Source organism: Amphiura filiformis, chromosome 6, assembly GCF_039555335.1.
Source record: "Amphiura filiformis chromosome 6, Afil_fr2py, whole genome shotgun sequence".
In the NCBI taxonomy this organism is placed as follows: Eukaryota; Metazoa; Echinodermata; class Ophiuroidea; order Amphilepidida; family Amphiuridae; genus Amphiura; species Amphiura filiformis.
Genome location: NC_092633.1, coordinates 59344338 through 59416426, shown reverse-complemented (window position 1 = coordinate 59416426; position 72089 = coordinate 59344338). Strand labels below are relative to the sequence as shown.

At 37.1% G+C, this 72089-nt stretch overlaps 2 protein-coding genes across 2 annotated transcripts in view; both read right to left on the bottom strand.

The window, feature by feature from the left end:
* The window catches only part of LOC140155733 (centriolar satellite-associated tubulin polyglutamylase complex regulator 1-like), a 10836-nt gene extending 8296 nt beyond the window's left edge, over positions 1–2540 (bottom strand). The window contains exon 1 of the mRNA XM_072178671.1: positions 2367–2540. The gene's annotated coding sequence lies outside the window, so the exon portion shown is untranslated. The remainder of the gene's footprint in view (positions 1–2366) is intronic.
* Positions 2541–20197: 17657 nt separating this feature from the next.
* LOC140155732 (uncharacterized) lies at positions 20198–71204 on the bottom strand (the record flags this gene model as incomplete). The annotated part of the gene is given in 25 exon segments (XM_072178670.1): positions 20198–21862; positions 23428–23589; positions 24059–24195; positions 24539–24685; positions 25230–25395; positions 28133–28269; positions 28486–28665; positions 28980–29261; positions 29887–30090; positions 31177–31488; positions 31863–32033; positions 32890–33052; positions 33816–33961; positions 34173–34340; positions 36975–37019; positions 37148–37303; positions 42939–42959; positions 45454–45651; positions 48492–48668; positions 49208–49231; positions 58697–58888; positions 60849–61040; positions 64538–64579; positions 65713–65874; positions 71133–71204. Coding segments are annotated over 21 exon segments (3273 nt in total). The 3' UTR covers positions 20198–21862; positions 23428–23430.
* Positions 71205–72089: the final 885 nt, after the last annotated feature.

Here is a 72089-nt window from a genome sequence, read left to right as displayed (position 1 = left end):
CAGTTGTTGTGCACTTTTAAATAGCTACATTCAAAAATTATGTAAATACCAATTTGCAAGATATCTATAGATGTATTTAAATGTTGTCTCATTGACAGAACAAACTGTTACGATGTGTGCAGCAAAAAGACCTAAGGCGAAATAAGTCTTGGAACGCTTGTGTGTAAAAAATGGAAAACTGTCACCCCTCTCCCCTGTGCAATGTTGAGAAATGCCAATGTCTTCAGCGGTTTCCCATTGTGTTCAAACATTGATTGATGGGGAGAGGGGAAGGGTAGATAATTGTTGCAGATGATAGAATTGGCTCTATGGACATGAACTGTCCTCTATTGGTGCTTGCCAATCCCAACATGAAACTTCGTAAAAGTAGGCATGTACCGTTAAACGCATGCATGATCCGTTAAACGTTTAGCAATTGTGGTAGATGTGTAATACATGTATGCAAGTCATTTTCAACCTTCAATTTTCCATTCTTCAATGCTAATCAACAGATGAAAGTAAGAAAATCTGAAGACGACCTTAATAATTTACATGAAACTTGCTCAAAACATTAATTATTTAACACTAATACGTCAAAATAATGCATAGTTTCTGACATGTTTGGGCCGTTGACTTTGCGAATTTTACCTCATTGGTACTAACATATTCTGTTAGATATTCCGGTTTTGTGAGGAGCACCGAACCTATCGTATATTCATGAAATCTTCCCGCCAGATGGGACTGGATCAATGCGTGTTTTATACGTTAAACACACACATCACTGATGTGTTAAACGTGTAGCAAAATAAACGGAATAACCCATCCCTATGTAAAAGTTAAAAAAATATATAATATATATTTTTATTAAAAAAAAATTATGAGTCGGCACAAGAAGTTTGGTCGGTCGGTCGAGGACAGCCAAACTTCATTCTTTTTTGGCCTAAGCTAGCTATAAACGTACATGTACAGGAGTCTTACTCGAGAAACACTAGCAATGAAAACATTCTGAAACAAGTTTTGTGTTAGAGAATATTTTGAACAACAGGAGGCTGGTATATTTTTGGTACGGTACATTATACATGTAGGCCTACTGCAAACTCTTTTTGCATTGCACCACTCTGATCTGTGTATAGTATACAAATATTGACTGCTATGAGGGGCACAGTTAAAATTATAGGCCCGAGGTGATGTCAAAACCATGACTATGCCCGAAGCGAAGCTGAGGGCATAGTCATGGTTTTGACATCATCGAGGGCCTATAATTTTAAACTGTGCCCTAATATTAAGCAGTCAATATTTGTTTTATATACCGAATAATATAGATTCTTCTCATTTGATTGGTTAAAAGATTTCCTGACTGACAAGGCCTACAAGCTTTGTAACTGCATTGGCCTTAGGCTTAAATGCACACAGTGCAAGAGCAAGGGTGCAGAATTTGGACCGATATCTACCGATTTCATATCTAAAACAACCCTACCGTTTCTGTGCTAACATCACACACTGCCAAGTCTCCAGGTCGTAGTAATTTGTCTAAAAAGTGACATTTGGCAGGTATAAATCCTTGACATGTAACAGAATGCAAACAATCACTGCACTCACGGCGGCCGGTGAAAGATCATCGTCAAGGAGAGGTCAAATTCATTGCGAACTGTGACCGCGATAGTCTCAACACTCGTAATCAACGCCGGCCGTATAGTGGGTGCGCAATGTATACTGAGCGATCTGTGTATTCGGGTTGCGAATATCCAATTATTTTCCGGGCATAGAATCAACTGTGCCCGGGGCAGTTGTTGCTTATGACGTCATCTTGATAGAAAAAGGGGGCACAGCTATTTTAATGACTCCACTTTTAACCAATCAGATGAGAGGAATCTATATGAGGTATATACAAATATTGAGGGGGCATGGTTAAAATTATAGGCCCAAGGTGATCTCAAAACCATGACTATGCCCCGAGGCATAGCCGAAGGGCATATATAGTCATGGTTTTGAGATCACTCATGGGCCTATAATTTTAACCATACCCCTAATAAAAAAAGCAGTCAATATTTGTTTTATATACCAAATCTTAAGATTCTTGTCATCTGTTTGGTTAAAAGCATCGATTTTGGAAAGAGAAAGTAATAGTTTCAATGCGAACGACACAGACGATGTCCGCGTAATTAATTTATAGCGCGCCAAAACATTAACGCGTGTGTAATATCATTTTACGCTGGGAACAAAGCACACGCAGAACTATGCCCGCTTTTGCTAGAACATGGAGGTATATAAATATATATACCTCCATGGTTAGAATATTAAACCTTGAAGTAATATTTCAGCCCTAAATTTAATAGCGGTCGCCGTGTCATATTGATATTCATCATATTTTTAACTTTTAAGCTTACCGAGATATTCTTCAGCAGGCATCGAAAATCGATCTGAATCCATCGCAGACATACACATGAAACTCTCTGCATACCATTCACTCTCGAGAGATTGTAATTATTACATACATGTACATGACCATCGTCTTTGATTTTGTCTGTGTATGAAAGCTTCTTTTTTTTTTGTGCCTGTGTTGTGCCTGTGTCGGTCGATAGAAACACAGCTCGTCGCAAATGGCAACACATCAGCAGCTCGTAGTCCATTACTTCGGTAGATATTACTTCAGGGCGCAAACCAATCAATCAATGGTAATTTTATTATCAGACACAACAAAATTACAATGAGTAATATAATAAATGGAAAATATAAATATTTACAATATACAATGGAAAGAGCAATTGATTTTTTTTTTAAAAAACGTAAATAAGCAACAAACTGCATTGCTTGCTACCGGGGCTTGCTACCCCTTTAGTTTTATAGACCCCAGTATAGTCAGTACCAACAATCGCCCCCCCCCCCCCCACCTAGAAAAAGCTAGAAAACATATGAGTCTACAATTAGGCCGTATAAAATTAATGTTTTGGTCCTCGTCCAGAGTATGAATTGATGAGGGAGGGATGTTTGTTTTTGTTTTTTGGTGTTTTTTTTTTTCAATGTAAAATTAGCAGGGCAATTCCCACTTGGTCCAATCCCATTTGGTCCAATCCCACTTAGTCCAATCCCATTTGGTCCAAATCCCACTTTGTCCAGACCCAGTTAGTCCAATCTCACTTAGCACTTAGCCATGTCCCAGTTAGGTCATTCCCACTAGGGCCATGTCCCACCTTAGGCCATGTCCCACTAGGTCATGTCCCACTAGGGCCATGTCCCACTTAGGCCATGTCCCACTAGGTCCATGTCCCACTAGGTCCATGTCCCACTAGGGCCATGTCCCACTTAGGCCATGTCCCACTAGGGCCATGTCCCACTTGGGCCATGTCCCACTAGGGCCATGTCACACTAGGGCCATGTCCCACTTGGGCCATGTCCCACTAGGGCCATGTCACACTTGGTCCATATCCCACTAGGGCCATGTCCCACTATGGTTATAATATTTGTGTTTGGTCATTTTCAGTACTTGTAGGCCTATTAGTCTTCATAGTAGGGCATATAGTTGTAACGGGGGGGGGTGCAAAAAGTGGGTCCTAAATATTTTATTTTTATCTGTCTGTAGAGGCTCATTAAAAAATCACCAAAATATTTTCTATGGGGTTGACATACATTTTCATGGCCAAAAGGGGCCCTGAAAATAATTTTAGGTCCCCTAACAAGTGTTTGTGAACGGAAAGATAGTCAATGTCTGTCTTAAGTTCTTCTGTTCTTTGGTATAGGATCACAGTCGTCTAAGTGTATCCAGTAGTTGAGAATGTTTAAGTTGGAGCATTTGATCAAAAATAGTGTTCCATGTGTTCTACAGGTCTTACACTAACCCCCTGACTAGAATTTTTTTTTTTCCATTTTTATTCACCTGTACTTGGGCCTGGTGGAAAGGAAAAAAACATACAGTCATGGTCCACCAGACCCCATCTTAATTACTGTAACCTGACTAGAATTTTGCTTGTCCACAATGTTATTTCATATAAAATTAAAAAGGGAAAGTACCAGTCTTTTGGCAACGTGCTGTAGTGGGTGATGCCCTCTTAGATTTTTTTTTGGTTTTTGATGACTATATCGTGGATGTTATAAAGTTTATTGTAAAGAGCATTTCTTTCTTTTGTTGCAAGATTTGGTTGTGGTCATGTGAATCTTAGATGACAAATTTCATTTTCGGTTTTCAGAGTCTAATGGTACCCATTTTGATTTGAGTCTGAAAGGAGCAATTTTGTTTTTGTTTTAGGCAACGAAAAAAAGAAAACCCTGTTCTACGGGCCTGACCGACCCAGATGATAAAATGCCACTTTCGTATGATTATGCACATAATTATTATACAAGCCAAAGATCATAATTTATGGGTCATTTCTGTTCATAGTCTCCGGCATTATGTTGACAAACAGTCCCTTCTTCTCCTTCAGTCTCCATCTCCTTCCTTTGCCCTACTGCTTCCTTCTCTTTTTCTTCCTGTCTATTCTTCTCCCCTTTCATCCACCTTATTCTCCTCCTTCTACATCATCTCATTTTTTCCTTTCTGTTCTTCTAAACCTTTTCATCTTTTTATGTACATTTAGGCCTATGTACTGATCCAAATGGGATATGGCCTAAGTGGGACACGGCCTAAGTGGGACATGGACCAAGTGGGACATGGCCCTAGTGGGACATGGACCTAGTGGGACATGGCCCTAGTGGGACATGGACCTAGTGGGACATGGCCCTAGTGGGACATGGACCTAGTGGGACATGGACCTAGTGGGACATGGCCCTAGTGGGACATGGACCTAGTGGGACATGGACTAAGTGGGACATGTTGTGATATGAATCTTGGGGATTCATTCACCGCGCGTACTCATACCCAATCAGGACCTAATCACTCACTCAGCCAATAAACCAACGTGCCGTGAGGCTATCGTAATAGAACATTGTAGAAATAGAATAAATGATTTATCCGTCTATATCCGTCTATTTCGTGGAAGAAAACCAAACAAGACATCAATATCGCACTTCTGAACCTACGGGCTACACCCGTAGACAGCAAACTGCCATCACCCGCAAAAATGCTTCTAGGAAGGCCAATAAGGACCACCCTTCCAAGTCACCACCATACAAGCACTGTGCGCAACTCGGAAGAAATCTTCAACAACCTACAGGACAAAAGCAAGCAGATGAAGATTGACCATGATAAGTCAGCAGGACCTGACCTTCCACCACTCTATGTAGGTCAGAAAGTGCGCGTAAAGAATGTGGAAAACAAGACATGGGAACCAGCTGAGATTACCAAAGTATGCAACGAGCCACGATCTTATGTGGTAGCTACACCCAATGGATCGTCAATGAGACGAAACAGGTCCCACATTAGGGAAATGCCCAGCAACATTGCACATACCAAACAGGCAGAAACAGATGGCACCCAAGCGAGTGACCTTTAACACACCTGTCTCACCTACACCAGCTGATACACCAAAGAAGAAAATATCTTCCGAATGCCAGCAAAAGAAGATATAGATCGTGACACGAGCACCACGGTCTGGAAACCAGCCAATCCACAGCAGACCACTACCCGATCTGGCCGGATCAGCAGAAAGCCGAAGCGCTACAGAAATGCATCTGAGTAAAGACACCTGCACAGCGCCAGTCAAGCACTTGTGATATTTTGACATGACATGCAAAACTTGTCTGTTTGTGCTGCGTAGTCTGGTCACTGTTAAGTGTATTGTTTTCCCACTAACAATTTAACCTAGTTGTGTTGTTATATTTGTTATGTGTAGCCCCATTAACTCACTAACCACTAACAATAACAAGCACATTACACAGATAAATTTTCAAAGCAATTTTCAAGATTTATTTAGTCATTTCAAACATCACACTATACACTTTCATACATATTTTGGATGCATGATTACATAGTACATTTTACACAAACAAATACTAATTAAGACTTTGTCAGATATTATCCCTTATGGACAATTATGACAATATCAGCCGACAAAATTTTAGTCAGTCATAGTCACCAAATTTTATCTTAATACCATTTTGTTTTGGTAACTGCATTCCTCTGATAAAAAATGTTTCCACAATTTTTCGCATTTATAAAAAGGGGGATGTTGTGATATGAATCTTGGGGATTCATTCACCGCGCGTACTCATACCCAATCAGGACCTAATCACTCACTCAGCCAATAAACCAACGTGCCGTGAGGCTATCGTAATAGAACATTGTAGAAATAGAATAAATGATTTATCCGTCTATATCCGTCTATTTCTTCAGGACATGGCCCTAGTGGGACATGGACCAAGTGGGACATGGCCCTAGTGGGACATGGACCAAGTGGGACATGACCCTAGTGGGATTGGACCAAGTGGGATTGGACCAAATGGGATTGGACCAAGTGGGAACTGGACCAAGTGGGAATGGACGAAGTGGGATTGGACCAAATGGGATTGGACCAAGTGGGATTGGACCAAATGGGATTGGACCAAGTGGGAATAATCCTAAATTGTTAGGCCCTAGTAGTTTTCCAACAGTGCTCGAGGAAAGGAGGAGCCCCCCCCCCCTTTTTCCCTTGTTTTTAAAGGTGGGTAGGCCTAACCTGATTGACAGTCTTATCCCATCAAAATAGAGATATTGGTATCAAGTGAAAGCTCATATTTTTCTCATTAACATATTGAAATTAGACGTTTCAAATCGGTATTATTTCCGGAGAAATCATCAAAAAACTGTTGACTGATGTGGTAGGCTATATATAGGCCTAATAGGCCTACCACATTTGAGACTAAAAATTCGGCACTTTTTTGAAGATCATCTTCGGAAATAGGCCTAGGGCCTACACTGATTTGGAACTCCTAATTTCAGTATGTTAATGAACAAATATAGGATCTCTCATCAATTTATTCAGGGCTGTCAACTCTCACGCATTGGCCGTGAGTCTCACGCATTGGGTCACATTCTCACGGTCTCACGCCAAGGTAGCATAATCTCACGCCTAAAAGTAAATCTCACACAAAAAGCTGAAAATTGAGTAAAATCTCACTTGTCGGCGTCTTTCTGATGCTCTTTCTTTCTTACCTCAAACGGCCTTCCAGTCTCTCCTATAGCAACAGCGTCAAAACCACAGAAAAAGACAAACGAGAACCCAATTAAAGGCATGGTTGTAATACCCTATGTGGAGGGTACATCTGAGAAACTCCAAAGAGTCTTTCGTAAACATGGGTATACAACGGCCATGAAACCAACCAACACGCTCAAAAGAATTCTTGTCCACCCCAAGGACAAAAAGGACATTGACCAAACCAGCGAAGTCGTGTACGACATCCCATGCAAAGGTTGCAACAAATCCTATATAGGAGAGACTGGAAGGCCGTTTAGGGTAAGAAAGAAAGAGCATCAGAAAGACGCCGACAAGATTGCAACTAAGAACTTTACAAGAGCCAGCAGAAAACTATCCACCACAGAGCAGCACAAATCGGCAATAACAGACCACATAGCGCAAGATAACCATATATGTCATCGACTGGGAGGGGGCCAACGACTCTAATGCGTTCACGAGGAGAGTCAGGGAGGCCATCCAAATCAGAAGGAGGGGCAAAAACTCACTCAATCGTGACGAAGGTGCACACTTTCTAGATCATGTATATGACCCACTGCTAAAATCAACATCACTTCCGGGTAACGAGGATGCGTCTTTAGCAACCAAGTCTCGCGGGAAAAGCAGTGATTTTTTCCAGGGGGGGGGGGGGAGAGCAAGCCTGTATGGGGGGGGGCCCAAATCCACCAAACGAAAATGGGGGTAGGTGCGAGTGGTGCGCGACGCACCCCTATCGAAAAGAAAGGGTACTTTCAAAGAAAAGTACACTTTCAAATATATCAAAGAAAAAGAAAAAACAAAGGTAAATACGTTTACATTTGGCAATACAGTGGCCCAAGAGAGAAAATGGTAAACCGGGGTATTGCTGAGAAAAATTTGCTTTTTTATTACTAATTTGGTCTTAAAGGTCAGTGACCCGATCGACAGCATCATCCCCCTGATTTTTCTCATTGTTGATGAGTTGTTGGTATTATTTAAAGGGCCATTTCGTGATCCACAGCCTCATCCCCCCACTTTTCCTAAAAAAAGGTGGGATTTTTACACCACTGGGTACCTCTGGCTACATAATGTTTATGTACCAAATATTTCTTGCAGATTAATTCGTTTAGCAAAAATATCGTTAAATTTGAATTTCGTTCTGGTGCACCAGAACGAAATTACAACACATTATCTATGGAGCAGTGTAATACACATAATCATGCATAACTCGCAAACGCAAAATCGGAATCAACTGAAATTTTGGAAATAAGCTTTTTTCGTGGATAGCTACTGAAAAATGTCACAAAAAGAGGATGCTAGGATCACGAAATCCTCCTTTAATAGATTATATTTTTTAATACACACCTATGACGTCGCGCTATTGTTTTACCGCTCCATTATTTTCCACGAATGGAGCGATGATCACAATAACACGCCATTCGTAAATGCCTTTCTCTTTTCTCTGAAAAGCAAATACTTTTCAGGGAAAAAGTACTGGCATTTACGAATGTAGTGTTAATATCAATTGCACTTTTGAAAAGCAAGTATTTGCGAAAAGTGCGGTATTGTTATCATCACTTCATTCATGCAAAACAATGATACGAAAAACAAGAAGAAAATGATTTTCATTAATACAATAAATTGAGGAAGCGGATAGCAACATTTGCACAGTATTGTTATGGGACATGAGAGCACATCAGCATGCTGAATACGAGGATTGTCCCTATATCTAAAAATAATAATAATTTTGATTTTGTGAAATTCGCGATATAATACAAATTATTAAAATTTCATATTTTTATATTTTTCCAAATTTAACAGTCCTCGAAGTAAACTTTATAAATCTAATGATATGTAATTAAACTATAGGCCTATGTAGCTGGGATGAAAAGCCGACTCAATTGAAAATTTGACCTTTCATATTGAACTTAAACATTTTTTTTCCAAAAGACCTACATTTTTTAGTGTTTTGAGGAAAAATCTATATCTTTAATAATGAAGGTCACAATTTTCATATGATTGACGGCTGTTCAACCCAACTTCCTACTATTTACTGCATATCGTTAGATTTATACAATTTACTTTGAGGACTGTTAAATTTCAAAAATATCAATTTTAATAATTTGCCATAAAATGTGTATTGTATCGCGAATTTAATAAAAATCTAAATTATTTGATATCAGAAGGATGTGTCTGATTTGCTCTCAGGTGCCACAAAAAAATACGTAAAAACGTCGCTATCCGAGCCCTTACAATGCAATCTGTGAAAAGCAAGTCAAGATCAAAACGGGCAGGTTAAATTGTTTGCTAAGTTGTACTTATTATGCAAGATGTGTTTTTACCCTCACTTTGGAAAATGCTTATTTAGGCTTTACTTCGTAGGCCCGTTACTTATTTATTTGGACCTTTCTTTCTACGCTTACTGTTTTTTATAACATTTTTTTTTTCTTTATATTTTTATACGTTTTCAGTGGCTTAGGCCCTACATATAATTTGTCATATTTTGGGCAACATTGCTATATATCCATATACATAATACACATTCTGTATCAATGTATTTAGGCCTATGAATCTGTTTATTTTTAAATCGTTCTCTTCGGGCATGTTTAATAATGATGAAAGCCACAGTAGGTCTATTTTCTGTATAATTTTTATTTGTCATTAGTATATCTGATGTTTCATCTGATGGTATTTTGGCATGCTTGAATATTTACATACATCGATCAGTAGGCCTATCCGATACCGTAAATTGGGGTAACTTTGGGCACTTTTTAGAGTTTTTAAACCACTGCTTCCAAACAAAACCAAATATATTTCTAATTATCTCTTTTTATGACATTAGGGTTCCCTTCTACACCTTGAAGTTGAAAAAGATTTTTGAATAATTTTGAAAGGGTGCCCTAGGGGTTGAAAATAGCCTGACCAAAGTTACCCCGCATTTGGGGCAACTTTGGTATTACATTCCATGAAGAAAAAAAATGAAAAAATTGATATTCGCTGTATATGGGCAAGGTTTTGTTTTTTGTGACATTTGACGCCTTGCAAAATTAAGCAAGCACGCATCCTTGCACACAAATATCGATTTTTATTTTGTCTGAAAAAATGTAAAAAATGCTCATTTTGGTCAAAATGCCAATATTTTCGTAACTTTCAACGAAATTGGACATGAACGACTTTTATTTCTTCCAAATATATTTCTTAACAAATTGAGACCAAATATGACTAAAAACAATATTGCTGTACGGAAATATGACCATTTAAAAAATATATTTGAACGACCAAAGTTACCCCGCTTACCGAAGTTACCCCCATTTAACGGTAATTAAATATTACAATGTTAGGGACGCTCCATTTGATTTCGGAAGGGGACTGGAAGTTGAGGTGGCTTTTATTTCGCGTCGAAGGCGGCGAAGTTTGTTTTGTTTTTTCCGCGACTCAGCCATTCTTATCCACTCACGTTCTAATCCTTGGCCATTATCCTATACCTCATTACCATCCTGAAATTTGACGATCCAATTTGATGTATTTTCGGAGAAATCAAGAAACAAACAGGCTATACTGGTAACCACCTTCGACATTCTGGGTAGGAAAAATGATTCTGTGAATAAGAGCCGTATTACTCCCTGCCAATTCGCACGAACGGAAATAGGTCCGAAAAAATGAGGGCTCTATAATAATAAACGCTTAAAACTAAAATAAAGAAATACATAAGGGATGAAATAAATACAAAACAAGACCTTATCTTGTTAAGTATGATACGAGGAATATGAAAAAAAATATGAGAAAAAATGTCCCCCCCCTATAAAATTAATTAATTAATTAATTAATTAGAAATATTATAAAAAAAACACTTTTTTCATTAAAACAAACCCTAAAATAAAAGATAAGTGTAAAATGTACGTGATGATAATATACAAAATTAAAAGGAAATGTATCAGGGTCAAATTAAAATAAAAAGAATGAGATATTTTGTCACAAGAATTATGGGCGTAGTGGTATGGCGAAGCACTCGACGGGAGTGTTGTTTCTGGATGCCGGACCACAATGCAATGCATGCGTACCAACGTATTGGCTTGCTAATTGTGCTAATTATTCACTTTTACGCTGAAAATGTTCTCGTTTTCTCCCATAGATGCATAAAGGGGACAATATTTGAAATTGTATGTAAGTTTGAAGACAATCCATATCCTAAACTGATAGGGTTACCCCCCTTTAATAGAAATGAATTTTGGCCATAATTCTTGCTAATTTCCTGGTTAAAGTGCGCGCGAAGCGCGCTAAAAACTTCCAATTTCAGACAATCTTAGCCCAAAATGAAGGTAAATTTTACGTAAAGGCCCGGCCAGTAAAGGCCAGCAAAATTTAGCAATGTTACCATATCATTTCGGTCCAAAACATCATGTGTTTTGGGGAACATACCTTAGGCTATTTTAGGGCCCTGGACCCGGTACCCATCTGGTCTAATCGTAAATCCGGCCCCAAGTTTGAAATAGCTCAATGGTAAATGACTTAATCGGCCAATTTTGTGTCGATACTGAAAATTTTCGGTTGGGGCATGCTACAAGAAACATGTCGGACACAGCCTTCTTGACCACCTTTTTCGACTTTTCTTTTTGGGTTGACCATTTTATTGTTTTAGTCAATATACTGTTCCTATAGGTGCTTTTGTGCAATTAGCATTTCAAAAATTTATATTTCTTTGTCTTCAAGAAGTCATTACAAGTATATTGTCGAGTATATTGATATAATAATCGTATGGCCCTACATATCGTAGGCCTATGGATTCCCTCTTTCTCTTTCCCTTCTCTTCCCCATCTTTTTCCTCTCTCTCCATCCTTTTCCCCGCACTAAGGGGGGCAAATAGAAAATTTTGCCAGGCTTATTGACAATAATCGTATGGTATTGCATATCGTATGGATTCCCCATCTCTTTTCCCCTCCTCTCCCTATCTCTCCATCATGCAGTTATTGTTAACTACATGTATGCACACAACACAGGGGCACTCACAATAGGCAATTGAACCCTACTGGTAGCGCTGTATCGTAGCTATTGGGTATGAACTAGTTAGTATCATATATCAAAAAGTATAAAAGCTATGATTTTCTCTCTGTTTCAATTACTTATTCTTTTCCAAATATCTGAATCTTCAACCCGGTACAAGCTTTAATAACGGGGGAACATACATTTTTATTAAAAAGAAATCCTATCTATCCAAACTCGCCGTGTTATTCCAATGCACATTTTACTTCACCGGGCAGCCATTTTTTGGTCGTATTTGGAAGATTGGTGTCATAAAACCGTCATAGGTACAAATTTAGTACTTTCTGTCAATCAATTATGGCTTATTCTCTACATGTCAATCTTTAAATAATTGGCATAGTCCTTATAATAACGGTACTCCGCCTTGATGAGTAAATGACAGCAAACAGCTGCAAACCAGTGAAAAATATCCCAAAACTCGGTCAGTGGGGCTGCGTTCGTACATGTCAATAGAGTCATTATCGATTGGATTACTCGTCCGTAGCGGACAATTCGGTCGCTCATTGGATCAATATTATCAGGTGGTAATAAATTTGCATTGGACAATAGATTATTATATAATGGTTTAGTACTGCATATATCGGTTTAATCTTCAATAAGCGGGTTTATGGCTGGAAAGGTCACGGTGAATTCGCCGTGGACGTAAGTGCACTATGCCCTCTCTTTTCCCCTTCTCTCCCTCTCTTTTTTCCTCTCTTTCTCCCTTTTCCCTTTTTTTTCCTTCGCTAGGGGCGCAGGGTCTGAGGGGCGGGGCCCAAATAGACAATTTTGCCAGGGGCAATTGCCCCCCCCCCCCGGCAGCTACGCCACTGGACCAGTTCATCTGTGATCAAGCCATCAGCCAAGATGGCGAAAGCTCAGATTCGTGAGTAATTTGGATTTGGATTTGGCTAACAAAAATACCAGTTTATGATTTCAACAATCCTACCAAATGAATCTCTTTACTGGACTTCTCCCAGTTTCCAAGCTTTTATGAACTTTGTGAGATTGAAACTAAATACAGACTATAGGATTGCCGAAGGTAAAGGTAAATTGGGCAAACATTTCAAGAAATTTACATTTGACATTAATGAGGACTGAAGTCACTTTACCAGTGTACCTGCCAATCTGTTTTTTTGTTTTTTTTTGCAATTCCTCTTTTTTAAACTATTCTTTTCTCACTCTGCACCTGATGAAAATAACATGGGAAACTTGTCCTTTTGTCTCTATCATTGTTTTTTGTTAAAATTTATAACATAAAATCCCGGGGGGCACTTCAATTTGAAATGGATATAGGTGTAGGGCTGGCGCTTTCGCACTAAGGGGCATTCGGTGAGAGCAACATGTAAAAAATATGGGGTCATTGGGTGAGAGCATGATTTTTGGCATTCGGTGAGAGCAAAATGTGAAAAATATGGGGTCATTGGGTGAGAACATGACCTTTTTTTAATGGAATCTTTGGGTGAGAACCAAAACAGCGCCACAAAAACCTCGAAAATTGAATTTCTAGTTCTAAATGGCTTCAGATTTCTTTATTTTTTTCAAAATAAGTAACAAAATCAGTGATAAATGAAAGTTGCTGGTTAATTTGAATTTGTAAGGTTCTTTGGGTGAAAGATCAAATGGAAAAATATGGGGTCTTTGGGTGACAGAGCGCGGAGCGAGCATGTGTTCGTAAAAAAATATGGGGCCTTTGGGTGACAGCGATGCTGAAAAAGGGGGTCTTAACAGCCCTACATACGCGTCACCTCCAAAGTTGGAGTGCCCCCCCCCGGGCATAAAATCAGCCATCATTTGTATTGTATTATATATAGACAGTAACACTATGGCTGTCGAAAAAAATCTGACAACTCCAAGAAATTGAGGAGGGAGGGGACGAGAACCAAAACATTAATTTTATATGGCCTAAGGGAGTGATCATTATTTACGACGGGGGGTGAGGTGGGCATTTTGAGGGGGAACCCGAAATTTGTTTGGGGTCTTGAGGGGGGAACGCGAAACTTTCAGTTTTAAATGGAGAAATTCGGGACAACAAGGGGGGAATTTGAGCAGACGCGAGGGGGGAACGCGATTTTTTTTCCCGATATTTTTTCAAAAACGCCCATTACCCCCCTGCCGTAAATAACGATCAGTCCCTAAATGAGTCTGTAATCTTGGTAATATCGCTTTAAAATCTCTGACTGGGACTGATGCATCATGTACTAGAAAGAAAAAATAAGCCGCTATGTGACGAAATGGAAATATATAGAAAATAATGTAAGATAACTACAGTAGAAAGAGTCTCAACGAGATAATATAAAGCGGAATGAGATGCTAAACGCTATAAGTAAATAGCGAAAAAATAGCATTAAAAAAATCAAAACATACGCTAAGACTTTCCTAGCAGTGCGCTTTGCGCGCCGTAAAAATCTCATTCGGCCTAATGCTGAGCTATTAAAAAAAGGTAAAAACAGATCGCTCTGATCGGGACTGACACTAGAAGAAGTTTTGAATGAGAATACGGACATTTTGATGAGAAACGGCCAAAATCATGGCATTTTCTCATTCTTTTGGATGAGAAACTTGCTGGTGCGTGTCAATCATTATTGTCTTATTAAAACTGGTGAGAATTGCTAATCCCCGCTGAGCTCAAAATAAACATTATTATTTTCTCATCACAGTTGATAGCTATTTTAATAATAATATTGACATCTTTTACATGTTTAAAGTGGTACTACACCCCCTTGCATTTTTCTAATAATATTACACTGGTAACAAAAAAAGTTTGCCATATTGAAGCTAAACTGGTGGCATAGTTATATGGTACAAAAGTGGATATAAATTCGCGCGAAGCGCAAAATATTAAACACTTTCTAAGGTTAAAATTGCCAAATAAACAGGGTTTAATTTGGTCAGAAACCCATACACAGGCGTCAACATGAGAGGATGATTGTATGGACCATGCACCCTTATTGGGAGATTTACCCCCCCGGATGGACGGACGGACGGACGGACACGCCGTTATTAGTATTAAGATAAGATAAGATAAGATATACCACGCACTCCGGGTCAACCGATAAATCGGCAGTACGATAAATCGGCAGTACAATCAGGTCACAGGTGGGTGACCTGATTGACAGCCTCATCCCCAACTTTACCTTATCAAAATGCAGATTTTGGTATCAGGTGAAAGATCATATTTTTCTCATAATATATTGAAATAAGCCGTTCCAAATCGGTATATTTCCGAAGAAATCGTCAAAAAACTGTCGAATTAGTCTCAAATGTGGTATACCACATTTTTGACTAATTCAGCAGTTTTTTGATGATATCTTTGGAAATACACCGACTTGGAACTCCTAATTTCAGTATGTTAATGAGAAAAATAGGATCTTTCATTTGATATCTATTTATTACATGATCATGATTATTATATGTCAGTAATTTCATGAAGAATTAGTCAATTCTGCATCTTTTTGCATGAATGCTTGAAAGGGACAACAGTTTACGTTATACATAAGTTTTAAAGAATTTGATTTTCCAAATGTATCAGGTCACCTTCCTTTAACTTCCATTATTAACTAGCTTCTTTTTTATAACCCCTCCCTAAAAACCTGTAGTCTCACTACACTTGTGTGTGATGGACCATACTAATATCCTAACATACTTGTGTGATGGATTATACAAGGAGGAGACGTCCCCAGAGTACCAATATATAGGCTGGGCTAGTCCCGGGGGGGGGGCACTCCAACTTTGGAGGTGACGCGCATGTAGGGCTATTAAGACCCCCTTTTTCGGCATCGCTGTCACCCAAAGACCCCATATTTTTTTACGAACACATGCTCGCTCCGCGCTCTGTCACCCAAAGACCCCCTATTTTTCCATTTGATCTGTCACCCAAAGACCCTTACAAGTTCAATTTGAACAGCAACTTTCATTTTTCACTGATTTTGTTGCTTATTTTGAGAAAACAATGAAATTTGAAGCCATTTAGAACTAGAAATTTTCGAGGTTTTTGTGGCGCTGTTTCGGCTCACACCCAAAGATTCCATTGAAAAAAAAAGGTCATGCTCTCACCCAATGACCCCATATTTTTTACATTTTGCTCTCACCGGATGCCAAAAATCACGCTCTCACCCAATGACCCCATATTTTTGAAGCAGCGCCCGCAGGCGATGCTTCCCTATTTAATTTCACCGAAATGGCTTGCATACGATAGGTGACATGCCTCAACTTTTGTTGATACACCATTCAAAATACATACGATAATGGAGCTCAAATGAGATCGAAAATTGTAGGTTAAGCGCATGCACATTCTGCATTTGTTATGAGTTTGTTTTGTATGGCAGTACATGACTGAGAAAGAGACTACATAGTTGGTCTTTTTAACAGTCATTTTGTCATGGGTTTGTTTTACATATGTCAGTAACTGACTGAGAAAGAGATTAGGTATTTTCATCTCAGGTCATCAGCATGGTCAGTTGATATAAACAGTCTTATCTCTCACAACTCCCGTAGTGTGAGTACTATGATAGGCCTATAGCTGTAATTCACACAGTATTCAGTGGAATATTAAAACGAATTGGATTCGACATGGCAATAATGTGATCATGTTGAGCGCCAAATAAACTTGTTCTGCATAGGAAACAAATGCCTTGCATATCGATTGGCAAAACATTCCGGGAAAACATTCTTTAATGTTCGGATGATTGATGTATGGGGTATATGGTGCTCATGACGGGGCTCATGCCCGGGCTCATGATTGTAGTTTGATAGAGACGATGGAGTCAAAAACTAGGTTGAAAATGTTATTTTATCGTGCCGCCAGTTTATGTCATGTCATGATTATACTTTGAAAGAGGACGGGAGTAAAAGACTTTGATTAAAAAGTGTTATAAACACAAGGAAAAGCAAAGTTATCGGAAATATTCCACTATTCTCATGATCATACACGATACAAAATATACGTGTGTGTGTGTGGGGGGGGGTCTCTCTGGTTGGAGATATACGGGGATGTGCCACGGTTTTAGGGTACCGTACCTTTTCAGCGATTTTGGTATATGATTATGGGTGGGTTTTAAGTGCATTGAACCAATATTTAAAGGATAAATCCTTGGCGCTGCTTAACCCTTTAAAAGTGTTTTTTTTTATTACATTTTGCTCTCACCGAATGCCCCTTGGTGCGAGAGTGCCAGCCCTACACCTATATCCATTTCATATTGAAGTGCCCCCCCCTGTCATACCCTATTTCGTGTTCTATGAACTATGTTTGTTCATTTAAGATTATATTTGAGTGGTATCGACAATCTCTAGCCTAGGCCAGGCGGCGGATGACATGATCGAGCCGGCAACTCGTGAAACCGCCCGGCCGTATGGCATTTTCTATATACTCGGTTAGTTTTGTGGGGTTCATTATCGAACCCCAACGGTTTTAGCTTGTATTTATATTATTTATCAACATAGGCCTATTTGTTTGTGATATTTCAAGCGTTTTAAAATTTCAAAATAATCCCATTCAATTACACGGTTGACGATGAAAATTTACTGAATTTAGGGACTGCACGTCATACACCAGGCCTAGGCTAGATGACAAGCAGGAGGGCCGGCGGTACTTTTAGGGTGTCTGATACCGGTAGTGCAGGGGAATATGTGTCTGTTATTATCAGTGGCGTAGCCAGGATTTTTGAACCGAGGGGGCACAACTTGAACATGTACCGACGGAAATATTTTTGCATGGTTTGAAAAAGTGAAGAGCAAAAAAAAAAAAAAAGAAACAAAAAAAAGATTATAGGCGATATACCAACATAAAAACACAAAAATTTTATGTCAAATTCAATTTCATTCACAATTTTTCTATAATTCTCCCTTTTTCGGTCACCCTCGGTGAAAAATAGTCTATTGTTAACCCAATTTTTTTCACCAACACCTTCCGTCTACCGACGGCCTAACATGAACCGACGGCCATGACGAGCGGGGTTATCCCACTGGATTATCCATTTAGTATTTTAGGCTACACTCATTCATTTGGAATTGTTCCAAAGTGTACCTTGCCCCGGGGGGGGGGGGGTCACTCCCATTGTGGCCTGTACACCATCCGCGATAATCAACTTTTGACAAGCACCACATGATGCAGTCATGTCTACAGTAGAATTCATCTCGACCTTTGCAGGACTTAAACCCCATTAAAAGCTATTAAACCAAGATAACACTCATTGAAGCAGCTCAACTGATTAAATCAGATCTTCTCTGGTTGTGCACAAGTGTCTGTTTTACATGTGCGACATCGCAATAAAGCTGGTATTATAGCTTCAGTTGGGTAACCGATTATAAAGGAAACGAAAGGAAACAATGGTATGTGTACCTTTGTTCACGAAATGAGACAATGGCCTGCTTTTTGTAAACCAGCATTCTTCAAAATGAGCAACATAATGATTGTTGACTTAACACGGTTTGAAAATAATTTCTTCATATTTTTGGTGTTATCTGTCGTTTACATAAAACACAAAAGTGCGACCCTCTCCAAACATCTAAATTAGCTAAAATTTAGGACATGTTACAAAACTATATTTTCTAGAACCTATTTAGAATAGTTTAAATGTAGCTTGTACCGTTTTTTTGTGGCATCCTTCAGAATAGCTTTGCTCCAAAGCCAACCTATTTTCCATCCAATTGAAAGAAAAAATGAAAAAACCATGCCATATGCCCTCTGACACTATAGTAAAGACCGGCTGTAGCGCGCGGCGGTCAGTGGACTTTCGCGGTTGGTGTGTGGGGTAGACCAATATCTCAGGTAGACAGTGATCTTTACTGCATAGTGGTCCTACTTTACTTGTTGGTGACTTGCCTATAGTGAAGCTTGCCTTCGGCAAGCTCTGTACAAATACATGTACTGCTGGGTGATGCATGGGAGTGGTATGAATTTTTTTACAGAATGGATTGGCCTATATACATTTTCTTTACTAATACTAGTCACTTGCTTGGGTTTATTTTACTTGGGGATCTCTGGATCTTCTAAGGTACTGCGAGGGCTCTGATCAAGAGCTACCTTCAGAACGGAGCGGTCCGTTACCAATATAGCTCAATATTTTCGGTCAAATCTCCATTCAATTAACACGGGGAGTTGGCTAGCTATGAGCTAGCTATGCTTTGCCCTCACTCATATTCTACGAAAGTGCGACCCTTCTGAACATCTAACCTAGCTGTAATTTTAGGTCATGTTAGAGAAATATATTTGCTAGAAGTTTGGAGAATAGTTAAAATATTGGCCGGTTATTTTTTTACACAGTGATGTTAACTAGGCAATGCCCATAACATACACTGTTTGTAGGGGTCACGCGTCAATAATGAGATCACTGTGTATTGTGTATAGGAAAACGGACAGTAACTGCAGTATGATAAACAAGGATCTAATCCTTGCCTAAACCGATACCCTAAACAGGTAACACGCCCCTGTTTTCACACCCTAAACGGGGAATATCCTTGCATCATATTTCATACCCTAAATTTCATTTCCACGTATTAGCAATTGCAATTTTGCTACCCTTTTGTTCAATTTCTGATGTTTTTGACACCCTAAACACGATACGCGCGTATCGTGCATACCCACGAAAAACTACCCTTTTTACGCGTTTTTATTATCGCGGATGGTGTACCACAATGGGAGTGACACCCCCGGGTACCTTGCCCATCTATGTTTGGCTGATTTTCAGAGGGGCCTGAGGGATCTGTATGGACTTTGGCAGAAGTTAAAATGCCGTTTGTGATGTTGATATATGGAGAGCGTTGCGCACACTATGGTGTTGGTTTTAAATGGTACCACGCTCATCTACCCTGAATGTATTTTGCTAGCTATTTGGGCGCCCCCTGGAGGAACACGCAGTGAATGGAACCCGACAGACACGCCATTCCATTTCAAGTGACCCCCCTACACGCGTCTGTGGTCAGATATTGGTACCTCGTTCGTCTAACTAAAGTTAGTCTCGGTCCCAGCCGGTTTGTGCTCCTTCGTCACTATAAACAAACCAGTTTGTTTAGTGACGGAGGAACACAAACCGACTGGGACCGAGACAAACCAAAAGTATCTCTCCTGACACTCTAAGTGTACCGACTCATTGTATTCGTCTCCTGAAATAGTTGACGACGACAGTTGCTTACACTTTGCAAAAAAAGTAAACTTTAATGAACCAGTATCTATATATAAACATGAAAATTAACCTTTTATAGTAGAGCTTAAACCATATATAATTTAGTAAACTTAATATATTATATATACTATAAATAACTATTCGTGCTTTGATATATTTATTGGGTTATTCAATAAGATTTACTTCGAGTCTTCAGGTCTTATACCTTCAGTTTGTTGTGTTAGTCGCATAAAATTTGGAATATGAAATCGAACTATCATGACTATGATTATATGTTTACACTTAGCAAATAAAAAGTAAACGTTAATAAACCAGTATAATAACATGGAAATGAACGTTTTATATTAGACAAGAACTTAAAACCGTATATAATTTAGTAAACTTAATATACTTCAGGTAACTATTCGTGTTTTGATATATTTATTGGGGTTATTCAATAAGTTTTGCTTCGAGTCTTATAACTGCAGTTGGTTGTGTTAGTCTCATTAAATTTGAAATATGAAAAAGAACTATCATGACTATGATTATATATTAATTATACTGTAAATATTAAATCAGAAAATGCCGTCATGGATATGTGTGTAATGCACGAAAGGCCTTTTAGAATGGAACGTTTAGCTCTTAAAAATACAATAATAAAATAGCAAGTAACTGGTCCTCTCTTACCAGAATATGCAAGCAAATAATACATTTGCAGCAGACACTGTACTTCGTATTTGGGAGGCAAATTTTGTTTTCTTTTTTAATTCAGTATACTCCAAAAGTAGATCAACTTATCTGCAACTAATATACAGTATTTATTATTCAGTCTCAACACTTTTATTTGCAATAGCATAAATGTTTAAAAGTAAAATAACCCATAACGTGTTGATTATTCACTTTTAAATTAAATTGGATGTTTAAATACAGCATATACAGGATGTATCAAAATGATAGTATTATAGCTGCCTAAATTTGTTGTACAAATGGCCCAAGATGTTTTACGACAAGTTAATGTTATAAAGATAATAAACTATAACTTTTGGTCAATTAAAAAGGATATGATGTTGTATTCGCCTGCAGCAGGTTTTCAATAAACATAAAACTATTGGGAATCAATCATTTTTGATACAGCCTGTATATACTTCGAAAGATGACAGGTTATGCAATGTATAGCGTTTTAGGTTGATATTTCGGTAATTCAGCCAGATGTATAATGCTTTATTGCAGAAGCAAAAACTTGCAAAGTCATTTAATTTACTTATATTCCATCGATTATACATCAGAATGACAATCGATCTTCTTCTATGACATTTTTATACTTGACAAATTAAAATAAGATTTAATAGTTTTCAAATTCTTGTAACAATTAATGACTATCATAATATAAAGATCATTTAGTAACTTAAGACTAGCATCTAAGATATTACATTATTCTTGTACTCCCGTTACAACCTTAATTTAAATTTCACACTTTTTCAATGGTAATACAGAAATTTATGTGAAACCGTACTGTTACTAATCATTACCATATTTTACTCCTAATAATAAGAAAAAATCATGGTTGTTTATAATGTAAACCGTAAACTAAATTAAGAGAAATTATGCTATAATTGAGATAAACGCCAAATAAAATAAAACGTAAATAAAATATATACACTATAACGTCACGTTCAGCTCTTTGATACCGTATTCTTGATTCTATAGAGGGAAAAACAAAACAGAGCAAGAATTTGTGAATATTTTGAGTCATCAAGTTCTTTTTTTTTTTCCTTTTTTAAGCTTAACAATGAGCTTGCCGTATACTACAGACTTGACATTAAGAATGAAATATTTCGTCACGAAATGCCAAGACTAAGATGGTGTCAAGTAAGTTTGATAGAAAAAGCTCTTTCCATGAATTTACATTATGGTGCTCATAATGTAGGGAATTGCCCTAATACTGCGGACTTTGAATAAGGAGACTGCATTTGAGTTTTGTAGGGGGTAACATTTCTGAATTTGGACAACATCGTTCTGATAATATCAAATTAATTGAAGTTTGAGGTCCTACCAATAAGTGTTTGTCAGAAATGAAATGCACTTGTAATGTACCAGTTTTGAATGTGGGAGAAGCTTTTGAAAATATGCCTCTTAAAAGTAGCACCTACTCAACACGTTCATATTGGACAACCAGGTATTTACCGCGCAGTTGTTTGTGTACCGTAAGTTTATAATGTTTGACCCCAGGAGGCCATTTAAACTTTCTGGGTACGTACCACCAAGAGCTATATTTTAAGCCCCTCCCATAAAAAAATGGTGCATTGCAAGTGCATTTCAGCTCGGATGAATGCCAATTGCTGACGAAGTTTAGGAAATATTACCTCAAACCCCAATAAATTTGATAATATTAGAACAATGTTGCATGAAGTCGGAAATTGTGTCCCACACAAAGATCAAATTCAGCATCCTAGGCAAATGCACTACATCTACATTATAAACACCATAATGTAGACTCATGGAAAGCAAAAATATTTTCCACTATCTCCAAACGCACCCAAATTAATATTTAGCCCGCGCAGCTTATGTACACCCCTTCCAGACCAGTCTTGACACTTACTCACTTAAAAGGGCATTTCGTGATCCACAGCATCATCCCCCCCTTTTTCTCAAACAAAGTTGAGATTTTTATATCACTGGAAACCTCTGGCTACATAATGTTAATATACAAAAAAAAAATTCTTGCAGATTAATTCGTTTAGCAAAGATATCGTGAAATTTGAATTTCGTTCTGGTGCACCAGAACGAAATTACAACGTATTGTCTATGGAGCAGTGTAATACACATAATCATGCATAACTCGCAAACGCAAAATCGGAATCAACCGACATTTTGGGAATAAGCTTTTTTCGTGGATATCTACTGAAAAATGTCATCCAAAGAGGATGCTCGGATCACGAAATACTCCTTTAATGTCACTATGACGAGATAACGGAAGAGGAAATGGGAAAGTGGGAAAAGAAAGGGAATGGAAGAGGAAGAAAAAAGTTACAGTAAATTGACCTTGCCCGACTTGGCTTTGCTTCCAAATGATAGTCGCTATTATTGCTGGTACCATTCTTGTCAATCTTACGATTATGGCAATTGCCCACATTCTATATTGCCCACTCTCTTCAAATTATATTGCATCCCTTGTCCACATTTTGTAAATTCTGTCAATTTTGTGTTTGCTCTTTGTCGTTATTTAATTTATTTTATCACTGACATAAGACTTTTTTATCAAATACCTTTTAATCACTTTCGCTGACTAATTCAAACACATCTTCGACATTGACATTCCGGTTTTTCACTCCTGGAATGACCCGATTTGCCTTAAAATCGGAAGGTATCTGGTCATAAATCATAAATGCATTAGCCGCTTCTTTCTTGTCCATATCGTAACGTCCCACCTTCAAGAAATCAGAGATAGATGTAGATGCTCAAAATTAATCCAAGGCACAGTGGAGAAAAAGAGCGTTAGCACATCTCTGTACATTTTGGACGTGAAACGACCAATTTATGAGTAATTTAGGCTCAATATCAAACAAATGTTCAACAAGAAAGATTAATTACGTACGATATTTAACAACTTTCTATAGAGTCCCAAAGTAATAATAATAATAGTAATAATAATAATAATAATATTAATAATAGATAGGTAGATAATAATAATATTAATGATCATACTACTACTACTACTACTACTACTACTACTACTACTACTACTACTACTGCTAATAATAATAATAATAATAATAATAATAATAATAATAACAATAATACAATAATAATAATAATAATAATAATAATAACAAAATAAAATTGCATCAACTTCAGTGGGAAAGAGAAAAAATTGCATCAACAGGCTTGATAATGTACCTTAACCGCTTTTCCATCAGCGCCTGATTCCAATTTTATCCAGAAGTAGTTTTGTTCAGCTGATAGTTCGTTGCAATTCTGAGCTACTACAGGCGCAGCACCAGCAAATGGCCGAATCTCACAACGTGTGCCAATGACTAAATTATTGATAAATAAATAGAAGAATATATATTGAAGAATAAATATGGTAAACTTGCAAATGTTTGCTCGCTTCACGTGTACTGGCCCATCAAATACCAAAATTCACCTCAACTTCATAGTCTGAAATTGAAAATTACAAATGTCCCAGGAAACAGGTAAAAGCGGCACAAAATATGCTCATCCCACCTTAATTGTAATGCTTGCTCTGTCACTGTCACTGACATTCTTTTCTAATGCACGTTACAATGTACTTTGGATGGGACTAAATCGTAACTACTGTTAATAATTAATGTATAGTGCTGAAGTGAAGAGTAATAATGCAAAATAGGGACTACTTACCAATTTCCAATTTGGTCGGACGGCCGCCTTCCTTTAAGGCATCACTATCAGTCAAAGCCATATATGCATTTTCAACGACTTTCCACCTCACAATGAACATTTCATCTTCTTTCACAGCTCCTCCAACGACCACATTAAATGCAACGTCTGTGGCAAGGAAACAAAACAAACTTGTACAGTGTTTTAAATTAACGTACATAGACATCCTTATGTTATGTCGAAAACCACCACCACTAATATATATCCGCAACCTGACCCTGGTTTGTTAGGCTAAACCACATATTTCGTGTTCAAATTCTAATTTATAGGGTGTTGACTACTGAGGGTTTTAAAATACTCGGGAGGTAAAATCCCACATCCTCAAAGGAAACAAAAATCATATCCTCAAGACAGGAAACCCCAGATTTCACTTTAGTAAACTCGGGAGTGTCAGCTGTCCCATCATGTTTCGGCAAGTGTATAGTCTGTTTAAGGTTTTTTTAAACGTTTTCTAAGGTTCTTTAAGGTGACACATTCAGAAACTCTGAAAGACCACCCTACAGCCTCCCCCCTACCCGATTTGACACAACTTAGTCATAATTATGCTGCAGTGGACTTGGCGGAGCTAATTGCGTTTTCAGTGAAGTTGAACAGAGCATAATCGCCTTATTAACTCTATTACTTTAAAATTTGGAAGTTAAAGGCGACATACCATCGACTGGCGCTTCTTTTATTTCAGAATACATCCATGTTGGGCTCTTCATTGAGTATCCTAATCCCACATACTGTTGTTCAGGAATAGCGTTACGATTTACCCACGTCAAAAATGGCTCATCAAATATCTGAGGTCCTAGATGGGTCATGCGAACATTGTACACCTGCATATAAAAAGTATAGATTGCAATGATATACTATGTAGCTGTACATATCCCATGGCATACGTGGCAATACGTCATAATGTGAACGTGTACCTATAAAGGGAAATTTTATAGAAACGGTAATGGTAAAAATTAAATCACTAGGTTATTGCTCTATTCAGTGTCGAATCACAAAAAGTTGCGTCTGCTGCTGTATAGATGAGGTGGCCTATGATGTCACATGTTTACATTCAGACCGCCCTCTGTTGTTTCAAGGCAGGCAAAATAACACAGAAGTGTCTATGACAGACCACATAAATCTCTTTAAAACTCAACTTTTAAAAACCTTTGAAGTTTTGTGTGATATTATGTATATAGCTTGATGCATTTATAAACAAGATTGATAACATTTTTTGTATTATTTGCTTTGAAACCAAAGTTAATGAATAAAAATCAACTTCTTCCATGTAAACTATAGTGTTTTTTGCCTGACAGTTTTGATCACAGACCAACAGAGGGCGTATCAAATGTAAACACATGTCACCTCATCTATACCACACTAGCCGAGTTGGAGACACAGTAGGGGAGCTCATTTATGTTGATGAGAAACAATAATGGTATTAAAAGGGCATTTCGTGATCCACAACATCATCGCCCCACTTTTCTCATAAAAGTTGAGATTTTTATACCACTGGAAACCTCTGGCTACATAATGTTTATGTACCAAAAATTTCTTGCAGATTAATTCATTTAGATCGTGAAATTTGAATTACATTTGGTACACCAGAACGTAATTACCATGATTACAACACATTGTATAATTATGGAGCAGTGCAATGCACATAATCATGCAAACGCAAAATCGGAATCAACTGCAATTTTGGGAATAAACTTTTTAGTGGATTTTTCCTGAAAAAAAGAGGATAATATGATCACGAAATACTCCATTAAGATACTATCGCGGGGGACATCACACCATAGAAGACTAATTCGGGACTACATTAGCTGTCGAGGAGAGCTTGCTGGGTGTGATTGTGAAAGCAATCCCGAGTCCATTCGAACCATTTTTGATGCAATGTTTGACTTTCAGTAGAAGATGCCGATAGGAGACTTCATCAAAAGCTTTTTTCGCATCTAACATGAGGTTTGTGGTCCAACCACTTCTATATTCAGACGGGACAAAAGACCAGTAATTGAGATATTCGTCCCAGTACGAGAGAAACGATTCAAACAAAAGTAAATCAAATATTCGAAACTGATCATCTGGACTTAATATTTAAACATTTGAAGGGCATTGATGGCTACAGTATCACATTTCATTCGCGACGCATCGTCAGGCCGAATTGTTAACCCGGCCATGACAAATCTGGAGTGATGTCACAGGAGAGTCGCCGATGAACATTTTGATGGCTGCGTTTACGTCGTAGGCCCCTGACAGGTTGTAGTGTACCGGTAGCCCCCTTTCTCGGTTGAGAGACGGTCCTTCCCGCCGAATAAAAATGGTCTTCTTGATCCTTTTCCGTCACGTCCTGGAAATGTTTTCTGTTTTTAATTTAATGCTTCTTGATATATGGGTATCGCGTTAGATTACTTCATAGTCCACATGTCCACTGTGCTTACGTTGGCTACTACATCTATACATAAAACTCTGATTTTTATTAATTTGTGCACAACTGATTTACATTTGATCTTTTCAGTCATCGTACTACCCATAGACATACCACCTAGACCTATCACTGCCCATCCCTAACCATGGCAGTAGGTGAAGCCACGTATCCAAGGTGATTATGGTCGGGTGGTCGGACGCGGAGAAATAAGCGTTCATGTCTGGAACGAAAAACGCGATCGTTTGCGTGATTGCTGCGCCGTTGTCGCCCGCGTCAAATGCAACATGTTCTGTAGACACGAACATGTCTGCTTGTTTGCGTCCGGGTTGCGTCCTTGTCAAAATCGTTGCTAAGCAGTGTTGACTTCACTACGCAAACCAAAGTCATAGGTCTAGGTACTTGTTTGTCTGGGGTACTACCTCTGTTTGGTGTTGCTAGGTTTTCAAGTGGATTACTGACTTGGGTGTCTATGGAACACCGCGACCGGCCGATTTTCTTGCCCAATTAAAATTAGCGATGTTATGAATCATTAAATGGGGCTGCCTTGTAATTGGTCGCCCATCTCGTGATGATTGCAATCCTCTGGACGTGTGCCATTATACCACTAACTACAACTCTTTATCGTACACAACTATCTGTGGAATTTGCGGCGCTTTGTATTTGCGTGAAAGTTAAAGTCTCACTTGGTGCATGGACATTAGGGTGTGGATGGACTTGAAACTCTCGGATAACTTTACTGGGGTGTATACTACTACTGTGCTAAAATATCAGTAATTTCGAAGTATGTTTCGCCCAGGCAGTAGATTTTCAAAAAATCCCTACTATTTCTTACTGTAAAACTCTATAGAGAAATTAGTAATTATACCAATGATATGTTGCATTCGATAACATACGTATACTTTACTTTTACTGTCACTAATTATATAAACTTTTATTATGACCATTTATTGAATAATTTATTTGTGATAAACATCTGTATAATTTCGTGATCAACTGAATGCGTTCATCATGATTAATAATAACTATATTTGTTTATCAAAAATACATCACAATCATGTACAAATTCGGATTTTTGAAACAACTTGAGGGCGCCCTTCTCAGCAAATGTTACAATATGGCTTTAATAGCAGAATGAATGATTATTCATTTACCTGGACAATTCCTCCTCCAAACTGAACATGGTACCAATTTTCTTTGGTTCCTCGTCTCATATGTATTGGCGACCTTGCCTCTACGTCACAAACCCGACATGGTTTTATTGTTGCTTCTCTCATGGCTGCATCAAAACCTAGAATACAAGATGAACGGTGAATACATATGAACAGAAATCCACGCGCTAATTTAACGTCATCACGATAACCAGGTCGGTAATTAACATTTGTCCCTGTTAGTCGGGGAAAAAGTGCTGATTTTAATAAATCTTTGTGTCCCGGTGTCCCGATTTCGCCTGAAAGTAAAGTATTTTTCAGAGGGAGAACCTCTTTACCCCTTAACACATACTTACTTATTAAAGCCATTTGTTGTTTCAGGCCATCTTTAGCTTCCCCGGCAATGGCAAATGTAACTTCGCTTGCATCAACAAGCTTAAAACCAATAATGCAGGATGACTGGCCTCTAGGAACGATCTTGTTTGAGAAGGACAGCATGTACACACCAGCTGGATCAAAAGTCTCCAAACGGTCTCCTGTTATCAAACACACAACCATATTTATATCATTATATATGCCGTTTTAAAACCTTTTATTAAATTAGTGAATGGAGCAAATAATCCATCTATATTTCCATATACCATCGTAAGTAACGGCAAGTAATATATCAAAACGAAACGTTTATTGCGTTCCCCCTTCCCTCTTGAATGTAAATGGCGGAAATGACACCATATCACTGAGCCTTGGGATCTTCTTTATAGAACCCATAGCATTCCTGTTATGTGTCAGTCCCAATATTTGAGTGTAAAAACATCGCTAGGTCATGCTCCCTTCCAACGCTCCTGCTTACCTGCTTCCGTGAAGTAGGGATATTTCATGATTTCATATTCCGTGGTTCCACCCTGGGTGCTAAATGATGCGAATTGTGCAACTTCAACCTCTGGATCCTCGTGATATAGACACTCTTCTACATCTCCCTTGTGTCCAAGTCGGAATACCCCATTTCGGATAGATATCCACAAACAGATTGGTTTTTTGCCGAGTTTTCTATCTGAATATTCTTCCTCTTTCATTTCCCCATTAACAAACAGTCGTGTGACTAAATCGTCTTCGACATCTCTGGTTGCGATCACTGCACATGAAAAGTTGACAAAACGATACAAATTGAGTAAAATGATTTATTGCCTTTTATAGTGGTATCTTTTAGACTCGCCGATTTCAGTATGTGTAAATCATTATGTCATGCAAAAACTTGCGTGTCTATACATTTTATCATGTATTTTAAATGTCCTTGAAAATTTAAATTCACGTATGATATAAATAAAATTCGTTTAACGGTACATAATAACTCGCCAAAAGTGTATTGTCGCCTTTCCCCAATTCATGGTTCACATCGTAATTCCATTAAAGATCAATAATCTCAACCCCACTTTTTTTCCAAGAAATTAATACAAAATTTGGCATCAGTGAAAAGCCCAAATGTTTTTCATTTACCATGTAAAATATAAGGCCTGAAAGATGTTTTGGGTTTTAATTCTGTAAACCAAACGTGTCTAAAGTGGATAAACACACCACTTTTTACAGAGTATTACATGAGGCTTTTGCCTCTCATATCAAAAGGAACTCACACGAAACTACCGGTGATGAATAGGTCATTTATCCAAGGCGGAAACGGGATGCGTTAAAATTGGACCATTTTATTATGTTATGTATATGATAATTTATCACACTAGCAAGAATTTGCTCTCAAATCTTACCAAGTTCATATTTCGTTCCACCCTGGACTGAGTCCAGTGCAATGCGGGGTGATGTTCCGTCGTCAAGTATAGCAACGCAGAAACTGAAGGCCTTCTCGTAGGGTTGTAGCTCAAGTGCATAGTTGTCTTTGTAAGTATCTTCTTCTTTAGCCGTAAACTTCTCCAGTGGTTGTGCTTCGAAACGCAAAGTCTCTTGTGGAGATTCTTCATAGGAAACAAAATTATAATAATCATATATGTATTTGAAAACATTCGAAGAAACTAGTCTATTTTAGTACATCCGAATTCCCTAACTAACTAACTAACTAACTAAATATAATAATTCCAAGCGATAGTAAAACAAATGATTGGTAGAGTGATCAACCATTTGGGAGCATTATAATAATAAACCAGGAACAAAATTACATTGCATATTGCATATTATTTTTTATTTACATGTACAAACCTTTGTTATTTACAGTTTTGTGGGGGGCGACCTTAACTACAAACCGCATAATTCTAGTTTTTCAGGGTGAAGTCCGCCCCTTTGCCCCCCCCCATACTGGCTACACTACTGCTAGAAAGTTGTTACCATGCTCACATATAAATGCATATTCATGTAGTTGGGAGATCCTCTATTGCTGCCAAGTTGTAAATTTTGCATTACCTTTGCTGGTACATGGGGAAGTGGGCTATGGTAACTCGTGCTACATCGGTAACTCGTGCTACTGGTAACTCGTGCTACAGTATTTAATGGGTCATTATTATGTGATGGATAGTGTTTTGTATTTTAATTTCTTATTTTTACTCAAGGCACTACTAGTAGAAGATAAATAATGAGTGGCATCAATTAAATTGCCAACATTTTGTAAATATATAAAAAAATGCATCTTTCGGTAACTCGTGCTACACCATATTTAGTGCTATGAAAACAGAATGAAAGGAAAAAATTAGTGGGGGATATTTAAAATGTGATGGATATTTCTTGAAGACCATATTTCATAGATATAAAATGTATCAAATTTAAAAGAACAGTGCCCATGTTTAATAAAATAGGCCCACTTGGAAAATATCTAAGTTGAACAAGATTTTTCCACTTAAAATACACTCTCCAAAGAAACCTTTTTTTAAAAACAAAATGTTAGAAAGATGCCGAAAAAATTTTATAACTTGAACCTTACATCTGTTTGGAATAATATGAAAGTTAAAAGAAATATGTAGAGGCAATTTTATTTTTTTGAGTCATGTCCACTTTTGCTTGGAATTACCCATACATATATAAATAAATAAATATTTTAAAACGATACATACCTTCATCTGTTTTGGTGATAATGTTGGTAGGGATTAACCAATGAGCTTTGTCATCTTGATTAGCAAAGAGTGCGCACTTGACAGGTAGAAAATCCTTCTTTGATTCATCCTTAACGACCAATATTTGACTCTTCCCATCTACAAGTTTACTCAATGTAATGCTTTTGTCTTTAACACTGAAGCTAATCGAAAATTTGACCGGCTGTTTCTTTCCTTCAAGAACCCCTGGAGTTTTCTTAGCCTTTTTCTTGTCGCATTTACCGTCAACACAGCGCTGGATGGATGACTTCTTGTTCCTTTTAAACCCAATTACTACCAAAAATAATGATAATTTTGGTTACAAATCATACCAAAATATTCCTCTCATTCTAAGAATAAATGAAAGTATAGCTTGACCTATATACCTGCGACCATAGAAGTAAGAGACTTTGAAACTGGACAATCCAAAACCTTTTAACATTCTAATGTATAGAATAGTACAAAAGCCAAATCGGTCTATCAGCTCTATTTAAGATTTGCGTACAACATTTTTTTTTAATATTAAAATTTATCTACACACTCTGATCTTTTCATTTTATTCGGCTGTCATTTCTGAAAATTGTGATTTTTTTCACCTTTTTTACCAAATGTGTCAATATCAAAACATTTTATTTAGCCCCGGTAATTTATTCACTCGGACAACTTACCAATCTTGTATTTTGTTTTTGGTTTGTCTGCATCGGGCGTGAGGTACACAACGGCGGAACTTTTAGCAGCTACCACAAAGGTGAAGGAGAATGACTTATCAGTAAACATTGGACCGAAGCAGAAATCATCTGGTTTGTTGTCTCCATATGTTGTCAGAGTCTTTGAGTTAACTGAAAAAACAGAAATCACACATTACGAGGTATTTTATACTATTTTTTTTATCTTAGTGAGTCAGCACTAAAAAGTGCAAATTTTTGCGCGCATTGTCCACTTTTACACCACATTTCACCAATTTCACTTCAATATCTCCAAATTTTTCGAGCGCCTCTCGAGCATTGGTGTCAATAACTTATTCTGTCGTGAAAAGGTGCTGGCTTCACTATACTTCAAGAATTCCAACCCCATCCCCCCAATGTCAAATAGAAATCTACGCCGTTGATGATTGGCCCCTGGCTTTTCGGATCACCAGTGTAACCTAAGGTTTTTTCTTCTAGTTGCTTGAGTATCCTACTGCAAAAGTACTGACACACCAATATTAATACAAAAAGCAAACGCCATTATAAAAATAAGTATTAACTGCAGTGCAAAATTTATCCTTTAAAGGGAGGGGGGAAGTGGGCAAAATTTCCCAATAGCAGAATAGTAGCTATACCTAATACCGGCCAAGAAATTGCAATTTCAATGCTAAAATGCTAAAGTACCATGTACGCCACTTCTCTACCCCTGTAACCTAATTGTTGCTTCACCTTCGGTAGTCCAATGTTGCTCAGACCAATTTTCCTCAAATTGGGACATCACACTTGCACTATGCTACAGGAACGGAGCTAGAATTAGGGCCTTCTACGCATTAATTATCAAATGTCCGTGATTACCATTACATCTGGTCTACTTCTGAAAAATATTTACTTCTCTAAAAATCGAATCAATTTGAGGCATGAGGCCTTAGTGTGGTTCAGGGGCGTAAGGGGTGTGTGACCAGGGGGTAAGGGCTGTGGGACCAGAGGGTAAGGATACGCTAATTCTTACCTCCAACGTCGGAAGGTTTCAGATCCATGACATACTTCTTTATACACCAGTAAGCGGGCTGTCCATCGGTGGTAAATGCGACATTCTTAATAGGGAAACCATCGCTCGGGTCTTTATCAAAGTAGGGCTCCAAAAGATCCACATTTCCAAATTGCATCCTTGACTATTATGATTAATAATGATAAATTTAATAATAATAATAATAATAATAATAATAATAATAATAATAATAATAATAATAATAATAATAATAATAATAATAATAAATAATAATAGCAATAATAATGATAGTCCGTCATACTAGTATAAAACTGCATTAGGTCTTTTTGGGGAAAAATCTATATCTTCAATACGAAAGGTCAACATTTTCAATTGATCGTCGGCTTTTTCTCCCAGTTACATACACTTTAAGTATAAATCATTACATTTATAAAAATTACTTCGAGTACTGTTAAATGTGAAAAATATCAAATTTTTAATAATTTGTCATAAAATTTGTATTATATCGCGAATTTCAAAAAATCTAAATTATTTGATATCAGAAGGACATTCTTCGTATTCAGAATGCAATTCGATATGTCTGATGTGCTCTAATGTCCCACAATAAATACTGTCCAAACGTTCATACCCCTTCCTTCAGTTATATAGTGCAAATTTTATTTACACTTACGATCAAAATTGTAATGCGCTCCGCGCACTTTCTTAGCACTTAGCTTTGGCGCGCTCTGCACTTTGTTTCCGGCAATGAATGATTTGTCTTGAATCTATGTGGGCAGAAAGGAGTCATAAAATTTTAGGGGGTCATAAAAAATTTAGCCCGCGATAGAGAGGTGGTCATATTCATGTCCGCCTGAAGGAAATGATATCACCCCTAGTCAACAGATAAGTGAAGATATAATTGCTCATATAGGGCACTAAGATATTACCTTGTAGACAACAATGAAGAAGGAACGTTCCCGTTTTGGATTCAAGATATTTGGGGTGGAAAATTCGTAAAGCTGGTCACACTCATCCGCGGCATCTTCTGAACAACGGTATACGACAGTCATTGAATTATCACTGGCGCCAACTCCTGTAGAACAACGAGTTTAAAATATTTGGAGTATTACTGAGTGACGAAATCATCTTTCTGAGTGTTTTCTAATGTAACACATGAGAAAAACAACAACAACCCAAGAACAAAAAAATATATAAAATTTCTGACATAAATTTCTGACAGAGGCCAATAATAACCATGATAATCAACGTCAGGTCACTCATCATAACAAATAAAGTTTTCTTACTAATTTCATATCGGTTGATTGAATCATCTTCATATAGTTGAACGATGACATTTTGTTTTGCTTGGACACGGAATTCAACTCGGCTTGGTACTGTCGGATCAAGTGCTGGAAGAGGTGTCATCACTTTTTCACCATCTTTACCCTTGGATGCTCTGGTAAAACATTCTTCTGTTGGTATTACATTGCAAACATGACAGTGTCAAAAACGTTATTATAGAAAATGTGCTGATATTTTCAACCTAAATAGTGTAACTAAGCCTAATGATCTTCATTTGCGCAGGATATCACAAAGTATGGGATATGATACGACTGCCCAAATCTCGGGCTATACATGTGGACTGTTCCTGAATGAGGCGTGGCCCAATTTTTTATGTTCTGTTTTCTATATTAGATTCAGGCTTACCATTAAACCACATTTTGAGTTGTATTGCTCCAGTAGTTTGGATATGAGAAGCAAAAACGTGTATAGGATACATACACTACCGGTGTGGTTACCACAAATCACCACGTTTTTGTTCCCAATATTTAAAAAATATCTCGGATGTTAAATTTCACTGGGATAATGAGAAAATTTAAGTTTTTTTTAGTGTTAGTGGGGAAATATTTTTCCTACATGTAGTGGGGGAATTTTTTTTCCAAAGAGTTCCAGCCCACCCCCTGGAAGTCAAATGGAGCGTCAGACAGGGCCGTTCCGACCATTAGGCCAGGTAAGGCGGTCGCCTAGGGCGGCAAACGCAGAGGGGCGCTAAAAAAGGGCGAAAAAAGAAAAAACGGGAATGGAGAAAGAAAAGGGAAGAAAACGAGGGCGGATAAAGAATGAAAACGGTCGTGGGCAGTACACAAATAGTCAAAACTGATGAGCTTTCAAGGGGATAACTGCCCCCCACCCCTTAACACTTTTTTGGTATGCTTTGGTGGGGCGGCAGGGAGAGGCTTTGCCTAGGGCGGCAAAATCCCTAGGAACGGCCCTGGTGTCAGATCTGACGGACGATTACCTCTCCTACAGAAGCATCGTTGGCTTTGCAAATAGCCTTTCTAATGACCATTTTGATGTTGATTTATTCATTGTTAATGAATTCCAAATAAATGAGTTTATCAAATTTCAGTTTTTCGTCAGCCGTATCATAATGTGAAATTACAAGATAACGTTGATAACAGGAGGTTAAATAACTTGGTAGGCATTTGCCCGCTCAGAAAATTGTATTGCCCACCCAGTAAATTCAACTTGCCCATTGCCCAAAAATGCCAACCAGTAAATTATTTTGCACATATAAAATTGAAATCAACTTGCTTTTTGAAAGTGACGCATTTTAATTATAATAGTTGCAACTTCGGAGCAGTTAAAGGTGGGTAACCCGATTGACAGCCCCATCCCCCACGTTACCCCTATCAAAATGCAGGTTTTGGTATTAACATATTGAAATTAGCCGTTCCAAATCGGTATATTTCCAAAGAAATAATCAAAAAACTGTTGAATTAGTCTTAACTGTGGTAAACCACGTTTGAGACTAATTCGATAGTTTTTGATGATATCTTCGGAAAAACACCGATTTGGAACTCCTAATTTCAATATGTTAAAGAGAAAGATATAGGATCTCTCATTTGATATCAATTTATTACATATCCATCATTAATAAAAAACACTGTAGATTATATAAATAATGATCATCATGCTGTATAAAGTAATAGTGCGTACATTCGGGATAAAAACATTTTTTAAAGGGGTTAAAATTTTAATAAAAGTTTGACCTGATAAAAGATGAAATTCAGGCAAAAAGAAAAGTGTCATCTCTGACACCTTAAATACTATGAAATACTTGTAAACGTTAAAATTTACATGTATATACCTTGTCAAAATAATACTGGTTTGGTAATAATTTTATATTTTAGAAATATCTTTTTAATTATGCCAAACAGTTTTTCATACTTTTTTTATCAAATGATTTCAAAACATGTTAGAAAATGGCACTCAACCAATTAACCTTATATTTCTCTGTGAGTAACAGTTTTTAACTATGATATCTTTAAGTTATATCGTTTGAAATGAAGTTTTATTTGTATTTTCCAGTATTTCCCCGGAATATTTCTGGATTTGTCCAATTCAGTCAACATTTCCAGGATGATATAAATGGGTAAATACCAGTATTTAACAGGTTTACCGACCTGGTAATTGGCAACCAACACTTACACAGTCATGACAATAATCATGTCTTCCTACTAAAAATACATCCCCAAATTCTAAGCTGTCTTAATGTTACAAAGATTTTGAAAATCAAGACATCAATAGCAATCAAAATATAATAATCATACTAATCACTGGCATCAGGTTTGGTACAATCATAACAATCTTCCAAATTATAATCAAGATTAGAATCCTTATTTTTTCCTACATGACGAGTTATTACTAATGGCCAAAGTAAAAATATATACAATTTATTTTTTGAACATGTTGAAAGTACTTGGTACATACCACATGAATGCTTATCGTAACATGTTCTGAATGTATAACTTTTATATAGGACTAAAACTAAATCATTCAAATGACCATTCTTTCTCTGTTATAATTATTCTTTAGGAAAGGGATACATGCAAAAGGTTTAAATTTGGAAAAAATCAGCCAAATTAGAGAGGGGTTAAAGTCCACTTTTTACATCGAAGCCGATTTCTTCCCAAAAATTGGTTTACATTTTGGAAAATCCAAACACCGGGATGCCATTTATTATTTCCCTGATGAGGGCAAAATAAATTCAATTGCCCACCCAGTAAATTATCCTCATTAAGTTCCCTTGTTTATTATATTACCTGGGTGTTCTGGAACTGGTGGCGGTCCTAGTTCGGCTAAAGCATCTGAGATGAAAACAAAGGGCATATATGGTTTAATGTAATCAGTTGCCATAAACAATAGTAAATTGAGAATTTAACGTTTTATAATTACTATGTTATTTGTCTCTTTAATAGTTGCAAAAATAACGCACCTTTATTACATTCTCCTTTGTATGCAAAAGAGATGTCTTCTTTGCCTTCCGCTATGCTTATACAACCTGCTCGCCCCAGCTCGCACTCATTTGAGTAGGTTTCTCCGTCACTACCACACACGGGGTCAAAGTTAGCGGGACAGAAATACTCGCAACCTTCAAGTACAAACAAAAGCAACATTAGATAAATACGGGCTACAGAACTACACTTTTACCTCTAATCAATGTCGAACTTGGAGAATCCCCATTTTTGATTTGTTTCATTTATTATCAAAACAAAGCCATCACTTTTTCTTATCTACGCATGTTTATCACAAAACTAATTCTATAGATGAAGGAGATACATGTACACAAGATAAAAGCGAGAATATATCTACTCTTAATATTTTTTTAACAGAACATACTTTTGACAAAACTACCATAAAACTGTTGAGAGTTTAACGGTATATAAATGGTGTCAAAAGTGTTCATAACATTCAAAATCATTTTTTGAAACCTTGTTGCAAAATATTCTAACATAACGTTATCTAAATGTTGAAGAAAACATTTTGCAACACTTAATTTCACAATAAACATTTTGACAACATTGTAAAAATGCTGTTGTAGTGTGGTTTTATACAAAATGTTTTAAAACGTTTTCATGACATTTAAATGTTATTATAACGTTTGACCACCATGCTTAAAATATTTTATTTTTCAGTCTAAGGCTAATTTATGCTGAAACTACTTAAAAATGTTGATACATTTCTTTGAAAAGAAACTATTTTCTGCAACGATTGAAGCATTATATAAGTGTGAGTTTAATACATATAAAAGACGTGTGTTCAAAGGTCAGACAACAAATGTTTAAAAGCAGCAAAACGAACCCGCGAATACACACAAAACGGTTGATTTCTGGGTATGAATCAACGAGGCACAGCCAAATGGATTCTATATCCAAGCATCAAGTTTTATTCTCCTTAACTCAAACCATAAAACTATAACAATACTTGAATAAAAAGCCAGAAGCGTACAACTTTGTATACTTGTAAAAGTTCTATCCAGAATGGATTCAAGTGACTCTCAAAGTGGAGTAAACTAGCACTAACTCTCAAAAGTAGTCGCCTGGCTGTCAGAAGAGAGTCAGTTGACTCTCTGTGGAGACAATTGAATCTAAATTCAGAGCGGTACACATTGTATTGCTAAAATAGCAGGCATTTTTCATTACGCTGCTGCTGTTTGGCATGCTGGTCATTCGTACGTATCATATGGGTGTTAAGACTCTGGGATGTGGTATTTTCATGTTGCAGGCTAACTTGAGCTGGTCTTGAGCTGGATTCCACAGGAAAAGCTAATAATAGTAAGCTTAAAGATTTTTAACTGTGTGAATTGGTCACGCCATGATATGTTCGCCTCAATGGCGTACATAGTAGCCGAGACGAGCTCTAGCCCAAGTCTTTAACCATTTTACTTTTACTTGGGCCAGAGGCACCTGTCTATTGGAGTCAGAGTGACCCTGTAATGAAGCCAGGGTGACTCTATAAATTGAGTCTGGGTTACTCTAGAAACAGAGTCCAGCAAGCAGCGTGACTATAATATTGAGAATCAAATTACGGCTCCTGTGTAGAGTCGAAGAGTGACTGGACTCCAGTGTGGCTTTCAGCGTAAGTATACAGCGCTTTTTACAAATTAAATTAATTGAATAGATTGGCGTCATAGCAAAGGTTTAAATTCTTATAAACTATACTGTAGAGAGGCAAATATTTGTGCCATTTTCAAGAAAGGGGCTAGAGAAAACCCTGACAACTACAGAGGCGTATCTCTCACAAGTGTAGTGAGTAAAATTCTGGAGCACATAATCCACTCACATATGTGACCCGGCAGCACAAACGAGCCGTAAATTCCCTAAATTGTATTCTGAGTTATGGTGTAAAATGTGTACGAAGGTCGTATTCATCGGTCACTTAAGCTGCCGCGACATCTGTCTTATTTTGATAGTCACAACACCAATCAATAATCCTATTATTGAAGTGGATAATAAGCTTCTACCTTAGATGGCTATAGAACTTTTAATAGCTCTGGTCTTTGTTTGCTTTTGCTAAATCCTTTTCAAGTGGTGGGCTATTTGTATAGGTATGCATAACCAACAATTAACAATGAGATAACCTTCTTAAACCTCGTTGACTTGGGGATGATTTGAAATGACCGCCAATTATGACTGTTTGATATTTATTGCCAGCAATGTGGAAAAAGAGACACACATAGAAACGGAAAAAGCTATAATTTTTTGTTGAAGGAGCAAAGTTTAACTAACCATAACTCCGCTTCTGGATATCGTTTGAAGTCATATGATATACCATTTTTAAGTTTATGATGTTTATTTTTTATACACGTTATAAAACAAAATTGACCGGTGGAGGAATTTACGGCTCATTCGCCGTGGACGGTCACATATTATGAAACACCTGGAGAAACACAATATTTTAGTGGACAACCAACATGGTTTCATAGCCAAGCACTCCACTGTCACTCAACTAGTGTTAACCACTCATGACCTTACTAAAAGTGTGGAGAATGATGAGACAGTCCATATGGCCATCCTAAATTTTGCCAAAGCATTTGACAAGGTCCCGCATGAGAGACTCCTTGGCAAACTTGATCACCATGGTATCAGAGGATCTCTGCTGAAATGGATTAGACACTTCTTGACTGAAAGAACGCAGAAAGTGGTATGCAACGGCGTGGTATCGGCACCAAGGGAGGTGCTTTCTAGTGTACCTCAGGGTACAGTTCTATGCCCCCTATGGTTCCTGTTATTCATAAATGACCTGCCAAACAACATCAGGGATACTGTTAGATTATTTTCAGATGACTGCGTCATATATACATCTGGGAAGTCCCTTAGAGAGATGGACATGCTGCAAAAAGATTTACATCAGTTGGAAAAGTGGCAAGAGGAATGGGAGATGTCATTCAATCCAGCCAAGTGTTCAGTCATGAAGCTAGCAACTAAGAAAGAAGCGCCCGACAGAAGTTACAACTTCTGTGGACAACCGCTGTAAGAGGTAGACTCTCACCCATACCTTGGTGTTGAAATTGATAACAAGATGAGCTGGAAGGTTACCAGAAGTTGACATCTAAAGCCAACAAGGTTCGAGGTTTCCTCAAGCGTAACTTGTGGTTTTGCCCGAGAGAAATGAAAGGGACAGCTTATAGAACGCTGGTAAGACCAATCCTGGAATACGCTGGATGCTCATGGGATCCGTACAAAAAGAAGAACACCGTAGCCATCGAGGCGGTGCAGAGAAAGGCAGCAGGATTCTGTATTTCAGTGTCACAGAAATGATCAAAGAGCTGGGATGGGAAGCGTTACAAGACAGATGAAGAGACGCCAGACTCCAGCTCATGTATGGGATCATGAATGGGGAAGTTGGAATCAGAGCGGAAGACTATGTTCATCGTGTCGGAACAGAGGGATTGAAAACAAGAGGAAATAGCAGGAAACTCAAAAGGGAACTGATCAGAAAGGATGTTCACAAATTCAGTTTATACTTCCACAGGACTACGACCGACTGGAACGACCTCGACGAGACGACAGTGAAACCGACCAGCGGGGAAATGTTCAAAAATAATCTTCATTAATTAGCTCTTTTCGCGACGCGACGCCTTAATTTGCGCATAGACCTTTGACCGTGAAGTTGGTGAAGTACAGCATGTCGGGCAATGCCGACTCAACCAGAACCAGAAACACCAAATCATGGGTTCATTGAAACCCCACAATGAAGTTTAGTGTTTTTCCGCTTAGCTGGAGTTAAGTGAGTTAAGTAAGTTTTCCACTTAACTCCATGATGGGGTTCCATTGAACCCATGATTTGGTGTTTCCATAGTATTTTTTTCAACTAATACAAATTAGACGACCCATTTAAGTATCAGAAACTTGGGAAGCTCATCCCCATTCACCGTCGTTTTATCTTTTCAGTTTCTGTTTCCGTATCCGTATCCGTTTTTGTAAGTCATTGTTATTCTGAAGTGGTAGTCTCCCAGGTGTGACCAATCTTTTATTCTAGCCTTTTGTTAGTTACTAAAAATTTGAAGCTCGTGAATTTCAGTTTTCGTTTTGGTAAGTTATATTGATTTTTAACATAAAACCTTGAGATGTGCGGTTGGGTGCTAATCTAGACAAAAGCAAAGTCTAAATTTTACGGTCCTAAATTCGCGGTAAATTGTACGGCTTCAATTGACTTGCGTTTGGTGTATATGCACTTACGCCTAGACGTAAGTGGCTCTTAAAAATAGTCTTGCATTGAAATATACACTAACCATGTTGCCAAGTTATAAGCAAAAGTCTTTCATATTGGCGATGAAACGAGCGTCTGAAATAGTCAAATATCTCCCAATGAGGCGCGTACAAGTGGTGATGTGGTAATCATGTTTTCTATTAAAATGCAATACAAAAGAATTGCAGTAGAGCAAAGATATTGTATTCTATTCATTCGTACCAACAGCAAGCTTATCATCTGATAATTGGTTGGGCCTATATGCAAGACTCGGGTTTATTTTAAATGTATATTTTTGCAGAGCTTTTTTTCAGGCATGGATCATACTGATAAATTTCGCGAAAGAGGGGGAGGGAGGGAGGGAGGGGATACTTGAGACTGAACAAGTGAGAGTAGGAGGGGGTGAGGAAGAAAGAGAGGAGAGGGAGAGACGGAAAGACTAGAAAGAGAAGAACTTGAGAGGGGAGAGAAGGGACCGGGGAGAGAGTGGGGAGACTGATCATTCGGAGGGGGGATGAAGCAAAATAGGGATATAGACATTGATACGAGGGAAGGGCGACACTTTGGCCCTGCACATGTGCATTGGGGTGCGACATGCTCATAAACGGACCCTTTGTGATTTTCAACGTTTTTACAAAAAAAGGTGGACCTTTTCATTCGGATTGGCATTTTGTAATAATCATGATAATAATGTGAATCAATTTATCAATGTCAAACACGAGAGGGCGCTAGACCATTAAAACACCGGTCAGGCATCTGTGATCTCCAGCCTTTTAAGATTGACACAGGCAATCACCTCTATTGAAATAAGCTGATTGGTACTTCAGAGTTAACAATGAAGTAAGATTACAGTAACTTACTGAATCACTTGCGTTTTCGTATCTGAACAAAAGACTTACGGAAACTGAAAAGATAAAAAGACCCTTAGTCTCTTACATGCCGCCGATTTTATTCCTCTCAATCCACACAAACCGTCTGTCGAAAGTTCATCCGGAAACTTTAAATTCAACACTAAAAACATCTCCTTCATAGCCGGTTTCTGTGGTTCCGAATACTGTCTGCAATTGAGCAGAAACAACGATTCCCCTGATTTTTAAATTTGTCCATCCAGATAAAGGATAATGGTAGAATCTACACTCAGGTGGAATGCCGTGCTATCTGGCGGATCTTTTCTAAATGGACATTTTTGTGTCCATTTACCACGAACCCAGTGTAAAGTCGTCAGTGTTTATGTCGAGAAAAATGACCAATAACGTTTTACACGAATCAATAAAGGAAAAGGAATTTCAAGAGCAAAATTATTGGGTTTTGAGCATATATTTTCCCAAGTAATTATGACGGGTGATATGCCATTTTGAAGCTTGTTTTATGGAGATTTCATCTAAGAAACTCAAATGTGTGGTGCTACAAGGTCTGGCGGCCTATGATTAGTCTTGCCCCAAGACTGTATGTGTTATTCTTGGCAGACGGTTTGTATAGAATGAGTAGCATTAAACCATCGGCGGACGAGACTACGTAATCAATATTTGCCTTACCTGGTGTTGTCGGATCTGGTCCTGTCGGGAGAAAATGACAACAACAAAGTGTTAAGGCTTTGTAGTTCAATTCAATCAGTAAATGTAATTATAGATTAACACACCTCACCAAACACATCCAACTCGCCCACCCCTGTACACATCCATCGCACAAAAATATCTCTGAAATAATTCTTGGCAATTTTCCTTACCAAAAATAAGGTGAGGTTGCAGGGTGGGTAGGGTAATGGTGTTTGTTTAACATGGTTGGGCCTTATTGTCACATGTTAAAAGCTTGCTTGTAGTCTCGTCTGTGGAAAAAACAACACCGAGATCATACATACAAGGAAAACAACAACACCGAGATCATACATACAAGGTGCATAAGCCAGACCACTAAACTGTTAGTGGTTAGATAAGCTTTACAATGATATGTCATTTGACTTCAAGCGATATATCCAGTAGCGGACTTATGATTTGTTTTATTGCTACTTCAGCAAAAATGTACATTATTTATGTGCTATATTATTTTTTTCCACATTGCTGGTATTAAATATCAAATGGTCATAATTAGCGGTCACTTTCAAATCATCCCCAAGTCAATGAGGTCCAGGAATGTCCTCTTGTTGTTAATTATTGGTTAAACCACCACTTGAATAAGATTTAGCCAAAGCAAACAAAGACTAGGGCTATTTACGAACTAGGCATAAGTAGAAACTTATTATCCTCTTCAACAATAGGATTAATGATTGGTTTAAAAAGTGTTTGACTCACACTAGCGAAATGAGAAACATGTAGCAGCAACTTGAGGTACATATGAATACAGCCTTTATGCACATTTGTTACTGTAATTCAGAATACAATTTGCCGACTTACTTCACGAGCGGTTTGTGATGGACGGTCACATTTGGGGTCAAAGGTCTTGAAGGGTTAACTTCTGGCCGAAAAGGAACTATTGTATTCGTGGTCGGACTACCACATATGTCCTGTCTAGTTCTTTCTTCTATCTATATACGCCGTAGAAGTGACGTAGTTAATCGGATTAACTACCATAGCAATTGATGAATACAATTCAATGCAACGTTCACGCGGTACCGATGCATTGAACCATATATTTCAAAGAAATGCTAATCACTCGCCCCTGTCAGATTAGTATCATTGAAAAGAGCGGTTAATTGTATTCCATCTATGATTGCAGGTGATGAGTGCAACCTGCCTGTAGTGCAGCGCAGTACAAAAATTGTATTCATCCGTTGCTATAGTAGTTAATCCGATTATGACGCAACGTCTACGGCGTATTGCTTCTTCTCCCACAAGCAATATCCTTTATAAAATGCTAGAATGAACCATACTCTATAAGGAGTATTACAGGTCCAGACTTTTCACAGGGGGGAAGGTGCCTTTCTTTGCCCCTCTTGGCTACGCCACTGTTTAGAGGTTAATAACTGCGCATAGGGTATTTGGAGGGCATTGTGACAAATCTAAACATTTTGCCTTTGGAACCGAGGAATATCCCGAGGGGTGCAGCCCCGAGGGATATTCCGAGGTGCAAAGCAAAATGTTTAGATTTTCATAATGCCCGACATATTACCGATGCGCAGCTATCAACCTCATTCATAACCGTCACTTTAATCTCTTCACCTTACAAAACTATAACACAAAATTTTGCTCAAAAGTTTATAAAAATAGATGATTTTTACCTTTTATAAATCGATCAGGCTAAAACAGGATGACCAATAACAAAAGTGCGTATCACAATCTGTGCAAATATGGTAGCGTGCCATCCAAATACGGCAGCCAGCGCGCGCGCAGTTTGTTCGACGCACAACAACACGCAAACGCCGGTCAATTGTGTGCGCCATTGGAACAATTACGCATTTTGTGGTCAATTGTGAGATATTAATGACTTCGATTTGCGTTCGCGTTTTCACAAATAACTATATAAATGTAATTGGACCGCACACATCGCGTTTATTAATGAGGTTATGAATGGGTAACAGTTCCTCTGCCTGTGACATCAAGTTTATTTGCAACTCTCCTCAGAACCACAGGGACGGTATGTTCACACATAATTGTTACCAAGAGTATATAATGTGGTACTTTTTGAGGTCAAATGTTATTACGGGGTCACTTCCAGTCTAAAACCAAATACATAGGAGAAAACCGGTATGTTCACATATACATTGCTGTTACACAGTGTATAATATTTTTATTGGGTCATTAAAGGTCATTAAGGGGTCACTTGCGGTCTTTCAAAATGCATCTCTGCCACAAACAGCATAGCTGAGTGATGCCATTTGCACACATGCATTGACATTTAAAGTGCCCATATGGTGTTCACGTATTTGGGGTCTAGTTGTCACTTTTTTGGACGGCGGTACGGCGGTACGTAGTAACGATAGGAACGTCACTTAGTGAATGATCCACAGACTGGTATATTCCATCACACGCACACCCACCCGACATAAAAACACGCACCCATGTATACACGCTCTTGGAACACAAGAATTATAATAGTGTATGTCAAATGTATTACCTTCTGGACATTTCCAACTCGGGCAACATTGGTTTTTTCTGGCTTTCTTTGCTTTACAATTGGCTTGCGGTGGAGGGAGGCAACTCATAACTGCACATTCAATCGTACCGTCGAGGCACGTACAATGTTCGCATGGATTTTTCTGTTTTACTGCATCTCCGTCTTTATACCTGACACCATTTTTCTTACAGTCCTTGTCTAATAAATAATACAAAATCAAGCATTAAATATGAAGGCAAACATATTTACTTCTGAATAAATCAGTGTGAAAATTACGAGTTAAAAATATTATCCTTCAACGTCTATGATGTAAATAATAATTTTACTTTGTGGTTCTTGAGATACATTGGTCACTAACAGTCACAATATGGCCAATACAATACAGTAAGCCAAAAATTAAGGTACCAGTTATGTTCACCCCTGTATATCCTAAACAAATATAAATATGTCAAAATTAAAACAAGCAGCCAATACCTGTACTTTTTAGCTCTGATTTAAGACCTTATTTGTTGAAATTGGTTGAGAATTAAAGAAACGGTGATTTAAAACCTAATAAAGAAACGAAATCACAGGGTTTGCAATGGAGCAAACTGCATCTTTTAATTGGCATCTTCCTTTGTTTTATGGATGTCGTTTCGTAATTCCTTGAACGAATTAGGTCTTAAATTCGAGCTTAAAGACGCAGCTTTTGACTGCTTGCTCCATATGACATACCTGTCTTTGTTTAGTATATACAGGGGTGAACATATCTGGTACCTTAATTGTTTGGCTTACTGTACTTTCAGTATGCCGCCTGTTAGACCAATTGTCAACATCTGACTACCAATTGCCTGAGGCGAATGTCAACTAACGTTGACTAACGGTAAATGATACCTTGGCTGTGTAACAAACTGGTAAACTGGTCATTTGCCTGGGACAAAATTGTACTTTAAAGCCATAATGTAACATTTGCTGAGGAAGACACCCTCAATATTTTTCCAAATTCTGTATTGTACATGATTATAATGTACGTTATTAAACTAACATACCCAGCAGAAATCAAGACTATTCGTTTAGTCAAAATCCGCGATTTAAATAGGAATCTATTCTTTTTGCAAATCACACATTATTGCTTTAAGTTTGGTTTATTGATCGATCCTCAATAATAGGGGTTGATGAGTTTAAAGTGTTATGTAATTTTTTATAACTGAATTATACAATTAGTAAGTCTCGGAATTGAAACGGGTGGAGTTAAATATGTTTAGGCCTCTGTATCACTCTGTCTTTTCCGGTAAAATATATGATTATAATTAACTGCAAAGTGTAAGTTTAACGTTAGTTAAAGAGATGGTCAGTGATAGCTGATCTAGTTCAGGCGGCGAGTGGCATGATGGTCGCGGAGAGGTGGCAAAACCGTTCGGCCGTATGGCATTTTCCATATACTCGGTTAGTTTTGTGGGGTTCATTTATCGAACCCCAACGGTTTTAGCTTGTATTTATATCATTTATAAAGATAGGCCTATTTGCTTGTGATATTTCAAGCGTTTTAAAATTTCAAAATAATCCCATTCAATTACACGGTTGACGATGGACATTTACTGAATTTAGAGAATAAAATATTTTAGGGCTCTGGAGCACTTCCATCATAGCCTCCATCAAGGCAACATACTAAACACTAGTAAAACATAGAAATTTTGCGACAAATCTGAAAGAGCGCCCTCATGCTCAATTTTGATCCAAAAAGTCCATTTTTACGAAAACGCTTTGTCGAATTTTCTTTTAACTTTCAAAACTGGATTGTTGAGCTTATTGTACATCTAGCTACATGCCTCAATCATGAAAATTTGCATTTCCAGTGCCAGATAAGGGGTGTTTTAAAGACAATTGACAGATTTTTGACCACCCTGTATCTACATAATTGAAGTACTTGACCGCTAAAAGTTCCATATGGCTAGGTGGACAATTAAGTTAACTATATTAAACATGTGTCAAAACTTTACATTATCAATGTACGTCGAGGGGTGACACCCCTAACTGAATTAATATTTTCATTCTTATTTTGCTTGTTACACCCTGTATATTATATGGGTCACCCTGTATAATTACTCCCATTGTATGGTTTCTGAAATTGTCTGAGTATATGCTCTCAGAATATATACTTTTATTGGGTTCAAATGTAAACTTTTAAAGTTATAGTACCAAACCTGTAAAAGCATGTGATTTGTTTGAAAAATACACATGCAACGTAACTGGTGCCCAACATAAAAAACATGACCTTAAAGTGATCGGAATTGAGAGTTTGTTACATTTTGTTACTATTTGTTATGTAAATGTTACAACATGGCTTTAAATGCTAAAATGGGTCAAAATTAGGGCAATTGGGGCCTAAAACAGACCAAAGGAAGATGCATGTTGTACGTTACAGCTTGTGGTCGATTTTATACCGGTATTTCGAGCTGGGGGCAACTTGCCCGACTTCTCCGTAGTCCACTTGCCAATTGTGCATACTCTGGCTATTACATTTAAGCTTAAAACTCTGATTCAATTATTTGTGCACAATTGATAGATTTTCACATGTGATCTTTTTAGTCACCACATTCCCTCTGTTTGTTAGCTTCCCAAGTGGATTTTTAACTCGGATAATAAAGTGGCAGATTCTAAAATTAGAATTGTTCAGTATTGAAGTGCCATTATAGTTATGCCATTATGATATGTTGCATTCAATAATATAAGCCTACGTATACTTTACTTTTACTGTCACAAATATAATTATATAAACTTTTTCATAACCATTTTATACTAGTATTTTGATGTAATAAATATCAGTATAATTTCGAGTTCAACTGAATGCGTTCATCATGATTAATAACATAGTTTTATTTATCAAAAATCGACTATGGCATAGTCTAACGGTCAGTACGCAATGACAGGGACAGAATTCCTTTGGGAACTGGAGTGTTTGATGAAGAATTCCTGAAACCCCCGGCTGAATATGTGATTAACTGATCCTCCATAAAGAGTGGTGACTGATATACTTCTTTAAGAAATAACAAACACACCTGGTACTGCTTTACACTCTCCCTCCTCAGCTACGGTGACAGCAGTTAGATCAGCATTCCCCTTTTTGTCCTTGACTTGCTTTAGGCAAAATTCTCGTTTCATCTCACATTTATTGGTATAAGTTTCGCCATCGCTGCCGCATACAGGACGAAAGATTTTAGGACAAAATCCGCAATCTGCAAACAACGAAACATAAAACAAGAAATGTCTTTTAAAACAGGTTTGGTAGTTTTGGATATATATATGATTATTATAACCCTTAAAATAACATCATCCGTGAACACCTTGGGAGTCTTGTTTGGGTGTTTCTTTTTTCTATTTTCAGGGACTCTTAACAATAACCTAATGACGCTAGATGATATTTGAAGAGACGTTACCGACAATATAAATGCCTACTACTGTTACAAATAAACTGGATGAAATTAATATTAAACAATATCCATGTCAGGTGACTTCCGTATGTTCAAGTTCTTGATTGAGTACTTGTTTCACTTTTATCTGATCTTTGTTTCAGTGGAATAATTTCTTAAATAATGAGGCAGCCAATTTGACCGAACGCAACAAAATGTTTCATTGTAAATTTGATCTGGTGTGTAAAACAAATAGACTAACAATTTTATTTGTATTTTGGGAACATCTTTTCGATTTATTTAAACAAGCCTTAGGGGGAGCATAGAATTTTCGACCCCGTATTACAGTCTATAGTTAGACTTACCTTCAGGCAGTGGTGGTGTAGGTCCTGTGGTAAAGAAAAAGAAGCGTATTTAGCTAAGAATTTAAGAATACTTCAAATAACTTAATTAAATTACACGTAGCACCTGCAAAACCCCTGAACAATGCAGAGTGTATTTTATAATTCCATAAACAATCTTGGATTTCAACATTTTCTTGTAGCTACATCAGGTAAATTTTTCAACAATTCATTTCATATTATGGCAAATTATTATATAGTCATTATTTATTTTGCTACAATTTTGAGAAACATTAAAAAAATAGAGTTAATTAACCCTATTCTATTACCCCCTATCAATTTCGTGCCACATGGCACGAAATGGCTTAATATGCATGTAAAAAAAATATTTACACAAATAAGGTCTTATCTTTGGAACAGCTTTGATCATTTATCACTTCTCTATCAACAAAACACCTTTTTTCCTAATATAACTACCATTAACACATCATAAAATGGTTTAAAATGTTTGAAACCTGCATATTTTGACCATTTTTAGGCCAAATTTTGCCCTAGAAATAGCCCAAAAATGTCCATAAACTTTTTAAATATGGTCCAAAGTAACTCGGACAATTTGCATAAAATTTACATAATTAAATATTAAACTTGTTTTTCTAAAAGCTTAAAGTCCAAGCTTGCCAATGGTATGCCACTTATTGGTTTTTACCCAACCAATAACACTGCAACGCGGTAGTTAATATGGTATCTCCACACCACTCAAATATACCACTTTTGTGGGGGTAATAGAATAGGAGTAGTTTGAACAAATTGGTTGTGTTCAACGATGTTTAATTGACATTGAATTATTACTGGCGTTTCGTACAAAAGTACTAAAAATTAGCCCCTTCTTCCTTGTTTCCGGGAGAGAAGGAACACAATGTAGAAATGTCAAGTTTTGGCAATGGCTACAAATTCATAGGTGTGGTTGGAAGGTGTACCTCAGTTGGCATAAAAACTGAGTCTTTTTTGTCAAGAAAATCTGAAACATTGAATTGCGCCCGATTTCGAATCGCTTCTTATAATTTAAGAACTGCGTATTACGTGTTAGGAGGGAAATTGTACAAAATAATGCATACGCAATGTGATGTTTATGCGTCTAATGCACCGCAGGGGAGAGTGTAAAAGATGCATCAACATCTCAGTACAAAAGCCGTTACTCTAGGCTCTAGGGGGTGTACATAACTATTTCAAATGGGCTTTTTCCATTAAAATACACTATAGCTACATTATAAATGACTGAATGATACAAAAATATCAATGGAATGAGTGTTTCTAATTTTCAGAAATAAAATATGTGCGCATTTTGTTTTGTTTTTAGCATCTTTCAAGATGGCGTCCAAAATGGCCGCCAGAATAGACTATTTTCATTGAAATGCCATAGAATCACATAATACACCAATAGATCAATAATATGCCTTAAATAAATCATTTATTTTGGTTCCTTTTAGGTTTATTAGTATAACAAACAACGTTTAATCACAATGTGTAGGCATACATTGTGGTATCCAGGTTCAAAATTACCATTACAATACTTCATTTTAGCCAAAAATACCTGCATTTTGAGAGCAGTTCCAAGTTTGATGGTTTGGGAATCACCCGTATATTGTACGTAGTGCTGCCAAAATTGGACAAAAGTTACTACCAGGTTCTTAGTAATACCCCAGCAAACACAAAAACGTTTTAAAAACATTTTAAATAAGTTATATTTGACTTTTGGTTTAGGTAAAAACGTTTTAATAACATTAAAATGTCGGGTTATATAAAGGTCATGAAAACGTTTTAAAACGTTTTGTAAGAAAACACACCACAACAATATTTTTTTAAATGTTTTCAAAAAATGTTATTGTAAACTATTTTTGCAAACATTTTTGCCAAATATTGTGTCAACTTAATACATAAATAACATTATGTTAAAATATTTGAACACAGCAAACACAGAAACGTTCTTAAAATGGTTTTTTTTTCAAAACCTTTTAATAACATTTAAATGTCGGGTTATATGAAGGTCATGAAAACGTTTTTAGGCAAACATTTTTCGCAAAATATTTTTTCAACCCCAAAATAACATTCTGTTTAGAATGTTTTGTATCAAGTTTTCAAGAATGTTTTGGAATGTTATTAAAACCTTTTTCTACCCTTTATATAACCCGATATTTCAACGTTTTCTGTGAAACATTTTTGTTTGCTGAGCAGTATATTATTAAAAAATGTTTTTAAGGTTATGAACACGTTTTATACTCTTAATATACCATTTATATAACCCGACATTTAAACGTTTTCTGACAACCTTTTATAACCTTTTGCGAATGATGTCGAAAGAGTTTTGTGTTTGCTGGGTCAGTATTCATATATATACCTGATGCATATGTATTCTGCAAGGCCTAATTTAAGTCAAAACTAACCCTAATCCTAAGCAGTGGATTCAGACCATTTTTTACGATAGTCATATCTACTAAATTAAGTGTCATAGGAAGTTTCTTGTTGTCTATATATTTTCGACACCAATACATTGATTAACACTATTATTCTGATTTTTGGAGTTGACATAATTAGCATAATTTTCTATGTCTACCAAATGGCCGAGAAAATGCATAATTATTGGACTTTTAATATAACATGCACATTACGAAGTAAGGAGCCACTCTGAAAGAGGTATGTATATTTTGTAGATCTCACAGGTGTTTAGCTGTCTTCTACTGGTCTGGGATACAACATTACTAGTTTTACCACCTAGCACATCTCAGATCGTACACATACAACAGTTCATCCTATATATCCTATATCTTGTTCTACTATTACCATTGCAACTTCCTGAATTATCCATACATTTATCTCCTTGAAGTATAAAACGTAGAGCTCAAACAATCATGACAGAGTAGCTCACTGCAAATGGCAACATGTCCGCACTGCGTTGTGTCAATCAAGCAGTAACTGGATTCTTATCATGCTTATTTAGTGATTATTTCTGGCACCGACAAAATTTGATATATTTAACTACAGCCATTCTACAAGGGCACACATCACATGAACAGAACACTGACCAGTGAGTATCAAGAGGTACAAGTGGTTAAGTTGTACCTTACACCAGTAGATGAAAGAGAGCCCAGAAGACATGCGAGACCTACAAAATATACATGCCTCTTTCAGAGTGGCTCCTTGTTTCTTTTTACTGTATATTATATGAGAAATCCAAAACTTTTGCCGGCCATTTGGTAGACAGAAATCCAAAAATCAGAATAATAGTGTAAATCAATGTATTGGCGTAGAAAATATATAGACAGACACAAAATGAAACTGCCTATGACACCTAAGGGATCTGGAATGAGCGTTTTGAGCGTTTCGACAAATTAATCAGTTACAAGATTATCTCTGAATTGGACAGGTGCTAGTTGATGTTTTAATGTTATTAGCACCTGTTAAATTCAGAGATAACCTTGTAACTGATTAATTTGATAACCACGCAGGTTTGCTTCACCCCAGAAGAACTGTTCTGGCGGGGCTTCCTCTTTAAGGGATCTGGAATGACCGTTTCGATAGTATATTTGTGGGACATGAGAGCACAGCAAACACATCGAATTGCATTCTGAATACGAAGAATGTCTTTCTGATATCAAATAATTTTCATTTTATAAAATTCACGATATAATACAAATTTTATGACAAATTATAAAAATTTGATATTTTTCACATTTTTGAGATATAACAGTCCTCGAAGTAAATTTTATAAATTTAATGATATATTCTTAAAGTGTATGTAGCTGGGATGAAAAGCCGACGATCAATTGAAAATTTTGCCCTTTCATATTGAAGATATGGATTTTTTCCCCAAAGACCTAATTTTTTTTGGTGTTTTTGTAAAAAAAGTCCATATCTTCAATACGAAAGGTCAAAATTTTCAATTGATCATCGGCTTTTCATCCCACCTACATACACCTCAAATATAAATCATCAGATTTTTAGAGTTTACATCGAGTACTGTTAAATATCAAAAATATCAATTTTAATGATTTGCCATAAAATGTGTATTACATTGCGAATTTCAAAAAATCAAAATTATTTGATATCAGAAGGAAATTCTTCATATTCAGAATGCAATTCGATATGTCTGATGTGCTCTAATGTCCCGCAATAAATACTATCCAAACGTTCATACCCCTTCCCTTAATTTAGGAGATGGGAATGGTTCATTAGATAATATCATCTATGATACTTTACATGCTTTAAGAGATATGACCATCGGACAAAATGGCCTGAAATCCACTACTTAGGGTTAGGGTTTATTTGGACTTATGAGCAGAATACAAATGAATCAGGTATCTATATGAAGATCGTATTACTAAGATAACCTAGTAAGAAAACATGTGTCCACTTTGGCAGCTCTGCTTATATGGATGATTCTCAAGCCATCAAACTTGGAACTGCTCTCAAAATAAAAGTGTTTATATTATTGTCATTTTGTACCTCGACAATGTACTATGCCTACAAATTGTGTTAAATCGTTGCTTGTTATAATAAAGGAAACCAAAATAAATAATTTATTTAAGGCATATTAGTGATCTGTTGGTGTATTGTGTGATTCTAGTTCATTTCAATGGAAAGAGCCTATTCTGGCGGCCATTTTGGACGAATGATGCAAAAGAAGCAAAATATGCGCATATTTATTTCTGTTAATTGGAAACATTCATTCCATTGATATTTTTGTATTATCAAGTGATTTTATATATATATGTAGCTATAGTGTGTTTTAAATTTTGGTCTGAATTTCTTATCCAAGCTTTTTCTGAAGGTCTTGAAACATGAAAATGCATGGTAAGTCTTTGAAAGAGTCATGTACATGAACTCCCCCTAGAGCCTAGAGTACGTGACTTTTGTAACAAAATTGTCCAATAAAAATAATGTTGGTAAAACGGCAAGCAAATTATAAGTGCATCAACCCGCTAGAAAAATGAAGCCATTCATTCAGTTGTTTACAAAAAAAAAAAAAAAAAAAAATTGGTAAAGCCATGGGAAAAACCTGTTGATTTTGGCACTTTGAAGATAAATTTTAGCAATAAAAAACCGAAATCATTGACATATTTTCAAGTTGAAGAAGCAGTAAGAATGAAGAAAAACAGTCAATTTAAGAAATTTAAAGTCAATCTAAAACTACTTTTGTCAAAAGTGATAAAAATGAGGGAAAAAAGAGATTTAATTCAGTGATTTTCTTTTGTTGAAAAAATCAACGTGATTTGAATCATGATTTAAATCAACGTGATTTAAATCAAGCAAACTTCACAAATAAAGATTCTAAATGTGTTATGTGTTGCTTAAGCAAAATTATGTTATTCTAAAACCGTTGGGAGTTCGATAACGAATTCCGCCGTAAGTATGTTGTTTTTCAAGTTGCAATATTGCTGAGAGTCTATTTCAAACGACCTTTCAACCTTCGCCACCGGCCCTCATACGTCACGTGTCGCGTATCGCTGGCCAAAGACGACAAATCCCTTGGTCCAAGCATGAAGCCTTCATGGTAGGACCAACCATCCTTCATGGTAGGAGCAAGCATCCTTCATGGTAGGAGCAAGGAGTGCTTAGCCAATCACAGCCCAGATTTACTTCAGCCAAGCCCAAGCAGCCAATCACACGCTTCAGCGTAGTGCTTGACGCTACCATGAAGGATGTGCCTTCACACTTGGACCAAGCAGTCTTCACGCTTGGACCAACCACCCTTCATGGTTGGAGCAACTATCCTTCATGGTAGGACCAAGCATCCTTCATAATAGGAGCAAGGAGTGCTTGCTTAGCCAATCACAGCCAAGATGTTCTACAGCCAAGCCCAAGCAGCCAATCACACGCTTCAGCGTAGTGCTTGACGCTACCATGAAGGATATGCCTTCACACTTGGACCAAGCAGTCTTCACGCATGTCAGGGTCCTCATAGACCCTCCCTCGGGTCCATGGTGAACGACTGGTAATCATGGTAATGTAGATTATATAACATTAAATAAACCCGATACATGGACACTCCCAATCTGTAGGCAAGTTGCCTTCCTCTTCCCAACATTTTGTAGGAATTCACTTTTACCGATCCTGGGTCAGACGAGTTTTCTATATATCACGTCCGTGGTCTCACTGTTTTGCCGTTTGTGTAAGCGGCTACTTAGTCTGACCAATCAATGTAGAGCTCAGCAAGCAAGACGATATTTGAAGAGGTTTTCATTGATAGTCTATTGATCATAACCAACGCGCGCGCAAAATGGCAATAGAACTGGGTCATGCATGTTACATGTATGTGCTTACCATATTTGAATTGACAATGGGGCGGAGCTATCATAATTGACGCAACAGTCACGTTACATAGCTTGATAATTATTTGGAAGGGGCTTATCTATTCAAAATGTAACAGTCTCGGATTCAGAGAGCTATTATAAATACAAATTCCTTTAAAAGGGAACAGGGCGAGCAAATGAGGAAGTGTCAAGATAAAGGTGTAGTTATTTTATTGTTTGAACTGTTTCTATAATTCGCATCGATCATAATGAGTATGTTTTACGTACCTCAAATGACAAGGACTACGGTACTTAGCCCATAATCTTGCAATGAGACTGTACTCAGTGTATGGACAGTGTAGCCTATTTGTCTAATTATTTTGACTATTTAATTCTGACCATTGTGATTAAAACAGGCTTTCAGATTGGTGAGCTATTGTGTACCAAGTGATAAGACCGGGCACGTATAATAAAAATACACTGGATAATTCATGACAGCCTATTTACTGGCAAAAGGTGGGCCAAATAAATCTTAGTTGATTCTTGAACACAATTTAAGCAGGAACCTTGAGGCAGAATTTGAATACATATTATCCTGTAACGTTTAATTAGCCTAGCAGTCAATGAACGTTCATTGTTAGCATAATAAGTAGCTTTGGGTATCCTATGTTATGAAAAAAGTGTTTACAAACGAATAACATCTGTTATACATTATATACATCTACTTGCTAATACACTGAAAGTCTAATAGAAATGAAGGATAATGAACAATTACAGAATATTTATTGTTGATTAAAGTAGCTATGGGTATACAATGTTTTCAAAATAGTTAATGTTTTGTACATGAAGTTAACGTCTTTGCTACATAGCTAGTTGTTAATACATTGAAAATGTGACTAGAGATTTACAATTTGATGACATTCAAAATAATTTAGTATTGAAAAATTTCAACAAATTACAGAACTTTCATTTGTTGACATACTAGCAATATTGTTAACAATGTTGAAAATCATGTTCATAAGCGTAACATCCTCTATACATCTATTTATTAATGTTCATAAACGTATAACAATTTGATACATCTATGTCTTAATGCTCATAAACGTAACATCCTCGATACATCTATTTATTAATGTTCATAAACGTCCTTGATACATCTATTTCTATTTCAATGCTATTTTATCTCCGTGTTCTGACAATAAATTTGACCCGAATAACATTTGTAAGAGGTAGAAACCGCCCGGCCGTATGGCATTTTCCAATATACTCGGTTAATTTTGTGGGGTTCATTATCGAACCCCAACGGTTTTAGCTTGTATTTATATTATTTATTAACATAGGCCTATTTGTTTGTGATATTTCAAGCGTTTTAAAATTTCAAAATAATCCCACACGATTGACGATGGAAATTTACTGAATTTAGAGAATGCACTGCCACCACCACCTGAAAACTATCAAAATAGTATTATTAACTAATCCCGTAACTGTTCAAATATTTATATGTTTTAATGTCAACAACAGCCCTCACTTAACAGACATTAATTCTCAATCGGCAGGATCCATAAGTGCGAAAGTAAATATATTTTCTCTTATCGCCTGCCTAAGTTTCTCCATTTAAGGGGTGGGGTATGAACGTTTGGACAGTATTTATTGTGGGACATTAGAGCATATCAGACATGTTGAATTGCATTTTGAATACGAAGAATGTCCTTTTGATATAAAATAATTTTGATTTTTTGAAATTCGCAAATGATGATTTTTACTTAAAGTGTATGTAGCTGGGAGGAAAAGCCGATCAATTGAAAAATTTTGACCTTTCGTATTGAAGATATGGATCTTTTTCCCAAAACACAAAAAAATTAGGTCATTTTGGGAAAAAAATCCATATCTTCAAGGTCAAAATTTTTCAATTGATCGGCTTTTCCTCCCAGCTACATACACTTTAAGAATATGTCATTAGATTTATAAAATTTACTTCGAGGACTGTTATATATCAAAAATATGAAAAATATCAAATTTTAATAATTTGTCATAAAATTTGTATTACATCGTGATTTTCAAAAAATGAAAATTATTTGATATCAGAAAGACATTCTTCGTATTAGGAATGCAATTCGATATGTCTGATGTGCTCTCATGTCCCACAAATATACTATCGAAACGGTCATTCCAGATCCCTTAAAGAGGAAGCCCCGCCAGAACAGTTCTTCTGGTGAAGCAAACCTGCGTGGTTATCAAATTAATCAGTTACAAGGTTATCTCTGAATTTAACAGGTGCTAATAACATTAAAACATCAACTAGCACCTGTCCAATTCAGAGATAATCTTATCACTGATAAATTTGATAACCAGGCAGGTTTGGTTCACCCCAGAAGAACTGCTCTGGTGGGTCTTCTTCTTTAAGTACTCTCTTTAATTTACTCAAGGTTGTGTTTGTATAAATGAATTCAGTTATATAAACACAGCCTCGTGAAAAGGACATGTTGACATAAATTAATTGACTGTGTGGTTATAGTATCATTAACATATTCTATACGCTATAGCAGAACAACAAGCACATACAGGCAAGTATTTTGCCAGTATCAATAAAACTATAATGAGGCTATTAATGTAGTCCAACTGTACGTACAATCTGGCAATACCGCTAAATCTTAAAGAAATGAAAAATATCTATTGCAATTTTCGGATTTGCATAAAAGTAATTCTAGTCCATCCAAGTTGTAAAACAATTATTTCTTTTAATACAAACACATTCCTTGGTAACACAACTTTATAGCACTGTTTGAATATCAACATGAAGTAGTAATGACAAATTTAAATGTACACTATCGCCTCTGTAGTTTCCTGATTATTTTATTTTTATTCTGCAACGCTGTGAGGAAATAAGTAGGCCAAAACCCATCGCAAAGCGTTTTTCGCCCAAAAACTAAAAATCAAGTTGATCTTTTAGATTCATTGAGTTTTCGACGACACACAGTGCTCCAGGAGCAATGAGCATTATAACTTTGTTGCTGGCAGTTAGGTCTAATTATTGTGCACAAGGTCCTCCCACGTTGCTAAGGTGTTTTGCTCATTTGGATTCATCGAAAGTATAATGCGAGGCAAACGCTCAGCCACCCAAACACACACATAGATACAGATATGTACATATACACACAAAGGAAAAATAAGCTTACACGAACAATGTCACTTCGTAAAAGTATATAAACAGAATTTTGTTTCTTACCATCAGAGCATTTCAAAACTCGGCAACATTTGTCTTTTTCTTGTTCTAGTTTACAACCTTCTTGAGGCTGAATTTGGCGGCAATCTTCCGTTACACAGGTAACCCGACCGTTGCTACAATGACATTGTTCACATGCATCTTTCCTTTTGATTTTTTGTCCATTTTTATAGTTGTTTCCGTTATCTTCACAGCCTGTACATTTTGAGCGGATAAATCAAAATATTGATATGCGAGGGTACGTGTTAAAATGATCAATCGCTTGCATTCTCTATAAGTATTCATGTTATTTTGACCTAGATATTTTGGATTATCAATTTTATCATTTTCAACAAAGAAGCCTACTAAGTACATTGTTTATGTCAACAGTTTTTGCCAAATACTGGTCTAACATATGTGACTGGACACTACGAATCAGCCGTAAAGTCGGCCCCGGTCAATTTTGTTTAATTTTGTGTTTAGAAAATATATATTATAAGCTTTAAAATAGTATATCATTTGAATTCAAACGATATCCAGAAGCGGGGTTATGGTTTGTTGAACTCTGCTCCTTAAACAAAATGGTAACTTTTTTCGGTTCTACGTGTGTCTCTTTTTCCACATTACTGGCAATAAAGTCATAATTGGCGGTCATTTCAAATCATCCCAGAGTCAACGAGGTTCAGGAATGTCCTCTCAGTCATTGTTATTGTTGGTTATACATACCTAGACAAAATACAATGCAATTGTAACCCACCACTTGAACAGGATTTAGCCAAAGCAAACAAAGACCAGAGCTATTTAATGATTAGATTATTATCATCTTCGGCAATAGGATTATTGATTGGTTTAAACGCTATCAAATGAGAAACATGTCGCGCCTAATTGTGACAACTATGAATACGACCTGCACGCACATTTTGCACTGTATCTCAGAATACAATTTGCCGAGTTTACGGCTCATTCGTAGTGTCCAGTCACATATTTGACGTGGTATGTCAAAACAAGGCGGATATGAGCATTGAATTTTAGGTCAAAGGTAGATTTGATCATAATCGAAAATCAGATTAGCTCTAAAATTTTATAATAATATTGAACTTCATAAGACCTTCAAAAGCACAAGTGAAAACTGCTCTCCTTCTGAGGTATTGACCTTTGACCCTTCAACATTATTCCGTTATATGTCCAAATCCGTCCGGTTTTGCGTGGTATGAAATTTTCTTTAACAGGAATTTAGATCTTTAAAATGTTTATAACGGATAAGTCCTCATTTTACAGTTGCAAAGCACCCAAACAGGGAGCCACTGTGTACTTTTAAGTAGAAGCATAAGAATTTCCACAAATGAGATACAAGGTCTAATGTTGATTTTAAGATTTTGGATTTGACCCTTGAAAATTCTCCGATCTTGTTGAGAGACATACCAAATTACTCGTCTAATCACAAGGATTAAATCAATGTGTAATTTGTGCTACCTACGACCTATCGCTAAGGAGTTATCGTTAAAAAACACATTTGTAGGTAAAATGTCCCTTTTTTGTAGTACCGGGGTAAAAATGTCAACTTGCTCCAATTTTGATAAAAATGGTAGCAAATTGTTCGTGTAGTTAACAGGAATCGAGAATAGTTTTGTCTGCATGTGTTCACCTACTGAGATAGAGGGCAAACATTGGGTGTCCATCGGCCACTGTTGATCTATGACTTCCATTGGACATAACAAGTAAAGTAAACAGTTTAGAAGGCAAGTTCTATACCATTTCTTGATTTCTTAATTAGTATGTCAAGACGAGCAATTTGACACTATTTTTGATCAAATCGGAGTAAGTACCCTTGTACAACCAAAGATATTTTACCTAAAATGAGGTTTTTGAAGGATAACTCCATAATGATAGGTAGTTATATATTTTTTAAATCCTTGTGATCAGACGATTAATTTGACAATTCGACAAGATCGGGGCATTTCCAGTTTTTTAACCCCTGCATGACCTTTTGTGATCTCTAACGGTCTCCAAGAGTCAAATCCAAAATGGCTTTACTTCTTAAAATCAACATTAGACCTTCATGTGTAGAAATTCTTATGCTTCTACTAAAAAGTGAACAATGCATTAGCTTAGCATCTGTACTTTCATGACTTATCATCCAGTTTCGTACAAGAAAGCTTAAAAAATCAGATCTTACTGCAATCGTATTCAGGACAGCATTGGCCTTTAATGTTTTTCCGTTTACAGTTCTCCAAGTTCTTTGGAGGAGCTTCACATGCCTTCATAGCGCAGATAACTTCCCCTGAGGCACAATGGCAGTGTTCACATGGATTATCTTCATGTGGAACAATCTCCAGGTTTTTGTACTTCACGCCATCTTCACGGCAATCTGAAAGTGTTAAATAATAGATATGATAAACAAATAATTAACAGTACTCGTTTCTGGTTAAAACTAAATATGTGACCAGCTCCAACAAGTCACCGGACAAGTTTTTGAGTTACAGGCCTTTAAAGATGACATTCCCATAAAAAATGAAATTTTTGAATTCTTAATTTCATGATTAAATCCTTGAAAGTACTTGTTAAAAGGATGGTTATTTAATCAATAAATAACAGTTGAACTATGATAATCCCTATTCAATCCTGCAGGCAGGAAACTAATTGCCCATTACTCAGAATAGCAATTTGGCAACAATATCAAGGTATTATTTACAAAATTATCCATATCTTGAAAAGTATTGATGCTATTTATATATTATTGATGTATACTGGTATCATTTTAAAGCTTATAGTCTAGTACTTACATTTTTATTCAAATCATGAAATGTCAAAAATGCGACTTGTTCCTGTTTTTTTTTCAGAGCGGGTCACATATTAAAGGAAGGTAACATGATATATTTAGAAAATGGAACTCTTTAAAATTGATAAATGGGACTAATTCCTGATGGAATTACTGATATTTATACAGCGTGATAATCATGATAATATAATCTACAGTACTTTTATTAATGATATTCATGTAATAAATTGATATCAAATGATATATCCTATTTTTGTCATTAACATATTAAATTTAGGAGTTCCAAATTGGTGTATTTCCGACGATATCACCAAAAAACTGTTGAAGTAGTCTAAAACTTGGTATACCACAGTTAAAACTAATTCAACAGTTTGGTGATGATTTCCTCGAAAGTATACTGATTTCGAACGCCTAATTACAATATGTTGATGAGGAAAATATGAGCTTTCACCTGATACCTGTTACCCACGGAGGGGGAATCCCCCATAAGATTGTTTATCCTTCATATCCTTTACGCCCAAACGACCTAAGCTAATCGTAGATCCATCCTCTGTGTTCATTTTAGTGAAAAAAGTGGGTAATGGTGAATCCAACGGACGAGTACACAAAACACCCCGTGAGAAGTCTTGCCCTCCTCTCCCCGGAAATGTTTCTTGCCGCCCCCCTCCCCCCTCTGAAAAGTCCTGGCTAAGCAAAGTTCCAGGGGGTAGCAGAATTTTAAAAAAGCACTTTGTTCAAAGCCAAGGATGTTGTTGCTGGAGTGGTTAACACGTGGCCCACACTTTTCATCACTTAAAACATTCAAAATACATATGTATAATTTATGCTCCAACTTGTGCTTTTCATGTATCAATTATATCACGGCCTCCTTATCACTTGATCACAGTTTCTTCACTCTCAACAGTGATGTATATAATTGCAACCCTACTATTGTCATGTAGGTGATATCCATATTGAATAAATCAACACGATCCTTGTGTATAACGCCATTAGAACCCAAATGCGCATTAGGCCTACTTTGGATAACTTAACATGAACTCTGAAAAATGCACCATCAATTGCTGCCTTCAAACAGCGCATTGAAAACAGTGGCGTATATTTCTTAATAACATGGGGATGGGGTTGGAAAAACTTTGCCATATAGAAGTTAAACTGATGAAGTGATGGAATAAGTTGCACTTTGAGGCAGGGCTTTCTTTTAGCAATTATCTGAAGGGGTATATTCCATTTTTGTACCCTTTCAATTGTGAATTTTTTCATCTGAAGGGGTATAAAACTTAAATTTTAACAATGTGTGTCTTAATTTCACTGAATTGTTGATCCTAATTTTGTTTCGCCAGAGCGCTCAAGAATCTAAAGAGTGTTTAGATGTGGGAGTGTTGGGGTGTGGAGGTGTTGAGGTGGGTGGGCTTACCAAAATTTTTCGCTAGTAAATACTTTTTGTTACTATTGACTAATGCCCCTACTACTTATAGCCGTAACCTATGTTCACTCTCTGAATAAGAAAGGTATAATATTCGTCGTTTATCACTACCAAATATAAATATCAGGTTTTTCCATTTCAAATCATTGCATATATTGGACGCGCGCGTTTTCAAGATGTTGTATGCGTTGGACTTTTCACTTTGCATTTGAAGGGTTACGGAAAATGCGTGAACGCGTGATTTGTGCGTTAAAGTAAACCCTGCTTTGAGGGCTAAAATGGCCAAATATGAGTACACAAAACACATCAGGGATCAAAAAATGATACAAGAGGGTACAACTGCCCCCCCCGTAAGAAGTCTTGCCCTCCTCTCCCCGGAAATTTTTCTTGCCGCCCCCCTCCCCCCTCTGAAAAGTCCTGGCTAAGCAAAGTTCCAGGGGGTGGCAGAATTTTTAAAAAGCACTTTGTTCAAAGCCAAGGATGTTGTTGCTGGAGTGGTTAACACGTTGTGGCCCACACTTTTCATCACTTAAAACATTACAAATACATATGTATAATTTATGCTCCAACTTGTGCTTTTCATGTATCAATTATATCACGGCCTCCTTATCACTTGATCACAGTTTCTTCACTCTTAACAGTGATGTATATAATTGCAACCCTACTATTGTCATGTAGGTGATATCCATATTGAATAAATCAACACGATCCTTGTGTATAACGCCATTAGAACCCAAATGCGCATTACTTTGGATAACTTAACATGAACTCTGAAAAATGCACCATCGATTGCTGCCTTCAAACAGCGCATTGAAAACAGTGGCGTAGATTTCTTAATAACATGGGGGATGGGGTTGGAATAATTTTGCCATATAGAAGTTAAACTGATGAAATGATGGAATAAGTTCTCGCGAAGAGTTCAAACGTTTGCACTTTGAGGCAGGGCTTTCTTTTAGCAATTATCTGAAGGGGTAGGCCCCCTATATTCCATTTGTGTACCCTTTCCATTGTGAATTTTTTCATCTGAAGGGGTATAAAACTTAAATTTTAACAACGTGTGTCTCAATTTCACTGAATTGTTGATCCTAATTTTGTTTCGCCAGAGCGCTCAAGAATCTAAAGAGTGTTTGCGTGTGGGAGTGTGGAGGTGTTGAGGTGGGTGGGTGGACCAAAATTTTTCTCTAGTAAATACTTTTGTTACTATTGACTAATGCCCCTACTACTTATAGCCGTAACCTATGTTCACTCTCTGAATAAGAAAGGTATAATATTCGTCGTTTATCACTACCAAATATAAAGATCAGGTTTTTCAATTTCAAATCATTGAATATATGAATGCATACGTTTTCAAGATTTTGTACGCGTTGGACTTTTCACTTTGAATTTGAAGGGTTACGGACAGTGCGTGAACGCGTAAATACGCGTGATTTGTGAGTTAAAGTTAACCCTGCTTTGAGGGCTAAAATGGCCAAATATGAGGCTAATTTGGTCAGAAATCCACATACAGGCGTCAACATAGGGGGGGGGGGTGATAGTATTGACACACACCCCACCCACCCCCACCCCGATCTATTATAGGATTGCAAATCATCTCCTTGGAAAATATCTGCCGAGGGATAGGGAAAACCTGAAGGACAAAACTTTGTAATGCTACATAGCTTACCTTTTACTGGTTCAAGAGTTCCTGGCTCTTCATTGTCCTTTTCTGTGTTGGAATGAAATAATAACAGAAACCACATGAGATACTGCGACAATAAAGCGTTTGTTTATTATTTTATTTATTCATTACGAGACAATAACTCTATGCATCCAATTTTAAGATTGTTATAATAAAATAGCCCAAAATGTGCTGCCGTCGGTGACCCTTTGAATGAACATGATGCAGATTTAAAAGTTGCACCTAACCGCATTTAAAATGTTGTTTTTGTTGCTTGAGTGCCTGTTCGTCACACGTCACCGTGGGTCATCCTTGACTAGTCACATAATGTAATGGTACACCGGCTTGAGTATCTTTTTGTGGAACCTTTGATCCTGCATCTCTTTTTTCATTCAAATTGCTACCAATTTTGAGCTATCCAGACAAATGAAGTATACAAATTTGCATTATTAAAATGGATTTCTTTTTGCTTTTTCAGTTTTAAAATTAGACTAATAGATTTTGAGTACAATTGCTTCATAATTAAGGAGGGTACTTACTTTTTGGGGTGTGTTTAAAAAAGCAGGGATGTGAAAGAAAAAAGAGCAAACAATATTTGCGGGGATGTGCCACGCAGCCTTTCGGGTGCTTTTGCAACCAATCAGTATACCTTTTTTTTTTTTTTTATACAAAGCACCCACATAGTGCCCAAATGAGCCCAATTGGGTGCATTGATTTTTAATAATCGCTCTCCTCCCTCCCCATTCTCGCTCTCTCCCCCACACTTTCTCTCTCCCTCGTTTTAGGGATCGCCAGGGTACGCTAAGATCCCCATCCCATGGCGACGATCCTGCTCTCCCACACAGGGGGTGTAGATTTTAAAAGGAGTCACTCATTTAGGTAACCCCATTTGAGATTTACACTCCCTGTGTTAGAGATTAGGGCCATGTTTTCCATATTAGCGGAATAACCAAATTTTTGTTTCTTAGGACACACACTAGAGAAAGGTGAATTTCAATGTCTTTTGGCTGGATTAACATGATTAAACAATGAAACAAATAACGTAATTTAAAGTCTTGTGTGTATTGCATTGTTGCAAGTAGAAGTGTAAAGCATATACAAGACAACGTAGCCCTTGTTTTATAATAAAAGAAGCGAATAGTTCTCACGTAAACTATTGGCTTGAATTCACTATTTCTTACTGTTGCATTCACGTATAGGTCTCCCTTTTTTATCCTCAAAGATCGCAAAACAACCGCCGCAGTAGTCGTCTCTGCACTTAGCCTTTGGCTTTTTATCACAACTGTTTACATCGCATGGTCTGGCGAAACAACGTACTTGTGGCACTCCAGGAGGACATGGACCTAAAATATTAATAGATTAAAAACATACTTAATAATATTTTCCATAGAATATGGAAAGATAGTATACACCGACCAATAGATAGCAGTAAGTTTTACTAATTCAAAGTACGTTGGATGGTCCAGGGAAAGTTAGCGGATAAGACTATCCATGCCATCAAGGTGAAATAAACCTACTCATGTTACCGTCTGGCTACGGTCTGGCCTGCTGCCGCTCTCTGATCTTTCCCTGGGAAATGAGGTTTTCCAATTTGGGCCTTTAAACATGTTTAAATGTTCAATACCTTAATAACTTTAACTGTTTACTATAACATTAAATCACAAATATTAACACTGCAACATGTTTCTATCACTGATATAAATATGTTGGAATGTATAATTCTCATCAAAACGCGTTCATATGCCTTTGACCCCATTCAAAACGCACAATTGGTTGAAAAGTTATCATCAATTCAACTTTCATATTTAAGGCAATTGCTGATCTCAAAACAGTAAAAGAGAAGAACTTTGTTTTGTTTTTAACATTTTTAAACGATAATGTATAACAATGTATGGAAAAAACCTAGGTCAAATTAGAAAAAACTGTCATATGGGCATGCTTGGTGGGTAGGTGCATCTTGACCTAAGGCGGAACAAGTTTGTGCAACTTGGTGGGTAGGTGCATCTTGACCTAAGACGGAACAAGTTTGTATTGGTTAGTGGTCACCCAGGGGTCATCTGAGGTCAAATTAGTAAAAACTGTTTTCCGCCTATTTTCTCGGAGACTAGGGGTCGCACGTTCCTCAAACTTGGTGGGTGGGTGCATCTGGACCTCAGACAGGACAAGTTTGTTTCGGTAAGTGGGCCAAGATCACCCGAGGTCATCCAGGGGTCATCTGAGGTCAAATTAGTAAAAACTGTCGTATGAGCATGAAACTTGGTTGGTACAGTCAACTTTTAGAGTCAAATTTTGGAAGGTCATTTTGGGGTCATCCGGGGTCACCCAGGGTCATCTGAGGTCAAAATAGTAAAAAATGTCGTATGGGCATGAAACTTGGTGGGTACAGTCAACTTTTAGAGTTAAATTTTTTGACGGTCATTTTGGGGTCATCCAAGGTCAAATTACTAAAAACTGTCGTATGGGCATGAAACGTGGTGGGTACAGTCAACATTTAGAGCCATATTTTGGAAGGTCATTTTGAGGTCAAATTAGTAAAAACTGTCCTATGGGCATAAAACTTGGTGGGTACAGTCACCATCAGCCAGGTAATCGCGACAGCCGAGAACCGCCAAATGCGGGTAACCGCCTAGTAATGAATATTTTAAAACCGTTTCTAGACGGTAAATGTTTTTTTTTTTTTTTTTTTGAATTGACCTTTTTGCATATTTCACTGAGCATATTTCGGTAAAGGTCATGATAGAAAACTTATTTGGTGGATCCAAACCATGTTCAATGCGTAACCAATTACTTAGTATCGTTGAATTTTCAATTTTTTTAAAGCAATTTTGTCAAACTGTGCAAAATTTTGATTTATTATAAAATACTCGAGACAATATTTAGACACATTGCGCAGCATTTCACCAATTGCATGACCTTTGACCTTACATGCAGTAATTGTGTCACGAGGCATTGCTCCATTGACTGCACCTACTCATGCACAAAGTCGTACTGCAGAAACAATGGCAGGGGATGACGACAGTGCGAATGACCTACATGTACCAGAAGGTCAGTTAGGGGTGGGGCAAAGATTTTTGGCAGGCCAAAAAGGGGGGTCAAGCATTTTTTGGTAGGTCGAAAGGGAGGGTGAAGCAATTTTTGGCAGGTCGAAGTGGGGGTGGGGGGTGGCAGGGGGGAGGCAAAGGTTTTTTGGCACATCAAAAGCGGGGGAAAAGATTTTTTGTCACGTCCAGAGGGGGGGGGGGCAAGCGTTTTGGCAGACCATTTTGAAAAATTCACCACCCCGGGTACCCATAATTATTGCACAGCCCCTTATTAAGCGATTCGCAACTTGAGAGGCTTTTATCGTGCGACTTTAACACTCCTGACGCTGATATATCATATTGCTTTTAATCCAGCGCAGTTTGAAGTTGCACAGCTTTCTGCGACACAATTCACGCAATAAATTTAGCTGCTACCACTGCCAGTACTATGATGACCCACAAATTTACAAAACAGCGCTTTCAACAGCAACCAGTGATGCATTTTAGTTACCCTTGTTCGGTCACAATCGATTTTAATAACCTCTAAAATCGACTCAACTGTGACTATTCAATCCGGTTGAAAACTGTTAAAACAACCGGGTTAAAATTGTTCGACATGCACTGTTTTGAGTTTAAAAAAATTATTTGATATGGAATTTGAACTTTGACTGTAAACTGTTCATTAAATGTTGAGAACTTTGAAAAACTGTTTGTTTTGGAATTTTATGTAATCCTTTGAAATATGGAATTAGGCTGTTCAAAAGTGGGTAAAATTGTTGTATTTTGTAAAAATTCTGAAGACATGATAATGATATGAAATTGATATTTTCGCATGATACCCGAATTTATCGGTCTTAGTATATCCCATAGCAAAAAGAAAAGTTTCCCGGTGACCAACCGATGACCATTCGGTGGTCATCAGAAACCTTGCGGATACCTAATTAAGTTATCCAAAGTTTTCGGGTAGACATCCGGAAGTCTCCCAAAAAACTCCAATATTTCAAATGAGTTACCCAGAAGGTTCCCAGAAACTTATATTCTTTGCAGGAGTTACCCGGTGGTTATCCGCTTTTAATTTGACCTTGAAAATAGCATAAAGCATCTTAAGAATGCATTGTGGGTGGGAATATGGTCATAGGTCACTGAATGAATTCAAAATGGAGCAGCTAGCTGTTGGCAGTTTGAATATATTTGTGCAGAATATTCAAGTTATTTGTGGTCCAAAATGTATGGATTTACATGTAGGACATTACAAGATGTTTACTTATTAATCTGGAAAATGCTGTAGGAGTTATAAAGCATTGAATGCTTGATTTCATATGACAATACAGGTAGGAAAATATGTATGAAATGATTTGTATATTGATGCAGTCTTCATACATGTACCATTTGAATGTTTTAGTATATCTTGACAGTAAATTAATGTCAATTATTACTAATCATTGACTAATGTGTCAATTAACTGATATAAGCTTTATGCTAAGCTATCTGTTGTAAATAAATTATAATATTTGATATGAAAATTATAGGCTGTGTCAGTGACGTGCTCACAATTAGGTACTGTAATACATGTATTATGCTGATATCATAACAATTTGGTTGTACAATAATTAAAAGGTATGCCCCTTATAAAGGTGTGAACCAAATTAAACCAGAAGAATATTTTTGTACAATAACTACAATAGCATTGTACACTTTCAAGTTTATTATAGCAAGATAGCACTAGCTCAACTGCCATGACTGTAGAGTTGTATTTCTCCAAAAAACTACATTTCAAATAATAAGCTAAATTGCCTAATAAATTTGTGCATACTCATGAATTTGTATTTCTGCATTCCTCAAAAGGGCAACAGGAAGTCTCCAAAGAGGTCACCAGGTATGTCGTCACCAAAAGTTATCCGCTAAGTCCCCGAAAAGTTATCGGGTAGTTATCCGCTAGTTCCCCAAAAAGGTCATCGGGTAGTTACCCGCTTGTTTCCCAAAAAGTCATCGGGTAGTCACCCGCTACCTATCTAACTTGCATGTGAAATTTGCCGGTGTCTACCCGGTGACTATCGGGAAGTTATCCGCAAAGGTCTCATTTTTGATATGGGTAGTTTTCAAATACTCTAGCTCGACCGATAAATTCAGGTATCATGCTCAATCCGTCCAAATTTATATCAAATTAAACTTGGGCGAAAGTTTAGCAACTCCAGTCTTTACATTTGACATAAACTATTTGGCCGGGCCATTTGGGTCAAACGTCACGCATGAGTAAATTATTACATCAGTCATAATCGACAGAGTAAAACGCGTTTGCAATATTATGTGCTGGAATTAAATAGTGATTTTCCTAGCTTTGGTTGTCCTGCGTTCAGACTGCTTCTTAATTTGTGTGTGTCGACCCAACAGCTCAAGTCAACAACTCAGGTCGGTCGATACGTCGGCGGGATTTGTGTGCTTTTCCTAAGCATGTTTAGAGGTCATCTCCACTCAACGGCTAGGTTGTGTTTTATTCCGGGGGTTCACTCCCATTGTGGCATGTACACCATCCGCGAAATTAAAAACGCGGAAAAGGGTAGTTTTTCGTGCGTGGGCACGATACGCGCGTATCGTGTTTAGGGTGTCAAAACATGAAAAATTGGAAAAAAAGGGGGACCAAAATTGCAATTGCTAATACGCGGAAATGAAATTTAAGGTATGAAATTTGATGCAAGGAGTAAAATCCCTGTTTAGGCGCGTGTTACCTGTTTAGGGTATCGTACTGGCCAAGGGTTAAATCATTGTTTACGGTGCTTTTCAAAAGTTGATTATCACGGATGGTGTACAGGCCACAATGGGAGTGACACCCCCGGGTGTTTTATGAACACTGTCTAATGCCTTAGCCGATGCGCAGCATTTTGCTAAAGTATGTTTTGCAGCCTTCCTTAGCCAATGCGTAACATTTGCTAAGACCTGTTTTTGCAACGTTCTTCTTCTGCTTCTTTCTTTCTTCCATCAGACAAAAAATGAGCCATTGTAACCAATAGTAATAGTAAATAATTTGAGTGTTTGAAATATTTTACCTACAGGTCTCTTTTAAAATGGTTCATCTTCCTAAGCCTTATTTTAATGAAATTCGGTACAAAAATGAGAACAAAAAAAAACCCACAAAAAAACAACATAAAATAGGGGGAGTTTGCCCTCTTATTTCCACATCTACAATATTCTAAGCAAGTATTGGCCTTTTAATTGACCTTAGGTATTTATTTACTTGGTTTACAGGTCTGAGAGTTCATTTAGACATTTTTTAACTAGATTAAAATTTGTAATGGGGGTTAAATTTACGATACGACTCCCTCCCTTAATCCACCTCTCCTAATCCGCAACCACCCTTGACACATTTCATTTCAGACGCTATAAAAAATAATCCAACATTATTTCAAAACCATTGAGTGCAAAAAAACTTTGCAATCAACATGAAGACTGCCAGATAAGTAGTCATCAGCCTGATTAATATGTGCATATGCAGAATCAATTTTTAATCATACGCTATTTTTCATTAAGATTCCGATATTGTTAACTTAATCAAACAGTGTTCAATAATGAATAAGTTTAACCACCTTTGTCTTCTCCGCTTTCTTCTGTTTCTGTACTTCCAGACTCCTCTGTTTCGTCTTCATTAGTATCCTTGTCTGAAAAATCCAAATGTAATTGTTCAATACATATTGTTAAATTGAGTTCATGACACTTTGACATCGTCGAGGGATTTCAAATGACCAAAAATCTGGTGAGATGTTTTCCTGCTTTATTACTTTGTATACCCATAGCAAAAAGAAAAGTTTCCCGGTGACCACCCGATGACCATTCGGTGGTCATCAGAAATCTTTCGGGTACCTTTTCCAGAGTTATCCGAAAGTGCCCGCTAGCGGATACCTTGCGGATACCTAATTCAGTTATCCAAAAGTTTTCGGGTAGACATCCGAAAGTCTCCCAAAAACTCAAATATTTCAAATGAGTTACCCAGAAACATAGATTCTTTGCATGAGTTACCCGGTGGTTATCCGCTTTTAATTTGACCTTGAAAATAGCATAAAGCATCTTAAGAATGCATTGTGGGCCGGTATATGGTCAAAGGTCACTGAATGAATTCAAAATGGAGCAGCTAGCTGTTGGCAGTTGGAATATATTTGTGCAGAATATTCAAGTTATTTGTGGTCCAAATGTATGGATTTACATGTAGGACATTACAAGATGTTTACTAATTAATCTGGAACATGCTGTAGGAATTATAAAGCATTGAATGCTTGATTTCATATGATAATGCAGGTAGGAAAATTTGTATGAAATGATTTGTATATTGATGCAGTCTTTATACATGTACCATATATATGACACATTTGAATGTTTTAGTTTATATCTTTTCTAGTAAATCATACATGATTTTGACAGTAAATTAATGTCAATTAAATTAATACCATCAGCTAATGTGTTAATTAACTGATATAAGCTTTATGTTAAGCTATTTGTTGTAAATAAATTAAAATATTTGATATAAAAATTATAGTTGTGTCATCACA